Consider the following 56,063-nt stretch of genomic DNA (forward strand, 5'->3'; position numbering starts at 1 on the left):
CTGTATCGCTTTAGAATAAATTTCATAACTAAAGACAAATAAAAATAATTGTAACTTTAAACGAGCTTTTTTTCCCCAAGTGTTTGTTGTCTGGCTTTTATCCTAACATGGGAAAAAATTGGACAGTTTTAAGTAGGAAAATGATGCAATCTGATGATTTACACAAATTAACTTTTTCCCATTCCCTGTAACTTGCACCACAATGCTGGCACCTTATTGAATAAATTAACAAATTAGTTTGTCAATTACACCCCCACCTCTTATTTTGCCTCTTGAATAAAGTTCACTCAATCTATTTGCATCATAGCCAAAAATTCCATGAGAATAAAGAGGGTGGCGGCTTAGGGACTATGTGTGGAACTCGTTTAAACCAGATAGATTGGGTTCTGTGGGGGTGAACCATGGCGGGGTGAGGAGTGGGGCGGGGTGGCTGGTGGGGATTCAGAATAGGGTTTGTAAAAGCTTGAGAAGAGCAAGGGTAGAGAGAGATTTGCTGGTGTATAGAACTGGAGTCTAGCTGTTGGTGGAGAATTGTGTTCTGCAGAGAGACAGGGACAATTCTGAGCTGCTGCCAGACTGGCTTTTTCCTGCCACACTCCATGGTCATAATGACTTCAGAACTAAGGATTTATGAAATATTGTCAGAGGGTGCATCCACCTTCCCCGCTTGACTTCCACAAGAGTCAGACCAGGAGTTAACAGGCAATCTGGCATTCGGGCGGCGCTCTTAGACATGGGAGTTTTCAGGAAACCAATCTGATTGCCAGAAGGTTTGGAGAGGGGCTGGTGGCTGGGACTGTTGTAGGAACAAATGGGGCACAAGAGGGTGGTCATGTCCCAGGTCTCGGGTGAGTCCCTGGGACAGGCTGCCAAGTGAGGGTCCTTGACTTCTCGCTGGAAAGAATTCAAGAGCGAGATATAATAAAGTGAAAGGTTTATTTAGGGAGATACCCACTCCGTAGAGCGGGGGCCATCTCAGAAGGCAAGAGCACCAGAGGTGCGGGGGTGGTTAGTTTTTAAGGGCTGGGTAACTTCATAGGCTAACAAGTGAGAGGAATATTCTAACATCTTGAGAAGGGGTGGGGATTTCCAGGAATTGGGGCACCACCCACTTTTGGGCCTTTTTTGGTTGGCCTTGGAACTGTCATGGCACCTGCGGGTGTCATTTAGCATGCTAATGTATTACAGTGAGTGTGTAATGGGTCTCTAGGTCTACTGGAAGTCGACTCTTCTGCCATCTTGGGCCTCGTAGGGTCTAATCGGCTTTTGTGGTATCCCGTTCTTCTTAATGGCTGTGCCATTCTTTTAATGACTGTGCCCTGACGCCTTCCTTCCTGTCTCAGGGTAACTGTTTGCAGAGCAGGCACAGGACCTTTTTCCTATATTGTTGTTTATATGGGATGGCTGAAGTGACATTTGTTTATCACATTAAGCACAATCTATTAAAACACAGATTGCAGATTTATTTAGGATAAGCTGGGTGGAACGCTAAAGGATACTGGAGCAGCTAAAGTCTGTCCCACCCCCCACTCCCTCCCCCGCAGCCACCTCTCTGTAGAAATACTACTTACATTTCTCTATCTATGTAAACTCTGACTTGGGAAAATATTCATCCAAAAAAGTTTGAGAGGCCGTCTGCACCCTTATGGTTTCCCTTGCCTTCATTGCCCTCAGGGTCACTGTGAAGGGTAAATATGGAAGTTGTTGGCAGGTTTAGGTGCAGACAGGCAACTAATCTGTTCCTAAAAGTTAGAGCACCTAAAAGTCATTTAAAAAAATTTTACAGTGAAGTACAATAGATAGTGAAGAAAAGAGCATGTATTCTAAGTGTACAGCTTAGTGCAATTTTCACAAGCTGAGCACACTCTATTACCCAGGTTCAGATCAAGAAACAGATTACCAGCATCCCCAGAATCCATTTCCCCTACCAGTTACTACCCCCAAAGGTAACCAATAACCTGACTTCTAACAGCAGACATTAGTTTTGCCTGTTCTTTACATAACTGAAATCATGTAGTAAGTACTTCTTTCATTCAACATAATATCTGTGAGATTTATATATGTTATATATGTAGTTGTAGTTCATTTGTTCTCACTGCTGTATGGTATTCCACTATGTTGTTATACCACAATGTGTTTTATCCATTCTACTCTTTTCTTTTTCAATTAATTAATTTATTTGGCTGCGCTGGGTCTTAGCTGCGGCATGCGGGATCTTCGTCGTGATTTGCGGGATCTTCTAGTTGCAGCATGTGCGATATAGTTCCCTGACCAGGGATCAAACCCGGGCCCCCTGCATTGGGAGCATGAAGTCTTAACCACTGGACCATGAGGGAAGTCCCCTTATCCATTCTACTCTTGATGGACATTTGAGAGTTTCTAGATTAAAGCTATTATAGATACCATTGCTATGAATACTCTTTCTTCTTTTATATAAATTTATTTATTTATTTATTTGGTTGGTTGGTTTTGGCTGTGTTGGGTCTTTGTTTTTGTGTGCAGGCTTTCTCTATTTGCGGCAAGTGGGGGCTACTCTTTGTTGCGGTGTGCAGGCTTCTCATTGTGGTGGCTTCTCTTTGTTGTGGAGCACGGGCTCCAGGTGCGTGGGCTTCAGTAGTTGTGGCACGTGGGCTCAGTAGTTGCGGCTCGCTGGCTCTAGAGCGCAGGCTCAGTAGTTGCGGTGCACAGGCTTAATTGCTCTGTGGCATGTGGGATCTTCCCGGACCAAGACTCAAACCCATGTCCCCTGCATTGGCAGGCGGATTCTTAACCACTGTGCCACCAGGGAAGAAGTCCCGCTATGAATATTCTTGAATACGTCTTTGGTAAAGTTAAGTACACATTTCTCTTGGGCATAAGCCTACAAGTGGAACTGATGTATGCTGGGCTTCAGTAGATATTCCCAAAGAGTGTGCAGTTGCACAGTGTTTGTACCAGTAGACAGCGCCACCAACAGTGAGTGAGTGCGCTGGTTGTTCCACATTCTTGCCAACAACTGGTATTGTCAGCCTTCTTCATTTTATTCATTCTGCTGTATAATGGTGTCTTGCAGTTTTTTTTGTTTTTTTTTTTCTTTTTTTTGCGGTATGCGGGCCTCTCACTGCTGCGGCCTCTCCCGTTGCGGAGCACAGGCTCCGGACGCGCAGGCTCAGCGGCCATGGCTCACGGGCCCAGCCGCTCTGCGGCATATGGGATCCTCCCAGACCGGGGCACGAACCCGTATCCCCTGCATCGGCAGGCGGACTCTCAACCACTGCGCCACCAGGGAGGCCCTCTTGCACTTTTAATCTGCATTTTCCTGATGATTAATGAAATGGAACATTTTCTCGTATGTTTATTAACCATTTCAGTAACCTCTCTTGTGAAGGACCTGTTCAAGTCCTGTACCCAGTTTTCTGTTGGCTATCTGTCTTTTACTTACTGTTATTGCTCTTTGTATATTCTGGATATGAGTCCTTTGTGAATATTTTCTCTCACTCTGTTCCTTGCTTCTAAAAGCTTTTACATTTGGGGGATGTATAGTGTTTAGTGTAAAGTAAGAAACTAAAATGTCTTTTGCCTGTTAGTTATCCCACTATTATTGATGATCCTTCTACTCCTCTGTATTTCTTTATGCTTGTTTTATTATGTTTACCATGCATAAAAGTTCAATATCTTTCTTGATCTTAATTCCAAATTTCCAGGAGAGAGACTCTGATGGGCCCAGCTGTGGCCAAAAGGTAAGCTTTCAAGGAACAAATGTGAGTGTTGGAGCCGCGCCCCAACGTGCACAAGGAAGGAGGGCGATTAAAGGAATTGTGCGGAGCAAAAAGGGAGAAAAACTGGTGGTGGTCAGTGCTTCCTGGAAAGCGGTGATATGTTGGTGAGCAGAATTACGTCCCACTTGCCTGGAGGAATAAGGTCACTCCCTGCTGCTGCGGGATTGTCAGGCATCCGCTGGAGTTTATGAGTAAGAGTCGGTGTTGTCCCACGGGACTCCAGTCCTTCAGCAGCCATTCCTTCATCCAATATTTGCTGAGCATCTGCTATGTACTAGACACTCTGCTTAGTCCTTAGAGAGCGCTCTGAAGTGCTGCTGACAAGTACACTGATCCGTGTGACCAAAACGCTCTGCAACCATTAAAAATGGGGAGATAAACATACACAGATGTGACCCTGACTTGCTTCTGCAGCTTGGTGTCTGGTCAGTTATATTCTCATCTACATCAAAGATATTCTAACATACTGGATTGTGCTAACTCAGTTTGGTTAAGCTGGGAAATACGCTTCCAGAATCTCCTTCCTGACAGGGCTCTGAGTTCGAGTTGGTCAAAAGAGGACCTGGTGGAGATTTGGAAAGTAGAGTGGGAGCCTCAGCTGCTCTGAGGAGATCTCTGTTGTCAGACACTGTGACAGACAGATGTGCCCACAGATAGATCCCAGCTACTTCTCAAGGCCTAGTGACTCCTCTCTGATCCTCCCACAGTTCCCTTCAGACCTTCACTTCCCCAGCTTGTCCCACTTTGGGGCAGTCTCGTTCCTGAAATAACCCCCTTATCCCCATAATGTGCATGGTGGCTCTGCTCACCTGAATGAACTCTGACTGATAGACCTAATCATAAAAGGAGGCATATAGGGAGTGGTTAAGAGTGTGGATTCAGACAGCTAGAGGTGAGGATTAAGAAAGATAATCCACGTGCAGCATTTAACACACCTGCCACACCGTTACCAACCAATAGGTATTACGTAATAAGTCAGGTAATGCTAGCATTACTCAGTGCCTGGGATGTTATTTCTATTTCGTTGACTTCCTATTGAATTTACACTCTCCTCAAGCCACTGTAACCGATCCATGCTCTCCTGTCTACTAGCATAGAACTTGCCTTTCCCTGCAGAATTCTAGGACAGCACTTACTGAAGTGGGGTAAGATCAGGTGGGGTAGGGAGGGTCATCCTCCCCTTCTCGCCCCACATGGAGACTCTGCCGTGCCCCCCCCCCCCGCCACAGCAGGCAGGGTCAGCTCTCCACACTGCCCTGGCGGCATCTCTGTGCCTGGGCATCCTACCGCCTCTTCCCTGTGCTTTCTCTCCCAATAGCCTGTGCCTGTGGCTCTTCTTTACAGGGCTGCCCTCAGCCTACTGGAACCCTTTTCCTGCACAGGAGGAAAGCCTGGGACTTTCTGTCCCCCAGGAAGCACCTTCACTCATCACTGATATGTGACCATGAAAGCCTGGCTCATTGCCTGCAGTAAGGTTTATACTCCAGGGCTCTCAGGGGACCAGGCAGAAGCCACCCTTTTCTGTCCTGCCTCTCCCACTCTACCCACTGATTTCTACCGAGAGCACTTCCCTAATAAATCTCTTGCATGTGAGTCCTCATTTCAGGGTCTGCTTCTGGGAAACCTGTCCCAAGACATAAATCCTCTAGGGGTTTTTTAAAGTATGCTTCTTGGGGCTTCCCTGGTGGTGCAGTGGTTAAGAATCTGCCTGCCAATTCAGGGGACACAGGTTCGAGCCCTGGTCCAGGAAGATCCCACATGCCGCGGAGCAACTAAGCCCGTGCACCGCAACTACTGAGCCTGCGCTCTAGAGTCCATGAACCACAACTACTGAACCTGCGAGCCACAACTACTGAAGCCTGCGCACCTAGAGCCTGTGCTCCGCAGCAAAAGAAGCCACCACGATGAGAAGCCCGCACACTGGAATGAAGAGTAGCCCCCGCTCGCCGCAGCTAGAGAAAGCCTGCGCGCAGCAACGAAGACCCAACGCACCCAAAAATAAATAAATAAAACAAATACATTTATTTTAAAAAAAAGAAAAGAAAATATGCTTCTCTACTGCACCCCCAGTGGGCAAGTGCAGGGATGGTGGAGGAAGAATGTCTGACATTGAGGTCCATGTGCTTCCACTGGGCTCCACTGTCTCCAAATGGGTGTGTCTGGGAAGAGCAGGTAGGCTCTGTTCAGGAGCATCAAGGATGGGACCTGGCCAGGTGGCAGGATCAAAGCACACACCAGGCAGGAGTAGGGACTTAGTTCTGCCAATAAGTAGCTGGGCAATCTAGTTAACTAGCAAACTAGCTACAAAATGAGAATGACACTAGTACCTGCCTCATAGGGCTGTGGTGAAGGATTAAATGAGAAAATCCATGGAAGCTCTTAACCTAGTGCCTGGCATATTATAAGCATTCAATCAATGTTAGCTGTTATTATTATCCCGTATTTTCTCATAGTGTTTTGTGGGGGCTTCTATTTCACCTCAAATCGTTGTCTTATATGTATGTGTCTGTCTCCCCCTTTATGCAGTGTGAGCTTGATGGGCAGGAATCATCTTTGTGGGGTACATAAATCCCATTTGGCCTCATCCAGTAATTGTAGATGCCAAAAACTCAGTAAATACTTGTGAAATTAAACAGACTTGACCAAGGGCAGGGAGTGGGTAGCAAGTAATGAGAGAGAGACAGAGACAGAGAGAAAAGGAGAAGAGGGAGGGGGAACAGGAGTGCAGGAAGAGAAAATATTCTTCTTGGGATGCTGCTCCTTTTTTGATTAGTTTTTGGGACAAAATACAACTTAGTCCTCAATGACAAAGGACCTCATAGAGATCTTAAGCCCACTACGACCATCCTTCACCTAAGTTTAAATAGCATTGCGTTTGAACCACTCACATGTTACAGCCTATAAGCCCTGCGTTTCCCTTTCTGTTCACAGTCTCTAGTGTATCACCCTTGAGTACAAGGACTTACATCTCTGAAAGCCCTTGTTTCTTAAGCCTCCTCCCTCCAAGAGTCATCTAGTCCTCATTCTTACTAATGTTCAAGATAAAGGAAATAAGGTGGTATAGCAGAAGAAGCACTAGGTTTTAGCGTCACATACACTTGGATTTTAACCCTGGCTCTCTGTGATCTTCAGCAAGGTGTTAACTTCTATGAGCCTCAATTTCCTCATCTGTAATAATAGAACCTACCTCTCAGGGTCATTGTGTGGACGAGAAATAGGTGTGAAAAGCCTTTAGCATTGTGTGTGAGAGTCAGCCCAGGAAAATAAAGAGCCCCACACAGAGAAGTAAGGCTTGCAGGTTTTAATGTTTCATGATTGTTAACAGAGCAGTCTCAAGGAGACCCCCAGAGAATCTGTTCTGATTTTAGAAGCACTTCCTGTGGACGATGGAGGGCCCAGCTTCATCATACTCTGGCTTGCTGATCCACATCTGCTGGAAGGTGGAGAGAGAGGCCAGGATGGAGCCTCCGATCCAGACTGAGTACTTCCGCTCTGGGGGAGCAATAATCTGCAAAGAGCAAATGTGGTGAATCATGATCAGTCGCCAGGGAATAGGGAAGGTGGTCCAGGAATCATCTCACCACACTGCCAGACTGCCCTGGAAAAGAACAGCCTCTGTGGTCAGAAAGGAACAGGAGAAACCTTGTGGTAGATTAGACTATTGCTCAGATTGTCACTCTCCCTCCCACCCCATCCCCCTGCCTCTCCATGAGAAGAGTTCAGTGTTCCACCCTGTGACTTTGGGCTAGGCCTTGTATTTGCTTCGGCCAATGGGATGTCAGCAGACTTGACACGGGGCTAGAAATGTGTTTCAGGCATGCAGGTGGGCACACTCTCTTGGGTCTCTGCCATCTTCATGAGAAGAATTTCCCTTGAAGAGCTACTGGACCTTTAGCCTGGGCCCCACAGTGAGAGATGTGTCCCTGACCTGAGTTGGCTGGGCCTGCAGAGCTGTCTAGCCAAGCTTGACCTAGATCAGCTGACTCCCAGCTGACCTGCAGATGCCTGAGCAATAAATGCTTATTATTACATGCCCTGAAATTTCATAGTTGCTGTTACCCAGCAGTAGCTAACCAATACAAACATCTGTAAGGGGAGTGCTGTTCTGTTCCTGCCTAGAGTTTGGATGCATGAGCAGCTTGGGCTGGGATTCCTCCATTCCTGAGTCTAAGCCAGTCTACTCAATAGTCTCTTGTATCTGAGAAGTTCTCAAATTCATACATACCACTGGGATTCCTGAGCTTGGCCTTTAGAAATTGGTTGTCATGTCAGACAACTTTGAACTCCACCTAAAAGTATATCTAAAAGGACCATGACTCTTCAACTAAGTCCTGTCTCTGAAGGGACTAAGAATTCAGTGCTAGAACAAACCAGACATGAAATAGATTTTTTTGTCTCCTAAGAATCTCCCTACATATTTCCTAAATTGCAGAGATCATGGAATAGCTAAATAAGTAGGGTCTTTAGAAGTTATCTTATTCAGGCAGACAAAAGTCACCCCGTTGCCCCTTTGACAGATACCTCAGTGACTGGCACAGCTGCTAAGAAGGTAACAGATTTTACTGCTGGGCAGTTCTAGTTGTGAGAAAACTCTGGGTTGTCTTGGGCTGGAGGCCCTAAATCTCAGCCCCATTCCCACCATACTCCATATCCTTCCACACTTCCATATCCTGGGGTTTGCCTCACCTCCCCCAGTCCAATGTGGCCGGGGTGTGTGTACCTGCACACATCCCCGGGCACCTTTGCTTACTCACTCTCGTTCCCCTGCCTGCAGTGTGCTTTCCCCCGCTCTGGTCTTATTTAAGCTGTTCTTCCATTGACCATGTCTACTAATCAGATCTTAAACTCCTGGAAGGCCGGCAATGTTATTAAACTCAGGGCAGTGGCTCGTAAGTTGGAATATGCATCAAATCGTTGGTGTCCATTTATAAGTGTAAGTGATGGGGACACCCCAGACCTGATGAACCGGAATCAGGTGTGGTATCCTGACACGTGGTCCTAGTAAAAAGCCACTGCCCCAGGCCTGGCACATTGCCCCCCATGTGGCAGACCTCAGTAAGCGTGGCTGCTCCAATTGGCTCTGGGTGAGAAGAGCCCGCTGCTCACCTGTTTTCTGGTGGCCTGTTCTGCTTCCCTGTGCCAAGCACCATCTGCTAGGCAGGGGGAAAGCCTTTGTGAAGAAGGTTCTTAGAATACTGACATAGAGAACACACTTCCTCAGATCAGGGCTACTCCCCAGAGACCAACTTAATTGTGAGACTTTGTAACTTTCAACCTATTTGTTATTTCTATTTCACTCCTAACTCTTTCTAATCCTGCTAGTAGCAAAGTTCCTAGAAGCCCTAAAAGTGTCTGTCTGATTGCTTGGGGACCAGAGGCTGGGGAGAAGTGGTAAGACAGGTGGGCTCCCGTTCTGATGAGGCCTATGCGGTGAGAAGCATTGTGTGGGAGGGCTGTGACCAAGATGGGACAGCACATCAGAGGCTGTCCAGGAATCAAGGAATGTTCCTGTGAGTTTGAACCAGCAGCCTTCCTATAGCCAACATTCTCTCTTTGGAACTTTCACCATCCTCTGGGGTGACACCCAAGTCCTTTTTAAAGGTTAAAGGTTAAAGATGGCGTGGGGTTGCCTCCTTCTTTTCTTTCCCTCTTTCCCTCCTCATTTCCTCCTCAACCCCCTCAACTTCTCTCCATTCCAAATTCTTTCACCTCCTTCTCATATGGGGTCCATGACATTGTGTTTGAGAGCCCAGGCTAAATGTGTCTCCCGCTTATGAGTGCCCAAAGAGCATAATCCCCCAAGAGGAAATCTGTCTCGGGCCAGAATGATGGAGCACCCAGGAGGCCACCAAGCTGTAAGCCTGGCAGCCTGACTCGGAGCATCTCCCAGGTACACAGGTCTTTGTACAAAGAACAGGATGGAGGGAGCCGGGGCAGGACCCACCTTGATCTTCATGGTGCTGGGGGCCAGGGCTGTGATCTCCTTCTGCATTCTGTCGGCAATGCCGGGGTACATGGTTGTACCCCCAGAGAGGACATTGTTGGCGTATAAATCCTTGCGGATGTCAATGTCACACTTCATGATGGAATTGTAGGTTGTTTCATGAATTCCAGCTGACTCCATGCCTAGCAGAGATCACAGTAGCTCATCAGCATCCACTGTGCCACACCTACAGCTCCTCAGGTGACCCTTCTGTTGGTGCAGCTACCCTGGTTTGCCTCAGTCACCTCCCTAATGGATTATAAGATCAGACTCTCTAACTGGTCATTGCCCTGCCTTGAGGTTCCCCCAGTTCTGACTGATCTTTCACACTGTTCCCTGATGAATATTTCTAAAGGAATACTTTCATTGTATCACTTTTTCACAGCTTTATTGAGATATAATTCATGTACCATAATATTCACCCCTTTAAAGTGTATAGTTCACTAGTTTTTAGTGTATTCACAGAGTTGTGCAACCATCACCACAGTCTAATTTTAGAACATGTTTAATACCCCCCAAATAAGCTCCATGCCCATTAGCAGACACTCTCCATTTTCCCCTGCACTCTTTCCCCAGCCTTAGGCAACCACTAATCTATTTTCTATCTCTATAGATTTGCCTGTTCTGGGCATCTCATATAAATGGAACCATACAATATTTGTTCTTTTGTGTCTGTCTCCTTTCACGTAGCATCATGTTTGCAAGGTTCAGCCATGTTATAGTCTGTTATAGCCAAATAATATTCCATTGTATGGATATACCCATCATATCATCTTTGCCTATTGGTTGACATCTAGCTACCTTAGTCTGGCACCAAGATCTTCCACAGTAAAAGGCCCTGCCTGCCATACCAGCTCACGCCCACTTACCTGGGGTCCCCCATCTCCAGTCTTTTTTCCATGTGATATAATTCCACACTGTAGATAGAGGAATCTTCCTAAAGTGAAATACTGACTTTGCTACTCTGCCGTCTAAAAACTTCCAGGGGCTCTACATTGCTGATATGATTAACCCCCAGGCTCTGTGTGTGGTCCAGGGGCTCTCTCGTTTCCTCTGTGTGCAAACACACACACACACACACACACACACACCCCTCACCCATCATGTCCCAAGTAGAATATGACTTGTCGTTCCTCCGCACTTTGCACATACCTTTCCATTTGCCTTGCATGCCATTCCCTACTCTGCACTCCTTCCATTCCCAGACACCATAAAATGATACTCATTCTTCAAGGTTCTATTCAAATATTCACCTTCTCTGAGAAGCCTTCCCTGATTTCTTAGGCCTATAGCACTTTGTCCAGTTTGCTATTTACCACTACACTATATGTCAACATTTGCTTACAGGCCTTTCTCTTATACACTTCTCAGGAAAGTAGTTATCTTTGTATTAAATATTATCTTATTTAATCCTTGTGGCAATCCTATCTAGTAAGTACTATCATAATTTCCACTTTATAGATAAGAAAACTGAGGTTTGAAGAAGGTAACATGTCCAAGGTACAGCACTCGAAGGAGCAGAATCAGGATTTAAAACCAGGTCTGACCCCCAAACCCACCCTGTTTACTGCTATAGGTTTCAGACCCCATGATTTTTTTTTTTTTTTTTTTTTTTTTGTGGTATGTGGGCCTCTCACTGTTGTGGCCTCTCCCATTGCGGAGCACAGGCTCCGGACGTGCAGGCTCAGCGGCCATGGCTCATGGGCCCAGCCGCTCCGCGGCATGTGGGATCCTCCCGGACCGGGGCACGAACCCGTGTCCCCTGCATCGGCAGGCGGACTCTCAACCACTGTGCCACCAGGGAAGCCCTCAGACCCCATGATTTAAATGTTGAGGGATCCAAGAAATATTTCATGTTTTAATCTCATTCTTAGTTTCATGTTTATATTCCCATCCCACTTTTCCTTTATTCTGATTTCCTTACCCTTATATTTAAAATTAGATTTTTATCTAGTTGTATTGTTTATGTATTTTTGGTCCTTCCTGGAAAACTATAGGCTAAGTATCAACAATAAACAGTGTGTGTGACTCCTGGTGTTTCTCTTTCCACCCCTGCCCTCCTGATTGGCCAGGACTACAGGCCGAGCCTCACCAATGAAGGAGGGCTGGAAGAGGGTCTCGGGGCAGCGGAAGCGCTCATTGCCGATGGTGATGACCTGCCCATCTGGCAGCTCGTAGCTCTTCTCCAGGGAGGAAGAGGAGGCTGCCGTGGCCATCTCATTCTCAAAGTCCAGGGCCACATAGCACAGCTTCTCCTTGATGTCTCGCACGATTTCCCGCTCGGCTAGAAAGAGTAGAAATGACAGAGGGTCGATACTCAGCTCTGTTAGTCTGGTCGTCCCCTCTTGATCTCCATGGAAACTTCCTTCTTCCTTCTCTTTCGGGTTCATCTCAAGATGAATGTTAATGTTTTCATTCCTCTTTCTAAAGTGAAAGTTCAAAATCTCGATTCCCAAGCAAAACTTTGCATGTGCTTTTCATCTTGCTCCCATCACTCAGCCCTGACAAAGCTGCAGGCCTTCCTGAGGGCCTTTCAGGACACATTTCCCATCCAGATGGAGGCTTATATGCTGGGGTTGTACAGAATCTAGGAAGGCTCCTACCTAAAACCTCTTCCTGCCCAGGGGCCCACTTCCCCTTAGAAATTCAGACCTTACTTATTCCGTTTGTCCTCAGACAAACCATAAACCCCCTAGGTAATGAAATGTGCCACCAGATTCTTACCATCATTCTGCCGAATAAAAACTAGCTCTGATCCTGGTGTGCACAGGGACAGGGGTAGCAGGTCCCTGGGGAGGGAAGGAGTGCTGTGAAAGCACACTGAACAGAGGGCAAAGCCAAGCACTTCTCAGGATGAGTAGGTCTAAGCCTTGTCTCCCTCCCCAAGGTGTCGTGGTTGGGAACATTCCTCCTTAAATAAGGCTGCCCTGACTATCTGGTCTGATCTAGGGGCCCAGCCCCAGCCTAGGGCCTCCCCGTTTACCCTAAAAGAGTTTGAGGACACAGGGCCACTGACTTCTCATTAGTCATGAGAATTTCTGGTCCTAGATCAGATTTGGTTCTGAGCTCAAGTCAAGTCCAGAAAGAGGCTGGGTACCTGTGGTCACAAAGGAATAGCCCCTCTCTGTGAGGATCTTCATGAGGTAGTCTGTGAGGTCGCGGCCAGCCAGATCAAGGCGCATGATGGCATGGGGCAGTGCATAGCCCTCGTAGATTGGGACATTGTGGGTGACACCGTCCCCTGAATCCAGGACAATGCCTAAGGACAGAGAGGATAAGACCTATGAAAACCTTTAATATTTTCTTTCATCTGTCTCTTTCTGGGACCTGTTACCAAAAGATCTTCAACTACCATATTTTTCTTTAGCAGCTAGAAAATTCACCCATGGTGAGAATTATCAATCATATTTTTTGTGTACATCAATTTTTGTGTATGTTGGTTTGTTTTCCCAAATGAGACTCCAGGCATCTGGAAGGCAAGTGAAATGTCTCCTCTTCTTATATTCCTTGAAACACTTTCACAAAAATGCACACGTCAATTGGCATCTAGGCTGCACGTTCTTTAGTGAGACTGGATAATGTGCATATCCTTCAGGCATCAAACTAACACATATGTAGTGTGAAAAGGACTATAAAAACCAGCTTGAAAAAAAATAACATTCTCTACTGATGAAACTTTTAATAAACCATGAAAGGAAATAAGTTTTCTCAATGTGATAAGAAATCTCTCCTGATCCAAGAGTCACATAATTGATGGGGAAACACTAGAGTATTGTTACTGTATTATTATTATTTAATATTGTTCTGGATGCTCTAGCCAATGCAGTATGACAGGAAATACAAATAAGAGCTACTATCATCAAAAGGGAACAGAATCATCATTATTTGCAGATAACGTGGTTGTATACTTCGAAGACCTAAGAGAACCAGCTGAGAAATGATTAGAGTTAATCAGATGATTCAGTAAGAGCCAGATCCAAAATAAATATCCAGGGAGCAGCCGCTTACTCTTCTACAGTATGCTGGTCACAGCATATTTTATAATAAAAAATAAACATTGGAGACAACCTAAAGGTCCTGCAATAGAGAAATGGTAAAATCAATCAATCAATCATGGAGCCATCATACAGTGACTACCATGGGGCCACTGAACATGACGTTCACAGCATAAAACCAAGCGCAAAGCACAGGATACACAACTGCATTTACCTATATTTCCCCATCACCGTCCTTATCACCTGCAGTGAAATTATCCTTTACTTTCATCTCTCCTCCACTAGGCTGTTAGCTCCATAATGGCTGGTCCGTCTAGTTTGACAGTGTGTGCCCATGGCCTGTAGTGTTTGGCACATGGTAGGGAGTAATGGAAAATATTGGGATGAATGGATAAATGGACAAATCAATGAATACATGAATGAATGTTTGAAAGATGTTCATGCAAGCTGTCAAGCCCCTATTAAAAATCACTTTATTTTGAAGTTCTCTCTGTTTCCCTGAGCTCCCTTCTCTACCAAGGCCACATCATACTTACACATCCAACATCATAGGTTCTGCCATTGCTGCTTCGTGAGCAGAAACATTCTAGCATTGTTGGAAAGGGTGTACAAGCTCCCAGACTAACCACTGTGAGGGAAATGGCCCTTGCAGGTTGTACTGGTCATGGTTTGTTCATGTACATTCTTTCCAGCTATACTGGGTGGACTCGCATCTGCATTTTACATGGGCTTCCCTTCTGTTATCCCTAACCAAGGTTTTCCTTGGACTTTGACTGTCCCACTGATTCTTCTGAACAGGAATCTCTGCAGGAGCCCAGCTTTCCCTTCCTCCCTCCCAAGTCAGAAAGGGAACGGATGACAGGGCTACTCACCTGTCGTGCGGCCAGAAGCATAGAGGGAGAGCACAGCTTGAATGGCTACGTACATGGCAGGGACATTGAACGTTTCAAACATGATCTGAAAGAACAATGCAGAATAGAAGACTATCTGGCAGAAATCACAGCACCTCTTGGTCCACAGAATGGTTTGTAATTTTATTAAGGGCAGGAACTGTGCTTATTTACCCCACTCCCACCTCCCATATGTTCTGGCATGGACTACAAACACAGTAATTCTCAAAAATTTCTGTTGCATTGATGCATGGATGGGAGAAAGAATCTGGCCAAGCATCCATGTTGTGTTCTTGTGCCAGTGCTCAAGTCTTCCTGGTCTCTTACCTGCGTCATCTTCTCCCTGTTGGCCTTGGGATTTAGGGGGGCCTCCGTGAGCAGGGTGGGGTGCTCCTCAGGTGCTACCCGCAGCTCATTGTAGAAGGAGTGGTGCCAGATCTGGTTGGGACAAAAGTCAGATGAGTCCAGCAGACTCCCAGTGGGCTGGAGACTTCCTATGGACATGCCCCTGCTGGGGGAGGATGGCACGATGTTCTCAGAATGGACTGGATCTGGAGAGGAGGCCTGTCAGCCATGGGAACTTCTGATTGCTCTTTAGAGGTTATATTCCTTCTCAACAAGGCCCCAGACAGGACTCAGACCTGGGGCCAATATACTTAGTGTGTTGATTATTTCTGTCTGACCTTGACTCCTATTTACACCTCTCCCTGGTCTCCCATGCTTTGTGCCCTGAGGGACAAGACCCTCTGCAGGTCTCTGGCTTCTGGCTGTGCTTGGCTGATAGAAGATACCAGCAAGAGGTTGGAGACAGGGCGTGGGGAGGAGGGCAGGGTGATTTCCCGGCAGCGCTGTGGGCTCCCTGAGCACAGCTCCTGTGGCGCAGCCCCTCCTCAGGCTCCAGATCTCACTGAGCTCTAGTCACGCTGCCCTTGCCTTTCAGCCTTCCAGATGGAAGAGCTTCCCTCTGTTGCTGGTACTTGATGCCTCTGCATCCCTTTCTGGTTCCCTAACCCTGCTCACACCTCTGTAAGTAGTCCTTCCTTAAATTAATTTCAGAACCCCAGCTGAGTGTATACTGTCTCCCGCCGAAGCCTGACAGATATGCATTAACTGTCACTGTCTATGATTGACCAGGCTGTTCTTTAAAGCAGGGTTTCTCAACCTCAGCACTTTGACACTGTAAGTTCAGTAATGCTTCATCGTGGAGGGCTGAAGTGCATTACAGGATGTTTAGCAGCATCTCCGTGTTCCACCCACTAGATGCCAGCAGCACTTCTCCAGCTGTGAGGGGCAAAAATGTCTCTAGACATTGCCACATGCCCCTGGGAGACAAAATCACCCCGGTTGAGAATGACTGCTGTAGAGGAAGTTACCCGCTGTGTACTGTTCCCTCTTTAGTGATCCAGGACAACAAACAGGAGCCTTTATTTCAGAGGAATTTGGCAAAGAGTGGCAGGGACACGGGGCTTTGATTTCTTCTGAGGTGAGGCACAGGGTCCTCTGATTCCATTGTACCCATGTATTTAGGGACCCCTGGCTTTGTGCTAGGACGGTGCTAAATGCGATCTTAGCTTCAAAGTCTGGAGGGGAGAAAGGCAGTCAAAAAGACAAAATACAAGACACGTCCATATTTTAATGAAGGAAGAGGCAGGAGAAGTTCATTTTCCGGGAGATTTGAGTAGGCCCTGAAGGCAAAGGAAGGTCTCCAGAGACTGAGGAGGGCATCTTAGCAGAGCAAATGGCACAAGCAGAGGCCCTGGGCTGTGGAGGTGTCACAGGAGGTGTGAAGGAGATGGCAATTAGGCTTAACAATGTGATGTCAGTATTTCCTCAAATGTGGGCCCTGCATGCTTTGGGATAATTGTTATAGGTGCAGGTTCCTAGGCTGCATCCCAGGCCCACACATCAGAATCTTTGGGTGGGAAGGGAAAGCTGGGAAGAAGTGAGAGAGTGGCATGGACATATACACACTACCAAATGTAAAATAGCTAGCTAGTGGGAAGCAGCTGCATAGCAGAGGGAGATCAGCTCAATGCTTTGTGACAACCTAGAGGGGTGGGATAGGGAGGGTGGGAGGGAGACTCAAAAGGGAGGGGATATGGGGCTATATGTATACTTATAGCTGCTTCAGTTTGGTGTACGGCAGAAACTAACACACCATTGTAAAGCAATTATACTCCAATAAAGATGTTAAAAAAAAAAGAATCTTTGGGTGTTGGGCCCAAGCACCTGCACTCCATCTTACTTCATTTTCGGAAGCTTTTATAAAGTATTTTAAAAGTTAAAGAAGTTGACAATTTTTAAATTAGGAAAATATTTTTAAGAGGAATAAAAATTTCTCATATTTCCCTTACTTAATAATAAATAGTTAACACTTTGGCTTTTTTCTTCTCCCTAATCTTTCATCTTTATGTATTTTAAAATTTATTACTACTACCATTTATTTACTTCATATGCTTTCATTTATTTATTATTTACTACTTTTACACTTCTATGTTCAATTTTGTTTCCTGTCACTTTTCAGTTAATATAACATAAATAATTTTCTTTTCCATAGTAAACATTTATTTTTAATAAATTGAACTAAATTTTTATTATTATTATTATTATTTTATTAGTCTCTGCTTTACAACAAAGTAACTCAGTCATACATAAATTTTTTTAATGTTTACACAACATTTCTTCATGTACCATCATCATCATATATTTAATCACATTACTATTCACGGTATCTTTGATTTTTGTTTATAAATAATCTTGTGAAAACTATCTTTGTACATATTACATTTTCTTTTTTCTATTCAGGATGTTTTCCAAAGAAAAAATTCTAAGAATGGAATTACTGAACTAAAGAGCATGGCAATTGGAAAACTTCTTGGTTTCTCTCACCCACAAAGAGGCTAATTTTGTCTTTACTTCAGAATAGAAATTGCCTGTTTCACCCTTAAGTGCATTCAGTGTTCTCACTCTTAATATGAAATAATTTGATAGATAGAGTTAATACGTAGTTGTTTTACTTTGAATGTTTAAATAAGTTTTTAAATAATTTTTCAGATACATTTAAACTTCTTCAGATTTTCAACTTTTGATAATTTCTATTTGGCCAATTATCTGGTCATGTCCCTTGATTATTTGTCTGGTGGAGACTTTGTGTTTTTAATTATCAGTTTACATTAGTTGTTTACATTAATCCTCTTTTGCACTTGTGAATTTTTTTTTGCAATTTGTTGTTTGCCTTTTAAATTTGGTTTTGCTTTTCACATATTAGAAGTTATGATTTTTAAGAAGTCACATTTGTCATTCTTTTTCTCTGACTTCTTTCACCAGAAATTTGATAAATACTCACACTTACTGTATTTTTTTTTATCATTTGAATTTTTATATTTAACTTTCATATTCAATTGATATGTGTTTGATGAAATTGTATGAAGTAATGGCCATAAACAGATTCCCTATGCCCCAAATAATGAATCGGTTGTCACAGAATAATTCATTGAATTATTGAATCCTTCTCTACCCTCTGGTCTTGGAAGTTTCATTTACCATGTATTTCTTTTTTACCTCTGTATTGGCACCAAATTGTTTTAATTTTTATAACTTTATATTATATTTTACTATTTGGATATAGCAAGTCTCCTCTCATAGTTTTTCTTATTCATTTTATTCTCATAAATTTTGTCTTATTTATTTTTCCACACTTTATGATTATCTTGCATAATTAAAACTCATGATATTTTTAGTCAAACTCATAGAAGCAGAGAGTAAAATGGTAGCTACTAGGAGCTGGCGGAAGGGAAAAGAGAGGCTATCTTAGTCAAGGCATACGAAGTGCCAGTTATGCAGGGTGAGTAAATTCTGGAGATCTAACATAATATATTAGCATGGTGACTAAAGATAACAATGCTGTCCTGTATACTTGAAATTTGCTAAGAGGGTAAATCCTAAGTGTTCTCGCTGCAAGGAAAACTATGTGAGGTAGTAGATACGTTAATTAGCTTGAATATGGTGACTATTACATAATGTATACACATATCAAATCATCAAGTTGTATACCTTAAATATATACAATTTTTAAAATTGTGAGATTTTTGTTAGAATGGCAATGAGCCTATAAATCAATCTGAGAAGATTTGACGGCTTTACCCTATTCAGTTTTTCTTTTAAGGCACATAATATATTTTAGGGGTTTCTTTAAAGAGTTCATATTACTACGGTGAATAAAATATTTTGTCTATTATGTTTTCAAATTAGATGTCATTAGAAATATAATAATATGTGCCACGTATTGAGCATTAAGTATGTTCCATGCCTTGGGATTATACTAAATATTTGCCTAGTTCAACCTCCAAAGCAACCTAATGAAGAAAGTATTTTTATTTCCACAAATAAAGAAGCTGAGGCTTAGAGGGAGGGATTTATTCCTAGATCTCCCTGCCACTGACTCCAGTGTCTGTGCTCTTAACCATCCCACAGAGTGAAGTAAGAGCTATTGTATTTTTATCTATTTATGTCACATTCAGAGTGACTGAATCTAGGGTTTAGAGAAATTGAATCTAGGGTTTAGAGAAAAGTATATGTGTACTACAGATTTCAAATCAGCTTTCTTTATTCCCAGGTGCAGTCTGCTCAATAAGCTCTCTATTACATTTCAGAAGACAGTCATTGCAGAAACAAGAATTCTCAGACAACTGTCAGTGGAATTTATCAAAAGAATATTCGAAATATTGTACAGCAACTATACTTCAATTAAAAAAAAAGAATATTAGAAAGGCTCTATTAGCATCTTGCACATGATTTTGTGGAACACAAACTACCATTTAAAAATTACCCCCTGGGCTTCCCTGGTGGCGCAGTGGTTGAGAGTCCGCCTGCCGATGCAGGGGACACAGGTTCGTGCCCTGGTCCGGGAGGATCCCGCATCCCACGGAGCGGCTTGGCCCGTGAGCCACGGCCGCTGAGCCTGCGCGTCCGGAGCCTGTGCTCCGCAACGGGAGAGGCCACAACAGTGAGAGGCCCGCGTACCGCAAAAAAAAAAAAAAAAAATTACCCCCCACGTCTTCTTTTTTTAAAATATTTTATTTTCATTTATCATTTACAGGTGGTTTGTTCTTGATATTAATATTTCCTAGGTATCTAGTGAGAGTTTGATCTTTTTTGTGGGAGGGGCCACGTGGCATGCAGGATCTTATTTCCCAGACCAGGGCTCGAACTCCCGCCCCCTGCAGCGGAAGCGTGGAGTCCTAACCGCTGGGCTGCCAGGGAAGGCGCCCCCTCAACATCTTCTGACATGAAAAAAGCTTCTAGAAACCGGTAGAGATTCCTATTTAAAATTTTCACTAGAGAAGCATCATACTAATGTAGCATCAATGCACCTGTCTGAGGTCATAACAGGGAAAATAAAGGGGAGAAACTACTTGTCTTTCTGGAAGCAGCAGAGCATTTTAAAGAAGGATAAGCACTGCGCTGGAGTGAAAGCTGGAAAGGATAAAGCTGGGACTTAGGCGGGACCAGGTCCTCAAATGCTAGACAGGGAGCTAGGAACCTACTCTTGGTTAGTGAAGAGTCTGAGGAGAGTGACATGAGCCGGTCTGTTTTTAGAAAGACAAGCTTTGCAGAAGTGCAGAGAATGAATTAGGTTGAGTGAGGCAGGAGACAAAGAAATCAGTCAGGAAGCCATTGGAATCGTCTAAGTGAGAGATGTTGGCAGCTGAGGCTGGGGAATGCCCGGGGGATGGACAGGAAGGAAAGAAGATGTGAGGAACATTGCAGAGGGAGAGTCGGCAGGGCAGAGGTGGGTCTTGATGATGTCAAATGAGCACACTGAAGGGGGGTCCACCAGTACCTTCTCCATGTCATCCCAGTTGGTGATGATGCCGTGTTCAATGGGGTATTTGAGAGTTAGGATCCCTCGCTTGCTCTGAGCCTCATCCCCGACGTAGCTGTCTTTCTGGCCCATTCCCACCATTACACCCTGCAATGCAAAAGAGAAGGGAGGAGAACGGAATTGGCCGAGAGCTCCACTTGGAGGGATTCAGGTACTGGAGGGTCCCTGCAGGAGGTTAAAGGTAGGGAACATGTCCTTCTTCCCCTGGACACCGGACTGCAGGAGACAGGGAGAGGCAGGTACCAATGAATGTGGAGATGGTAGGAGGGAAGGCGGAGGATTTCTTGTGCGCTTGTCTCTCTTCTCTGTCCTAAAACAATGTCATTTTCTGGGAGAACAGGGCCCATCCACACACATCTTCCTCTTACCTTACCTTACTCAGCACACACGCACACACGCACACACGCGTGCAGCTCAGCATAGACTCCACAGTGCAGGGCATCCTCCTACTAACTCAAAGCCTTGGGTCCAGGTGAACACATACCTGGTGGCGAGGGCGACCCACAATGGAAGGAAAGACAGCCCGGGGGGCGTCATCTCCTGCAAAGCCAGCCTTGCACAGGCCAGAGCCATTGTCACACACGAGCGCAGTGGTCTCCTCTTCACACATGGTGAGTGTGGCCGCGTGCACCAGGGGCTAGAGCACCTAGGGACCTGGGGAGAAGAGAGGTAACTGGCCACTGGTCAAAGTCATGTCGGAGACCGGCTTCTTGGCTGTCTTGCGGCCTGACCCCATCGGCAACCAGGACCTAGTTGCAGGAGGGACAGGTGTGGACCTGGCCCCTTACTCTCTGGCATTGGGGCTTCTTCCCTCTACCCTACTGTTTTGGGCTGAATTGTTTACTCCCCAGTTTCTATGTTGAAGTCCTAACCCTAGTACCTCAGAGTGTGACAGTATTTGGGGATAAGGTCTTTAAAGGGGTAATTAAAGTAAAATGAGGTCATTAATCCAACATGACTGGTGTCAAATATGCCTAATTCAATAGAACAGGTATCTTTATAAGAGGAAATTGGAACACAGACATACACAGAGGGAAGATCATGTGAAGACACAGCAAGAAGACAATCACCTACAAGCCAAGTTGAGAGGCCTCAGGAGAAACCAGCCCTGCTGATACCTTGACTTCAGACTTCTAACCTCCAGAACTGTGAAAAAAATAATTTCCCTTGTTTAAGCCAGTCTGTGGTACTTTATTATGGCAGCCCTAGCAAACAAATCCACCTGCCTCTCGAAGACCTAAAATGACTACAAAGCATTAATCCAGTGGAAAGAATCTCTAAAGCTTTGAAGTTTAGAAAAGGAATTGAAAAAATTTGCAGTAAACATAAGTAAGGGTTATTATTTGCTATATAAAAGAACTCGTACAAATCAATAAGAAAGAAGTAAATAGCCCAAAAGAAAAAAATAAAAAGACTGTGAATAGATAACTGACAGAAAACGAAATGCAAATACCCAACAATTACATGAAAAGATGTTCCGCCTCACTAGCTATCAGGAAATGCAAATGAAATAAGGCCATTTTCACCCATCGTATTGTTAAGATTCAAAGTTTTATTATAAGTGTTGGCAAAGTTGTGGGAACACTGGCACTCTTTAATCGGAGAAACACACCAACACCCAATCTGGTACTACCCAAAAGTCCCTTGTGGGACACTGTACTGAGGTTAAGAGAAGGGCCAGGCAGATCGACATGGACTAAGGTGGATAGATTTCTAAACCATTCTGCTGAGTGAACAAAGCAAGTTGCAGAATAGAATGTCCAGCATAAAACCATTTATGAGTTCTTTTTAGAGCACAAAACAATATTGTGCATTTTCCATAATTTTCTTTTTGTGTGGATGTGAACACATAGAAAAAGTTCTGGAAAAAAAAAATCTAAGACTGATCACAGTGGTTACCTGGAATTGGGAAGGTGACTGAGAGGAGAAGTGCCGCAATGTTTTAATTGTTAACAAGGAGACTGTATCCATGTATAGTTTATAATTAAAATCAATCATACACATGATTAAGGAAAAAAAGGTGCAGGTAAAAATGTATAATCCTAAGGGTAGGAGCCCCCTGAGGAGGACAGGGCAGCCTGAGAGGAGAGAGGAAAGTGAGAGGATTCGTGATGGGACTCACTGTCCCTGTTGCTTCAGATGGAGAAAAACAGAGAAGTCCTGCCTCCAATGCTGATATCTGAATTGGGACGACTGCAAAGTGATGAGGGAATGAATTTTTCTAACGTCTGTTGCGGGTTTTCTTTCTTTGGGTGAGAGGCAGTATGAAAAGACCACACCCGACAAATTCTTGGCACTTGGTGAAGAAAGAGAAGCAATGGCAGCTCAGGAGATGGTGTGCGGATTGCCTTCCAGCCTGAGAAGCCCCCCAGGGGGGCAGAGTGGAAGTGGGGAGGGTCCCAGCTCAGGGGGAGGTGGGAGTCCAGAGAAGAGAGGCACGAGGCATGGAGAGAGAAGGTGGCTGCAGAGGACAGCCCACCAAGCTTCATTCGGAATGAGCGGCAGGAGGGGAGAAGAGAGCTGCCCTAGACACCTGGGACGCTGGTCCTCCAGCTCCCTTACGTGGAAGGAGGACAGCAGAGACCATGACCAAAGCAAAGAGGAGACAGTCACAGGCCTGCGAACGGGAGGTCAGAAAGGCTACCTAGAGACAGAGCAGAAGCGTATTCACACAGTTTGCAGGCTAAAAGGAAGCCCTTGCCTGTTATGTTCAAAGCAGGGTGCGCACTAGGGGAGAGGCCCACTGTGACTTCTTGAATCCAGCTCTGCTTGTCCTTGCTGACCCTCATGATCACCCATGGTCACAGTGATCAAGTCCCAGTTCTCGCACTTGGCCTACAAGGCCCAACAGGCTCTGGCCTCTGCCTGTGTCTCCAGGCTCATTTCCCCCCTGGGCCCCCTTGGCCTTCTCACTCTGGCTATGTGGAGTTCCTTTCCATTCTCCGAACGTGTCATCTTGTCTCCCTCTGGCCCTTTAGACACAGGGTCTGGAACACCCTTCCCCTGACCTATTTGCTACTGACTCCCATCACCCATCAGGCCTCTGCATCAACACTGCATTTTCAGTCTCTCTGGCCCACCAGTCTCAGTTAGTGGTCCTTCTTTGCCCCACAGCACCTTGAACTTGTCCCAGCAATGATCAACTCTGCACATCTGGGCTCATCTGTAGCTCTGTAAAGGCAGGAGCTGGGCCTGTTCTGTTCTCCAGAGATTCTTCAGGAAGCTTAGCATAATGTCTGTCACAGGGTGGGCTCTTAAACCTTTTTTTATCCAGATGAATGAGTGAATGAATCAATGGACATCAAGGAGAAGGATATTCAGAATAACAAAGGTAGAACAAACACTGGTGAGAGGACACTGGTCTGAGATGAGGTGGAGATTGAAGGAAAGTACCTAGTTGTTCAAAACAATGTTGTCTCTGGTCTGAACAGTTTCTGGATTGCAGGGAAGATCCCTAACCTTCTGCCATGTTAGACCAATGGAGAAATGGAGAGATGTCAGGAGATGGAGATGGCAGATGTTGTTCCAATATTCAAAAAGGGAAAGAAGGCAGATATATAAACCGCAGATAATCTTGATATGCAAATTAGGCAGGTTTCCAGAAGGTGTTATTAAAGAAAGCACTATTAAGGAAGCAGTGGGCTTCCCTGGTGGCACAGTGGTTAAGAATCTGCCTGCCCAGAAATAGAGACACACATGTAGAGAGCAAACATGTGGACACCAAGGGGGGAAAGTGGCGGGGGGTGATGGTGGTGGTGTGATGAATTGGGCGATTGGGATTGACGTGTATACACTGATGGGTATAAAATTGATGACTAATAAGAACCTGCTGTATAAAAAAATAAATAAAATAAAATTCAAAAAAAAAAGTAAGCTTCTTCCAAGCAATTCAGAGGGAAATAGAATATAAAATTTTAGAATTTTAAAACATTTTTCCCCCTTCTGTTGTTTTCAGAGGCTTTGGGGGTGGCGGGGGGAGGTGGTGGTAGTGGGATATTGGAGTTAGAATAGGCATAACATAAAAACAGTGAATTTTACTAAGGAAAATGAATCCCAGGAATTCTGTTCAAATAGGATAGACTCTTTTGTTGTGCTGGAGATGTCCTGTGTTGAAGACAGTAGGCTATATGGGAGTATGTGTCTAGAAAAGAAAAAAAATTATTAATTGGTATTTTATTGATGACAATAAAGTTGGAATATGATAATTAAAAAAAAAAAGAAGAAGAATTCGCCTGCCAATGCAGGGGAACAGTTTCAATCCCTGGTCCGGGAAGATGCCACATGCCGCGGAGCATCTAAGCCCGTGCACCACAACTACTGAGCCTGCGCTCTAGAGCCTGCGAGCCACAACTACTGAGCCCACTCGCCACAACTACTGAAGCCCGTGCGACTAGAGCCCATGCTCTGCAATAAGAGAAGCCATCACAATGAGAAGCCCGCACACCGCAACGATGATCCAATACAGCCAAAACTAAATGAAATAAAAATAAATAAATTAAAAAAAAAGAAGCAGTGATTTCTTGTAATTGATTAGGGTTTACCAAGAACAAATGTTGGCAGACTGACAGCCTCCCTTTTTCCACAGGACCCCCTGGCTGGAAATGCAGGAGAAGGCGGGAGACATTGAGCTTAACTTGATCTTGGCATCTGACAAATTCTGTGATATCTCTATTGATAAAGCCATGTGGGCTGAACAATAAATCAGTTAGGCATATTTACAGCTGCCTGAGTTATTGTCACTGAAAGGTGTTCATTGATAGGTCACTGTCAACCTGGAGGCAATGATATGCCTCAGAGCTCCACTCTTGATCCTTTCTCATGTGACATGTTTATAAATGAGTTGGATGAAAATATAGAGTACATGCTGATCAAATGTCCAGATAAAACACACGTGTTGGCTGGAAGAATCGAAATCCAAAAGATCTCAAAAAGCAGAGAAAATGAACTGAATCCACTAAGATTAAATTTAATAGGATAAATATGAGGTTGCGGATGTGAGTCTAAATAACCAAACTGTGAAAGCTCTTGTTCAGCCTCTGTGAGCAGGGCCTGGGGTCTTGTCGACAGTCTGCAGTGTGCTGGAGCCATGATAAAAGCTAACCCCACCTTCGGCCAGAGGGCTGTGTCCGGTTCTTAGGGCCACCCTTGCCAGCAGAGCTGTGGGAAGGTGGGCCCCCGTTCACGGCTGACATGGCAAATTGTACTACTTTTCTAAAGGGGAATTCAAAAATACTTATCAAAAGCCTTAAAAGTGTACATATCTTTTAACTCCACAAAGACACTTCTAGGAATTTATCCTTGGGAAACACTCATGGGTGAGTGCAAAGATTTGGCCAACTTTAGTGCGAAAAAATGTGATTGAATAATAAATAAAATGGTTTCTAAACTAGGTTCCAGAAACCTCCCTACAACAGAGAGAGCAGAATATTTAATGTCCTGGAAAAAGCGCAAGCTGCTTTGTTAGGTGAAATCCATGTTCTGTGGTTCCAGTTTTGGCAAAAATGTATTTTTAATTTTTAAAAATTGGGAGCCTTTCACATACATTATCTATTTAATCCTCACCAAAGCCCTGAGGGAAGATATTTTTAGTTCCATTTTACAGATACGGAAACCAAGTCTCAGAGAAGTGAAAGGACTTAGCTCTCGGGCTCCTCACTGGGAGAGGCAGGGCTGGCCTCAGCCCAGGACAGGCTCCGAAGCCTGGGCTTGCACCTTCCCCAGCACCTCAGTGAAACCCTCACGACTTCTCCATGTTTGGTGTTTTGGCTTCTTACTCTCTAGCACCGTTGTCAGCAAAAGCCCTGAAACAAAAGGGCCTGTGTTCTTTTCTCTCTCTGAGCCTCTGAGCCCCTCCTATGCCATGCCTAGGTCTAGAGTTATGTTGACAGCCCCTGCATCGCTGTTTAGCACATAGTAGGTGCTCAGTACGTGTTGGATGGCAATCCCACCACCACCTGCCTGGCCTCCCCTGACAATCTGCTCTGCCCGGTCCCTGCAAGCTGAGCTCGAGTCCCCACAGGCCAGTCTCAGGGCTGCTCGGTCATGTGGGCCTGATTTAGAACCGCACAGGGATAGTCTTCTTCACAAGCTGGTCACAAAGAGTTGTGTTTCCTTGTTCTAGCAGGTGGTCCACCTTGAGGAGAAAACAACCTCGGAAGCTAGAAGGTGGCCAAGAGGCAAAGCTGCACCTCTGTGACTGCCTCCCTCTGGGGTCCCCTCTCTCTTGTGACTTGTAGTTCAAGGCTGTCTGGCTTCTCAGTGAACCCTTTTGTCTCCCCTTGAAGTTCCCCACCCATAGTAAGAGAGAACGTTGGACTTTGTTTCCCAGCAGCTGAGACATCTGGCCTGGAGTGGAGCTTGGCGTGGCCCGTGCTGTGCTGCCCGGGGAGAAGGCTTGGACCCTGGAGCCAGGCGCTCCTGGAATGTCTCTGCCAGGGGAAATTCTAAACTTCACTCAGCCACTTGCTGGTAATTTGTGGCTAGACTTGAGTGTGTCAACTGAACCAGAGCCAACGTCACTGTGGTTTCCTGGGTCACAACCACTTTGCAGTCGCAGGAAGCCGAGTGCAATGCTTTGGCTGTTTCAGCACGTACTACATCTGGGCTTCATTGAGGATTTCACAGAGTTAGAAACACAGCTCCCCACTCCTCTCCGAAAAGTGGCCAAAATCCAAAGACGTAATGAGCACAAAGAATTTGCTCACCCACGCATCCCCCCGGCCACCCCCAAGCAGACACGAGGACAAGATGAGAGCCCCCTACCCTCGCTCCGAAGGAGAGGGTTTGGCTTCAGAGTTCTCTCCTGCACTTCCGTGATCACTCTCCTCCCTCTGGGCACCCCTTCCCATGGCCAAGGCCCACGGCTCCCTCTTTGGCCTCCAGTTTCCTCAACTGTAAAATGGAAATGGTGACATCTATCTGCCACGATAATGGATCAAATGAAATAATGGAAATGAAGTGCTTTATAAATTGGAAATCCATTTAAATCAGGGTCAGCAAACCAATGCCTGTTTTTGTGAGGTCCGCGAACTAAGAATGGTTTTGACATTTTTTAATGGTTGCAAAAAAGCCAAAGAATAAGATTCTATGACCCAAGAAAATTATATGAAAATCAAATAATAAATAAAGTTCTATTGGAATGCAGCCACACCCATTCACTACATACTGTCCATGGCTGCTCCGTGACAATGGCAGAGTTGAGTAGCTGTGACAGAGACCTTTAGACTCACAAAGTCTAAAATATTTACTATCTTGCCCTCTACAGAAAACATTTGCCAGCCCCTTTTGTAAAGGGCCGCAAAAATAATAATTCTTATGATCTCTCTTACTCTCCTCCATTAGAGCTTGCTCCCCGGATGAAGCCTGCCATACTGGAAGGAGATGAATTGATCTCCTTCACCAATCAATGATTATTGAAGGGAAGGTTGAATTTATGCCAGTTCCCAAAGACGTTTTCATTTTAGGGGAAAGTTTGAGTCCTAAAAGGAGGGCCTCTCAGATAGTGAGATTTCAAATACTAGTTGGGGAAACATCTTGGAGTGAGGGCTTCAAATGACAAGTAAGCAGCTGCCTATTATAATCTGCAAACACATATATCCATACAGTGACTTCACAAGAAACACTCCTATGGTGGAAAATTCTAGCAGCACCTCTTATTAACTTCGGGGTATCTCGACTTGGTTAATATACACTAATTAAATTAAAAATGGCTTCTGACTAGCAATATTTCTGATCCTCAGGAATCTGCCGTTTGGACCTGCTCTTCTGGCTTTTACCTCGGCCACTCACCCTCTCCCCCTGCTCAGCTCTAGTCCCAACCCCTCTCCTGAGCTCCAGAGCCCATGGGGCATCTACGCCCCATGCCCTGGCACCTCAGCTCCACCTCTGAGACTGCTGTCCTCATCACCGTCCTTTGACTGGAATGGCCCCTCAGAGATTTGCACCACCCACCCAGGATGGAACCCAAGCCCAACACCCTGACTGCTTCCTCCTCCCTCCCAACCAGTCCCCAGGCCCTCTTATTTCTGCCTCCATGCAGCTCCAGCCACCAACTTGGGACCACTGCGCACTGTTGTAGAACTCTTGCCCTGTTCAGTCCACTCCCCTCACAGCCGCCCCAGCAGTCCCTTCAGAGGGCAGACCTCTTGCTATCATCCTTCTGTGGTGCCCCATTGCCCAGTCCCTAGTAATCTGGCCCTGCCTGCCCCTCTGACCTTAGCTTTCCCTGCTTCCTGCCTTGAAATCTATATTCAGTGGAGTTGAGCCCCTTAAACAGTCCCAAAGACCATGCTCCCTCTGTCCTGGGACTACCCCTACTTCAGGACCCAGCTCAGGTACCCCTTCCTCCAGGAAGCCTTCCCTGATAACTTCTGGGCTGGGTGAGGGGCTCCTCCTGTGCTTTACCCCTTTCATATATTTATCTTCTCCATGGTTCTCATCTCTCTCTCCCAGTGATTGCAGAAGCCCCTACACTATCCCTAAGGAGCAGAGACAGTGCCTGGTACATAACAGGTGCTCAATAAATGTTGTCAGAATGAACAAAGGGAAGGAAGAAAGAAATCTAGCTTCAAGGTCATGATGTCATTCTGCCCATCTTGGTTTCCCAGGCGTAACACGTAGAATCTCTGCTCATTGGGGTTTCTCTAGTGCCCATGCATCTCTGTCACAGGAATCTCTGTCTTGCTGCAGCCCAAGGGCTAACCTCAAGGTCTAAACCCATTCAGATAATACAAGCAAGTGCTAGACACTCCCTATGCAAAGTGTGGTCCCACACCAGCGCCTCAGCATCACCTGGAAGTTTATTAGGCATGGAAATTATCAGGCCCCACCCCAGTCTACTGAGTCACAATCTGGGGTGGGGGAGTGACAAAGCAATCTGTGTTTTAACAAGTTGTCCAGGTGATTTTTAAAGTTTGAGCACTCAGGGCCAGGCCCTGACAGTGTTGACCTGAGTACTTTATTCATATATTATCTCATTTAATCCTCACAACAGCACTGCCAGATAGGTATTATTACCATTACTCCCATTTTACAGGTGAGGAAACTGAGGTCACTTAGTAACTTTGGTAGCTGGGGAGTCTGCCTCCAAGGCCTGCAATCACTACCCCAGCCAGCCTCAGCTGTAAAGAGATGTTAGCAGACTCTGTTCGCAAAAGCGGACACAGCCCCTTGGTCTATTTTCCTCTGAATTATTTATGCTCTTGTGTCTGTGTGTGTGTCGTTGGGGGCAGATGATGGCATTGGTGGGTGGTTTCACAGCCAGGTGGGGGTCTTTTGTACAAGTTGCTTAACTTCTCTAAGGTCGCAGTGTCCTCATCAGAGAACGAATTAGATGGTTCCACTTCCTTCCAGCCCTAAAACCTCATGATGCCCCAGGACACTTACTCCACTCCACTCCACTTTTTGCATCCTCCAATGACCCTGGAGCCTTCAAGGGTGAGAAAACTCTTAGCCAAGGATGAATCAGAGAGACCCGTGGGGGTCTGAAGAAAATACTCACCCATCCCCAGCAGACACAGACACAGGGGCCATCATTGGTCTGGATTTAAATGCCCCGAGAAGAAGTCATTTCTCTGAAAAGCATCTGTTCCCCTAAAACAGCCTCCCAGACATTCTGAGCCACAACAAAGCACACCTCATGGGTGTAGATCTACGCTGGCTCTGATGAGCAGTGAGACTAGAGACCGCAGGTGACACATCCCACCCACCACCCAGTTAGGAGGGCAGGGAGTCCTGTTCCAGGCTGCTCCTGCCCCAGGATGCCCCATGGCCAGAAATACCTTTTCCTGGCAGGCAGCAGTGTGCTTGTAGGCAGAGTTGCACACCGAGGGTCTTGACGTGTGACCTGGGCCAGCGTCACAGAAGCCAGGCCAATCTGGAGGCGCCTGCTGCACCCAGGGGTCCGGCAGCCCCAGAAAGACAGAGACGGCAGAAGCTGTACAGTACTCACCGAGTGTATGAGAGGTCCTTCTCCCAGTGACTGAGGGCTGGTGTGTCTTTGGCATAAATACCAGAGCAATATAAAACCCCAGAGGCGGATCTTCTTGAAGCAGAGTCCCTAAAAAGGCCAGCTGACTGTGTGTTAGCAGTATTACCATATAAGGTGGTTTTTTCAATAAATCGGCCTTGGGGGGGTGCGGGAAGGGGGTTGGGTAGAGTGAATTATCATTTGAAAAATGTATGCGAAGGACGCGACAGGCAGCAGCCTCGGTGCTGGCAGATTTGTTCCTTTTATGCTGCACTCGCATAAACAAAACTCACACCAGGCCTTATAAGCTGCCCAGAGTGAGGCCAGATGGAGCTCTGCTACTGGAGAGAGAACCATACCAAGCATGGCAGTGGGCCTCCTCCCTCCACACCTCCCTACTCAGGCCCTGAGGCCCGCCACCCCTGGGCAGTGTCCCCAAAATGGATACAATTGTGCCTGGTCTGGCGCAAGCCCAGGACAGCTAAAAGCCAAAGGGAAAAGCCATCCATACCTGGGAAAGCAATCCTGTGTGCCCTCCTCACCTGCTGCCCCCCGCCCAAGCTCCAAACCCCTGGGCTGAGTCACCTGGGGACCCAGGACAGCGGAAGCCTCCTCTGGAACCTCACTGTCTCCCTCCTTTCTCCTTTCCTCCTGGATTCCCTCTGCCAGTCCCTGAACATTGGGAATACAGCCCAAGGTAGCTGCTTCAGTGTGGAGGCACAGCTAATAAGACTCGCAAGCCTGTAGGCTTGTCCACAGTCCTGAGGTTCCTGCTCTTCTTCTCACGCCCTCTTCCTGAGTAGCTGCTTCATTTCCCAAGCTAGCTGCTGCCAGCTCTATGGCAATGACTCTCACCCCCACATTCCCACAGTCCCAATGCCTCATGCCTGATCCAGACTAAAATTACGGATTGCCTGTTGGACATCCCCACCCAGATGACCCTCCAAAACAGAATCCTCGTCCCCTACCCTCGACGCTGCCGTGCCTCCTGGGTTCCCGACTTCAGAGTCCTTCCCCTCGGTCCTTCAAGCTAGAAACCTGAGTCGTCCAGACCCCTCGCTCTCCCTCATGCCCGCACCCACCTGGACACCTTTCTGGTGCCCCTCCCCTCAGAAAGGCTCTGCGCTCCTCCCTGCTGGCCCTGCTCTGCTTCCGGCTCTGGTCCTGTCCAGCACAGCTTCCTGACTGGTCTTCCTGACTCCATCCCATCTTCAAACCCAGCAGTTCCCAAAGGATGGTCCCCAGGCCAACTGGAAGGCAGCGACTGCATGATCTGGAATGGGTTAGAAATGCAGATCCTCAGGTTTCACCCAGATGGATTGAATCAGAAACCCTGGGGGTAGGACTCAGCCATCTGTGTTTTACAGACCTCTCCCCTCCCACCCAGGTGTCCAGGATACCTACCCTTCACCAGAAGAATCGTGCATTGAATACCTGCTTACGCTGCCCTGGGCCCCCAGGTGACTCAGCCCAGGGGTTAGGAGCTTGTGTGAGGGGAAACAGGTGAGGAGGGCCCATGGGATTGCTTTCCCAGGTATGGATGGCATTTCCCTTCGGCTTTTAGCTGTCCTGGGCTTGCACCAGACCAGGCTCAATTGCACCCACTTTGGAGACACTGCATGGAGTTCTCAGTGGGCTTGGGTGTCGTGACACAGTGGCTCAGTGTAGGTCTGTCTTGCCCATTAACTAAGGACTGAGGCAGGCAAAGGTATGGGTAAGGAGCGGCCACTGCTTAGAGAACCCAGAGGAAGGAAGCAGGGAAGGCTCTGCATGGAGGCTTGTGATTGCCCCTGCAGAGAAGGGACGCTGTAGCCACCATGAGGTATACTTACTCATCTTTTGACCATTGGCCTCAGTGCTTAGCACCAAGTCTAAGTTCCAGGCCCCCTGGGAAGCTTCCCTGAGTCTTTCTGGTCCCTGAAAAAGCCCTCGCTGTGGATGGTGGGGGGCATGCAAGGCAGCCGATGAGGTGGGAAACGTCCAGCAGGGACACAGTGCTGTCAGTCCCGACTGGGCGGGGCAGCTAAGAGCCAGCGCCCAGGTCGTGTGCTACCTGCTAGTCTCCCTCCTTGGGAGACTCCATTCTCTTCTAATCATTCTGCGCTGTGGCCAGGGTGAATGTTCACACCTTGGTTGGCACAATCAGCTTATAAACAATAAAGAGCCTATAATCAAAGGGAACTGGTTGTGGTTCAGGGTCCAAACAATCCAGAGATCACAGAGGAAGGCCATCTGAATAAACTGAAGCCCTTAGGAAATGCTTAGGGAGGTGGAGTCTGCCTTGACTTTGATAGAGAGAAAGAGGTGGAGGAGGCCGGAGGCTAAACCAGGTGCCAGAGGTACTCAGTTTTTTATAGTATGAGGAATCCCACCCTTAAACAGTTATTTCTTTGTTTTTTTTCCTGGTTTCAAAAATAATGCAAAAAAATTCAAAGAATACAAAATTGTGTATTGTTTCCAACAATTTCATACAGACCCGAGTCAGAGATGGCTCAGATGTGCTTTCAGTATGATGTGTATTCTTTCAGATTTTTCCCAGATTTTTTGAAGTAATTTTTATATTATTTTATAAAAACAGGATTATGTTATAACGTATGTTTTTACAACTGTTCTGAAACTTCCCACGTTCTCTTAATAATACTCTTGGATGGCTGTCCAAATCAGTTCATATAATTTTTTAAACCCTAACATAGTTTTCCATAGTAGGGATATACCATAAAACTTTTAACCAATATTCTATCGATGGGCTCTTGAGTCATTTCCAATTTTTCACTTATGCAAACATTATATATTGTGCCTTTCTGTGTGTGTGTGAGTATATCTACATGGTAACTTTCCTAAAGTGGAATTGTCTGATCAAGCACGAACATTTGAAATATTGATGGAAATGGCCAAACTGTCCTCCAAAAAGGTTGTACACTCTTGCCCATAGTGTATGAGAACACTTCCTTCTTCACACTCTTTCAGACCCTGAGTGTCAATGGGTTTTTTTGGTCCATAACATTTGTTTATTACCTTTGGAAACATGCTAATTTTCATGTGACTCACCACATAAGAATTGGTTTAGTTTTTTCCTCCCGATTATAAAAGAAATGCATTCAATGGTTTTTTTTTTTTTTAAAGGAAAATGTGGAAACAGGTGTTTGCATCTTAAGATGTTTGTTTCGGTGGACAGTTGGTCAACTGAGCATCTTTGCTTCTCTGGATCTCTTTGTGCCCCAAAGAACCATGTGGCAATTAGCCATCTTTTAAACATTTCCGAATCCAAAAGGAGAAACTTAGCATCTTCTTGTTTTAAAATTAAAAATTTAAATTATTTGGTAACTCATGAGAATGAACATGTTTGCCATTTATTAAACTTTTTGGGGTGGGGTCCTTCGCTGAGAATGGCTGGCTCATGTCTTTATCTATTTTTCTATTGGATGGTTTGCCTCTATCTTCTTGAGTTTTAAGAGTTCTTGGTATATTTCATTAGTGATACCATTAACCTTTTGTTTATCACAAGGGTTGCAATTATTTTCCCTCCAGTTTAACATTTATTTGCCTTTTGGTTTTGTCTGGCAGCATTTGCCTTATTGGAGTTCAATCAAATGTTTTCCCTTTTTGGTGTCTGTGTTTCATAACATCCTTAGTTCTTTAATTTTCTATTTTATTTTTAATTGTGGTAAAAAACACATAACATAAAATTTACCATCTTAACAATTTTGAGTGTTCATTTCAGTATTAATAAGTATATTCACTTTGCTGTGCAAACAATCTTCACAATGATTTCATCTTGCAAAACTGAAACTCTGTACCCATTAAACTACAACTCCGTATTCCTCTTTACAGCCACCATTCTGCTTTCTGTCTGGATGTGACAATCCTGGGTACCTCATATAAGTGGAATCATACAGTATATGTCTTTTTGTGACTGACTTATTTCACTTAGCATAATGTCCTCAAGGTTCATCCATGGTGTAGCATGTGTCAGAATGTCCTTTCTTTTAAGGCTGAGGAATATTCCATTGTATGTATGTACCACATTTTTTTTACATCTTTATGGGAGTATAATTGCTTTACAAGGGTGTGTTAGTTTCTGCTTTATAACAAAGTGAATCAGTTATACATATACATATGTTCCCATATCTCTTCCCTCTTGCGTCTCTCTCCCTGTGCTATGCGGCTGCTTCCCACTAGCTATCTATTTTACGTTTGGTAGTGTATATATGTCCATGCCACTCTCTCACTTTGTCACAGCTTACCCTTCCCCCTCCCCATATTCTCAAGTCCATTCTCTAGTAGGTCTGTGTCTTTATTCCTGTCTTACCCCTAGGTTCTTCATGCATTATTTTTTCTTAGATTCCAAACATATTTGTTTTTCTCTTTCTGACTTACTTCAGTCTGTATGACAGACTCTAGGTCCATCCACCTCACTACAGATAACTCAATTTCGTTTCTTTTTATGGCTGAGTAATATTCCATTGTATATATGTGCCACATCTTCTTTATCCATTCATCTGTTAATGGACACTTAGGTTGCTTCCATGTCCTGGCTATTGTAAATAGAGCTGCAATGAACATTTTGGTACATGACTCTTTTTGAATTATGGTTTTCTCAGGGTATATGCCCAGTAGTGGGATTGCTGGGTCATATGGTAGTTCTATTTTTAGTTTTTTAAGGAACCTCCATACTGTTCTCCATAGTGGCTGTATCAATTCACATTCCCACCAGCAGTACAAGAGTGTTCCCGTTTCTCCACACCCTCTCCAGCATTTATTGTTTCTAGATTGTATGTACCACATTTTGTTTATCCAGTCACCCTTTGAAAGACAGTTGGGTTTTTTCCACTTCTTGGCTACTGTGAATAATGCTGCCATAAACATGCGTGTACAAACACCTCTTCAAGACCCTGCTTTCAATTCTTTTGGGTATATACTCAGAAGTGAAATTGTTAGAACACATGTTAATTCTATTTTTAACTTTTTCAGGAACTGCCACACTGTTTTCCACAGCGGCTGCACCATTTTATATTCCCACCAACTGCTCACAAGTGTTCCAATTTCTCCACTTCCTTCACCAACACTTTTTGATAGTGGCCGTCCTAATGGATGTGAAGTGGCATATCATTGTGTGTGTGTTTTTTAAACTAAACAGACTTTATTTTTTATTTATTAATTTTTTTGTGGTACGCGGGCCTCTCACTGCTGTGGCCTCTCCCGTTGCGGAGCACAGGCTCCGGACGTGCAGGCTCAGCGGCCATGGCTCATGGGCCCAGCCGCTCCGCGGCATGTGGGATCCTCCCGGACCGGGGCACAAACCCGTGTCCCCTGCATCGGCAGGTGGACTCTCAACCACTGCGTCACCAGGGAAGCCCCCAGACTTTATTTTTTAGAGTAGTTTAGGTTTACAGAAAAATTGAGCAGAATGTACAGAGAGTTCCGTATATCCCCTACAACTACTCATGCATAGCCTTCCCCGCGAGCACACTCCCAACTAGAGTGGCACATGTGTTAAAACTGATGAACCTATTGATACAATGACATATCATTAACCCCCAAAGTCCATAGTTTACATTAGAGTTCACTTTTGGTGTTGTATGTTCTCTAAGTTTAGACAAATATATAATGTCGTGTATCCATCATTATAGTATCATACAGGACAGAATCACTGTCCTAAAAATCCTCTGTGCTCCACTTATTCATCCCTCCCCACCCTCCAACCCCTGGCAATCACTGATCTTTTTATTGCCCCCATAGTTTTGCCTTTTCCAGAATGTCATATAGTTTACATTGTATAGTATGTAACCTTTTAAGACTGGCTTCTTTCACTTAGTCACATGCATATAAGGTTCCTTCACGTCTTTTTATGGTTTGATAGCTGATTTCTTCTTTTTAAAAATTAATTAATTAATTAATTTTTGGCTGCATTGGGTCTTCTTTGCTGCACACGGGCTTTTCTCTAGTTGCGTCAAGCGGGGTCTACTCTTTGCTGCAGTGTGCAGGCTTCTCACTGCGGTGGCTTCTCTTGTTGTGAAGCACAGGCTCTAGGCACGCGGGCTTCAGCAGTTGTGGCACATAGGCTCAGTAGTTGTGGTTCGCAGGCTCTAGAGTGCAGGCTTAGTAGTTGTGGCACACGGGCTTAGGTGCTCCATGGCATGTGGGACCTTCCCGGGCCAGGGATCAAACCCGTGTCCCCTGCACTGGCAGGCGGATTCTTAACCACTGCGCCACCAGGGAAGCCCCTGCTTTCTTTTTAGTAGTGAATAATATTCCTTTGTCTGGATGTACCACAGTTTATCCACTCACCTACTGAAGGACATCTTGATGCTTCCAAGTTTTGTTAATTATGAATAAAGCTGCTCTAAACATCCTCGAGCAGGTTTTTGTGTGGACATAACATTTTCAACTCATTTGAGTAGATCCCAGGAGTGTGATTCCTGGATCACATGGTGAGAGTATGTTTAGTTTCGTAAGAAACTTCAAACTGCCTTCCAAAGTGGCTGTACCATTTTTCATTCTCACCAGCAATGAATGAGAGTTCCTATTGCTCCGCATCATTGTGGTTTCAATTTACATTTGAGCACTTATTTTTAATGTCAAAAAATTTCTCCCATTTCACAGTTGTTGATGTTTCAATTTCTCTGAGGGAAGGAAACAGCAAATCTCATTTATCCAGACACTCTTTAAAATAAAATTTTGTCATTTTATGTTTTGTCAAAATAGAAATTCATTGATGTCTTCTGATTTAAAAGGAGTTCAAAACACTTCAAGAAAAAAAGAAAACGTATGAAATGGAAGATAAAAATCCCCACCATCCAGACAACCATTATGAACAGATATTTTTCAATACAAATACACATTTATAGTACTGTACACACTGCTTTATATGCTACATAATTTATTTCACTTTTTATTATCTTTCATTTGCCACTAGAATATCAGCTCTAGAAAGGCAACAGTTTCTTTTCTTTTTTGCTCATTGTTGTATCCCCCATGACTACAGGAGGGCCTGACACATGTGGGCCCTCAAGAAACATCCGTTAAATGAAGAAATAAATAAATCTCACTTTTAATCACTTAACAAAATGTCTTGGAATTTCTTTTTTTCTGTGTCCATAAACATAGATTTTCATCATTATCTATTTTATTGGCTGCATGTATTTCAATGTATTTATCAAACATTTATCAATGTATTTATCAAATCAGTCCTTTACTGATTGACTGTAATAAGTAGTTTCCACTTTGTCACTATTGTAAACAATACTGTGATGAATATGCTTTTACTTATGTGTGTGTACCTATGGGATTATCTCCTTAGATCATTCCAAAAGGAGAAATTTCTTGGTTAAGTAGAATACACATTAAATATATATATATATATATATATATATATATATATATATATATATATATATATATATATATATATATATATATATATATATTTGGTTGCACCGGGTCTTAGTTTCAGCATGCAGGCTCTTTTAGTTGTGGCAAGTATTATTTTCTGTTAATTATTCACTTTGTACAGTTAGAAAGAGGAAGGACAAGAAAAGAGATGGTCTAGAAAGGCCAGTCAATCCAGTTGTTATTTTCCCTGGTCTTTAAATTTATAGTAAAGGCTCAGAGAAGTCCTAGAGTACAGTAAACACTAAGAATTTCGCAACTGATTTGCCCATAGAACATTTTGCAGAATAGAGTTCTACAGATGATCCGCTTGAAAACACAATTAGTTGCAGAGTCCTGGTCTGGGTTTGAATTACAGCTCTGCCCCCTACTATTAACTTTAGGCAAGTTAACATCTCTAAGCTTTAATTTTCTCATCCATAAATAATATTTCTTCATATGACTATTGGGAGGAATAAATGAAATCATGTGTGTAAAGCTTCTGGCATGTACTAAGTGTTCTGTAGCAAGTAAGTGGAAGCTGCACTCTTACCATATCAGGGCTCTCACCTAATCAGGTCATTTTATCAGGCTCTACCATTGATTTCATCAAGAACTATGTCCTACACCCTGAGAAAACCATAATTCAAAAAGAGTCATGTACCACAATGTTCATTGCAGCTCTATTTACAATAGCCAGGACATGGGAGCAACCTAAGTGTCCATCGACAGATGAATGGATAAAGAAGATGTGGCACATATACACAATGGAATGTTACTCAGCCATAAAAAGAAATGAAATTGAGTTATTTGCAGTGAGGTGGATGGACCTAGAGTCTGTCATACAGAGTGAAGTAAGTCAGAAAGAGAAAAACAAATACCGTATGCTAACACATATATATGGAATCTAAAGTAAATAAATAAATAAAAAGGTTCTGAAGAACCTAGAGGCAGGACAGGAATAAAGACGCAGACATAGAGAATGGACTTGAGGACACGGGGAGGGGGAAGGGTAAGCTGGGACAAAGTGAGAGAGTGGCATGGACATATATACACTACCAAATGTAAAATAGATAGCTAGTGGGAAGCAGCCGCATAGCACAGGGAGATCAGCTCAGTGCTTTGTGACCACCTAGAGGGGTGGGATAGGGAGGGTGGGAGGGAGATGCAAGAGGGAGGGGATATGGGAACATATGTATATGTATAACTGATACACTTTGTTATAAAGCAGAAACTAACACACCATTGTAAAGCAATTATTCTGCAATAAATATGTTAAAAAAAAAAAGAAAACTATGTCCCACTCACTGTCTAGATCACCTAGGTTAGATTTGGATTATTCCTAAAACTGATACCATACATTTCTTGGTTTGTATCATTTCTGTAGATGGCTGATCTAATTAATGTTATGATTCTTTTTTTTTTTTTTTTTTTTTTTTTTGCGGTATGCGGGCCTCTCACTGTTGTGGCCTCCCCCGTTGCGGAGCACAGGCTCCGGACGCGCAGGCCCAGCGGCCATGGCTCACGGGCCCAGCCGCTCCGCGGCATATGGGATCCTCCCAGACCGGGGCACGAACCCGTATCCCCTGCATCGGCAGGCGGACTCTCAACCACTGCGCCACCAGGGAGGCCCTATGTTATGATTCTTAACTGCACTTTGGGAGTTAGCTTGCAGTTATCCTCTTGTGACTATCAATACCTTCCATACCTTTCATTAAACTGAGGGACAAATTATACTAATGCCCTCACATTTTGTTTCACCATTTTATTTTAATCATTAGTTTCTAGAATTAGTATTAAGGCCTCTTTGGGGACCAGAATTTAGTTTGCCACTTCTTATACTTGATATCTTTCCCCTCACTTTCAATCTATGTGTGTCCTTTGCCCTAAAGTGGGTTTCTTGTAGGCAGCATACTGTAGGCTCTTGTTTTTTAATCCAATCTGCCACTCTGTGTCTTTTGATTGGACTTTTTAGTCCATTGACATTTAAGGTAATTATTGATAGATATGTATTTATTGTCATTTTTAACCTTGTTTTCCTGTTGAGTTTTTATTTCTTCTTTGTTCTTTTCATTATCTTTTTGTTTTTCCTTTTGGTTTGGTTTGATTTGGTTTTGGTTTGATGATTTTCTTTTGTATTATGCTTGTGTTCTCTTCTTTTTGGTTTTTGTGAATCTATTGTGTTTTTGATTTGTGGTTACCCTGTTTTTCAAGTATGTTAACCCACTACTATATCTACTTGCTTTAGACTGATAGTCATATAGGATCAAACACATTCTAAAAAAAAAAATCAGGGCTTCCCTGGTGGCGCAGTAGTTGAGAGTCCGCCTGCCGATGCAGGGGACGCAGGTTCGTGCCCCAGTCCGGGAAGATCCCACATGCCGTGGAGTGGCTGGGCCCGTGAGCCATGGCCACTGAGCCTGTGTGTCCAGAGCCTGTGCTCCGCAATGGGACAGGCCAGAACAGTGAGAGGCCCGTGTACCGCAAAAAAAAAAAAAAAAAAAAAATCATCTACATTTTCTTACTCTCATCCCTTACATTTTATGATTTTGATGTCCTCTTTTACATTTTCATGTTTATCCTTTTCCTATTCATTTTGGTTATCACTTTCACAAAAATTTATTTTCTTTTATTTTTTAAATCTGTATACTGGCTTGTTTAAGTGATTTACTTTCCAATTGTGATTTTCTCTAACCTATAGATTCTTGCTTCTTTTCTATTTTTTAATAGATCTTTATTGGAGCATAATTGCTTCATGATACTGTGTTAGTTTCTGTTGCACAACAAAGCGAATCAGCCATATGCATACACATGTCCCCATATCCCCTCCCTCTTGAGCCTCCCTCCCACCCTCCCTATCCCACCCCTCTAGAAGACTTTTCATTATTTCTTTTATGATAGTTTTAATATTGCTGTATTCTTTTAGTTTTTGCTTGTCTTAGAATTTCTTTATCTCTCCTTCTATTCTAAATGATAATCTTGCTGGGTAGAGTATCGTAGGTTGTAGATTTTTCCCTTTCAGGACTTTGAATATATCTTGCCACTCCCTTCTGGCCTGCCACATTTCTGTAGAGAAATCAGCTGATAGCCTTATGGGGGTTCCCCTGTAATTAACTCTTTGTTTTTCTCTTGCAGCCTTTAGAATCCTCTCTTTAACTTTGACCATTTTAATTATAATATATCTTGGTGTAGGTCTGTTTAGGTTCATCTTGTTTGGGACCCTCTGTGCTTCCTGTACCTGAATATCTGTTTCCTTCTTTAGGTTTGGGAAGTTTTCAGCCATAATTTCTTCAAATACAGTTTTGATCCCTTTCCTCTTTGTTCTCCTTTTGGGATCCCTATTATGCATAGATTGTCACACTTTATATTATCCCATAGGTCTATTAGACTGGTTTCATTTTTTTTCTTTTGTCTTTGTTTGTGTTCTGATTGGTTGATTTCCATAATTCTATCTTCCAGATCACTTATTCATTCTTCTGCATTATTCAATCTGCTATTTATTGCCTTTAGCTCAGGTTTTGTCTTGGCAAATGAGTTTTCTACTTTTTTGGCTCCTCTTTACAGTTTCTAGTTCCTTTTTTTTACAGCAATCTGCATTTCTGTCAATAGCTTTTCTTAATTCCTTCAGTATTTTTATTATCTCCTTTTTGAACTCATGTCTATTAGACTGAAGAGGTCTGTTTCATTGTTTATTCTTGCAGGGGATTTCTCTCGATTTTTAAATTGGGAGTGGCTCCTCTGCTTCCTCATTTTGCTTATATTTCTCTTATTCTATGAGTTTAGGAGAAACAATTAGCTCCTGTGGTCTTGGAGGCTATTTTTATGTGGGGGCATCCCTGTGTAGCCTGCGTGGGTTTAATATTCTTGGTGAGAGGGCTGTTTTTAGTATGGATGGCTGCTGCCTCTTTCTTCAGTGTGGAGCATCAAACCTTTTAACCTTCACAATCTAATAGGTGAAAAATAGTGCCGTACTGGTTTTAAATTTGCATTTATTTGGATATTAGTGAGTTATACATATTTTCTTGTTTATTGTCAATTTGTATTTCTTCTTTTGTAAATTGCCTGTTGGAGTTTTTTTGCATTTTTATTAGCGTGCCTAATCGTTTCTTATTGATTGTAATAATTCTTTATATACTTAAGATATTAATTAACATTTTGTATGCCGTGAATGTTGCAAATAGTTATTCCTAGTTTGTCATTTCTTTTAAAATTATTTTCATGGTATCTTTTTAAAAAAGGAAGTTTTACTTAAAGTTTTTTTAAATTGAAGGATAACATACATTTAGAAAAGTACACAAATTTTAAGTGCTCAATGAGTCTTTATACCCATATAATCATTACCCACATCAGGTTTACATGTAACCTCTCCCAGTTGATAATCCTCCCAAGGTAAACACTACTCTGACAAAGCTTTAACTTTTGATGTAATAATATCTGTTTATCCTTCATGGTATGTATCTTGGGGCCATATTTAAAAAAAATTCCTTTACTCATAATTATATAAATATTCACCTACATTTTATTCTGGCACTTTCATTATTATATTGAAATCTTTATTTAATCCAGCTGAAATCTAGTCTAATGTAAACAAGAGATAGGGATCAAACTCCCCTGTCTTCTCTCTTCCTTCAAGGCTATTACCAGCATTATTTGTTAAATAGGCAAAATCATTTATAAACTAGTCAACACCATCTCCATGATTTAAAATATTCTCTCTTTCTATATTCTACTGTCTTCCTTTATTTGCCCATTTCTGCACCAGTATCTCAGCATTTTAAATATAGCTCTAGGTTTTAATATCTGCTGAAGTAAATATTGCACTGGTATTCTCTTTCAAATATTTCTCTGTTATTATTGCTCATTTATTCTCCAGAAAAACTTTTAAATCATTTTGTGAAATTCTCTCACCATATCCCCTGAAAGAGTTGAGATCCTAATTGGTTATATTGAATTTACATATTAATTAATTAATTAATTAACATATTTATGTATTTTTGGCTGCACAGCATGTGGGATCTTAATTCCCGGACAAGGGATTGGATTGAACCCATGCCCCCTGCTGTGGAGGCGTGAAGCCTGAAGCCCTAACCAATGGACTGCCAGGGAATTCCCTACATATTAATTTAGAAAACATCTATACCTTCATATAATTGTATGTCTTTCCATTTATTCAAAACTTTTTAATGTCCCTTAATAACATCTCAAGGTTTTCCTCATATAGACCTTGCACAGTTCTGTTTTTCAAACTAGGTTTTTATGTTTTTTGATGCTACTATATTAACATTTTTGTTATATTTTCTATCTGATTACTGACATATAGGAAACATGCATTTTATTATATACATATATAATATATTATTATACACACATATCTAGTCATCTTGCTAAACTATCTCATTAGTTTGATGGGTTTTCTTTTGAGTAGATAGCATATCATCTGAAAATCATATTTATTTAAACCAATATTTCTACATTTTATTTAGTTTCTTATTTTTATTACACTATTTAGTACTTTCAGAACAATGTTTAATGTTTTGCTCTTACAACTGGCATCCTTGTCTTTGATGAGAATGCCTCTAGTTCAGTGTTCTTAACCATTCCTACAACCCTCACAAGCTCTAATTCATTAAATATGAGGTGGCACCCAGGCAACTGTGTTCTGTTAATTACACAGATAATACTGAAGCATGTTCCCAATATGTCATTGAGGATCATGGTCTAGCATTTCCCCATTAAATATAATTCAATATAATATGCATTATTTTACATATTATGGAAGTATTGTTCCAGCAAACGTTTATTAAGAGTTATTAATTGGGAGTTGGATTTAGTAAAATGTCTTCTCAGCATCTCAATGATCCTCCCTCTAGGATAAAATCTGAAAACACCTGTTTGAAGGCACCAGCAAACTACCAAAATAGGACATAAGAGGCCAGGTTTCTGGAGAGAGAAAACTCATTCTGGTGAACTTGATATTCTATGCCATTTTCCTCTTGAGACATCTTTCAGTGTTTAAGCAGCATAGGGCAGAGACCAAGAAGTTGAGCAAGAAGCAGTAACTGAGAGAATGGGAAGCTTATCAGTACTTTTGGCAGACTTATGAGGTTAGGGAGAAAAACACTGGAGTTCAGAGCCCACTGTGGAGGAGGGGCACTGTCAAACACTCCAGGCTTTCCTCTGGGACCTGTGATGGTTAACTTTATGTATTAACTAGGCTAGGCCACAGTACCCAGATAATTGGTCAAATATTAATTGAGGTATTTCCGTGCAGGTATTTTTTAGATGAGATTAACATTTAAATCAGTAGACTTTGGGTAATGCAGATTATCCTCCACAGTGTGGGTGGGTCTCATCCAATCAGTAGATGACCTTAATAGAAGAAGACTGATCTTCCTGGAAGAAGAAATTCTGTCAGCGGACCACCTTTGGACTCAAAATGCAATTCTTCCCTGGATCTGCAGCCTGCTGGCTGTATGCGCTCTCTCTCTCTCTCTTTTTGGTTCTATTTCTTTGGACAACCCTAACTAATACCGTCCCATAAAAAACTATGCTCTAGAGAATAAGGACAAGCCAGAAATAGACCAGGCCTTACAAAGACTGAACCCAGTTTAAAATAAGTCCAGTTCCAGATTGGAATAAGGTGATTTCTAACTACCTGTGAAAGTTTAGAGTAAATTCTCTCTAGAGGAAGATAATACTACTAAGAACCTGTACAGATATTTGTCCACAGTATCTGGCATCCAATTGAAAAATTATCAGGAATACCAGGAAGTAGGACTGAAACAGCAAAAGCAAACAATAGAAACAGATCACAGATGATCTATATTTTAGAAAAATACAAAAAAGAGAAATTTGGAATATGGTGAAAACGTTTAACATGTGTAATTGCAGTCCTAGAGGGAGAAGAAAGAATGAGACAAAAAGAATATTTGAAAAATAATGGACAAGAAATTTCCAACAACACAGGTGAAATACATTAAGCTACAGATTCAAGAAGTACTGTGTATCCCAAGTAGGATAAATACAAAGAAAATCATTCCTAGACACATCATAGTGGAACCATGGTATGCAGGGTGGGGGAGGGGGCGGGGTGTGGAATATTAAGATAAAGAGAACAATTTAAAAGCAATTGGGTGGGGACTTCCCTTTGCTGCCACCAGAGAAAGCCCACATGCAGCAACAAAGACCCAACGCAGCCAAAAAGAAATAAATAAAATGAAGATAAAAAATTTTGACTGCATATTTGATGATATTAAATCAACAATAATCAACACAGCTTATAAGAGATACGCCTTAAATGCAAGGATTCAGTAAAACTGAAAGCAGCACTAATCAAAAGAAAGTTGTACTAACATCAAAGGTTTTAAGGCAAGGAAGAGTCCTAAAGATAAAGAAATGTTTTATAATAAAAAAGAGTCAGTCCACCAGAGGATATAGCAATTCCACATTTATATGCACCTAACACACACACACACATAGAGCAAGGGCAAAAACTGACCAAACAAAAAAGAGAAAGACACAAATTTGCAATCACGTTGATAGATTTTTAACACTGAGAAAATTCTCAGTAACTGATAGGACAAGGAGGCAAAACAATCAGGAAGGATTTAGAGGATCTGAACAACAGGATTAACTCTTATCTGTGTACAGAATGTTGAGTGAACATTTTTGTTTCCCTGAATCGTCGTTATGGCCCCAACTGCAAACAACAAGCTATAGGAGATGGCCAAAAAACAGAGCCTAATGCCTCCCCCAAGGCTTACTGAGAGGCAGCTCAACCCCCTACTTTCTGGGAGCAGCGTCCCTGCCCCCCACTCGGAGTCCCCAGACACCTATGTGAGAAAGCTAGAGAGAGGAGACTGAGCCTTCCAAGTTGGAGCCCTCGGCCTTGGAAGGAGAGAAGTGTTATGGTGAGAGGGAATTTCCTCTTTTCTCTGTGGGGAGGGGAGGGCTGCTAATAAGTAACCCCTGCCGAGTGAGTGGGGATTCCAAGAGGACCTTTGTAAGATCCAGGTGCAGTAGTTCTCATTCTCCTTTTGGGTGTCTGCCAGTGCAGAGGCTGTATTGATCTGCCCTGAGACCACCTGGAGGGGTTTGGAGGAAGGCAATGAGACAGGGCAGACAGTGGGGAAGTCTGTGGAGCAGACTGGACACCCACCATTTGGGATGTCCTCACAGGTCCAATGGGCACAGGGAAGGCGGTTGGGCTTCAGCCTTCTTGCCAATATCTAAGCCAAGAGAAAGTCTGTGGGTGCACCCCTGGAGGGTGTATCCCTAGAGTGGGGCTAAGGGAGGGTTAAAGCGTTTGAACTAGACCAGATTTCCCATATCAAGGAAGTGTGCAGTTTAGGTGGGGGGCACTGTTTGCACAGAATATACCAAAAACCCCACGTGTGATCGCTATGAGATAGCCTGCACTTGGACAGTCAGTGCTAAATGGAGAAGTGACAGCCAAAGGAAGAACTCTGAAACCCATCAGCCAGCTAAGTAAAAAGACACATGCCCTTTTCCTGCCTGCCCTCAGGGATGACCCCCAACTCTGGAGGAGGTAGGAATGGACATCACACCCCTTTCCACTTTCTAGGAGTCCTGAGCCTTGGGCTGACCTGGAAGGTGTCCCAGGATCCCCGTTCCTTCCCTTACTTATTATCAGGCAGTTCCCTCCCCCATTCCTGCCTGTATCCTTCCTGGTAAGCCTTTGTGATGTGGTGCCCCAGGTGGCTATTTTCAGCCTGGGAGACAGGAGAAGCTAGAGGGGAGGGATGGGGGAAGGGGGACTGGAGGGCTTTAAATGTAGGGTTGGGAACCTCCCTGGTGGATGGTTCTTTTTTTTTTTTTAATAAACTTATTTATATTTTTATGTATTATTTTTGGCTGTGTTGGGTCTTCGTTGCTGTGCGCAGGCTTTCTCTAGTTGAGATGAGCAGGGGCTACTCTTCTTCATTGCGGTATGTGGGCTTCTCATTGCGGTGGCTTCTCTTGTTGCAGAGCTCGGGCTCTAGGCGTGCAGGCTTTAGTAGTTGTGGCACACAGGCTTAGTTGCTCTGCAGTTATGTGGGATCTTCCCAGACCAGGGCTCGAACCCATGTCCCCTGCATCGGCAGGCAGATTCTTAACCACTGTGCCACCAGGGAAGCCCTGCTGAATGGTTATCTAAAAGTAAAGCTTTATCTGACACTTCAGGCCTGCCCACACAGAAGGGTGGCTTTTAAATGAAAGACATGCCCCCTCTCCCTTCATTTCGTGATTAAGGGCTCTGGTTTCCCTGGGAAAGGCCTCAGCGTATAGGGACTCAGCTGAGCCTGGGCTGTTAGGATCCTCTGTCCATCTCTCTAGAAAGGCAAGGATGTTCCTCTGAAAGACAAGAGCCCGCAAAGCGTGACTTGGAGCAAACTACTGGCCTTGGGCCTTATTATTATTATTATTACTGTTATTGATAGCTGCTACTTATTGAGTTGGGTCTATGTGCTACAAACTGTATGCATTCCCTTATCTAAACGTGGTATTTTCCACATTTTAGAGAGTTGAGGACTTTGAAGCTGGGGAGGGTAAGGCACTTATTGAAGTGACATAGTCAGCAAGTGAGGGAGCCAGGAATCCACCCCAGGTCAGTTTAGCTTTGGAGCTGGCTCTTAACTGCAGTGTCCTGTCCTCCCCTAGTGCTGAGGGAAAAGATATATTTGCCATTTGGAATTAGCTGAGAACTGGTAGTGTTCTGAAAGTGAGGATCTCCCATAACAACGTAATGCAAATAATTTAGAATCAGCCTTAATTTTCAAAATGTTCTTGGGTAGCCAAAATAACCTTTAACAAGTCAAATGAAAAAGCTGTGAAAAAACAAAATAGTAAGAGACCACTCAGGACTTCACAAAAGTTAAGGTTTAGGATACAGTTTTTCACTGTCTTAAAAATATTTTACTTTGAAGGGGAGGAGAGAAATAGGTGAGGGAAAGTAGAGGTACAAACTTTCAGTTACAAAATAAATGAGTCAAGGTATGAAATGTACAATGTGGGAAATATGGTCAATAATTATTTAATATCTTTGTATGGTGCCAGATGACAACTAGACTTATCATGGTGATCATTTTGAAATGTACAGAAATATCGAATCACTATGTTGTACACCAGGAACTAACACAGTGTTGTAGGTCGCTTATGCTTCAAAAGTAAACGAATGAACAAACTCAATAGAAAAAGAGATTAGATTTGAGGTTACCAGAGGGTGGGGAGGGGGGGAATGGAATGAAAGCGATCAGAAGGTACACACTTCCAGTTATAAGATAAATAAGTACGCAGAAGTAATGTACAACATACTAAAGATAATTAACACTGTTCTATGTTATAAATGAAAGCTGTTAAGAGTAACAACTCTCCAAAGTAACTCCTAAGAATTCTCATGACAAGGAAAAGAATTTTTCTCTATTTCTTCAGTCTAACACTCTCCCAAGTGAGTTATTTCATCTGCCTATATGAGATGACGGATGTTCACTAAACCTACTGTGGTCATCTTTTCACATACATAAGTCAAATCATTATGTTATACACCTTAAACTTATATTGTGCCATATGTCAATTATATCTCAATTAAATGAAAACATATATTTTACTTCAATAATATCTCGTGATGAGAATGGAATCTGGCAACAAGGGAAGACTCCAGAAGGGTTTTTCGAGTGGTGACCCTGGAAAGCGAGTTCGTGTGGGACGAAACGCTGAATAACATCTAGGAAGTTCATGGGCCAGAATGGGGGGAATTTCCTGAGGGCTGATCCAGGCTGAGTTCTGACACCAGTACTTTTCCACTCATTAAAAAACAAAACAAAACAAAACAAAAACTGATAGTATCTTTGGATGAGCCCCCTGCTATAAAAAAAAGAAATGGAGATACCCTTTTTTATTCTGATGATATGGCTTTATATTTTTTGGGAAAGGAATGGTCTGTATACACAACAGTCTTTATTAGTAAACTATGGACAGAAAAGGGCTACAGATCAAAATTATTACCTAGGTAGGTAGTCCCATGTTATTTCCAAGTTCATAAATGAGGAGACAACCATATTGTCCAAAATCTGATTCCCCAATTTGCTGTACAAAATCCCTTTGTGGTTACTGCAAGTCCCTTTTCTGCTGTGAAGTGGGAATCAATGTATTAAGTGGGCCCGTGGGCTCTCTTACTCCACCTTGGTGAGCTGTGTTAAAAAAAAGTTTGAAAGTCAACAGCCTCAGATCTTACTTAGCCGCCAATAAAGAATGGCAGCTAAACTCCAGGTACTTGCCAGGGATTACAATTCCAAGCTCACTGTCACTAAATATTTATTAAAATGTCACCAGAGAGAAACTTGGAGTTGTTTAAAATCCATGCAGTCCACCTGAGCTCTCAGGTATGACAAAATACATCCCTAGGTTAAACCAGATTTACAGACAGCTAGGTATCTGAGCTGAACTACGCTGCCTGCCCCGACTCCCTGCGTTCCAGTAGAATTACTTTTACTACATATTGTGCTGTAGTGAGATGCCATCTTTTATATGGAAAAACATAACCTTCTATGTGCTGTTTGGCTTTATTACACAAATGTTTATATTATTTATGACATCACATATCATGTGGCCTATCCATGGTGGGAATGTAAGTGATCATGGTTTACTTTTTTGCTCTATGACTGAATCTGCTTTGTTGTATCCTTGTATTCTATATTCCTTTGCCTCTACATTCAATTTATTTTCTCTTTGTAGTATTTTACATATCCTGGAAAACGTTTCTACTAGGTATCCAGAGTCTAGCATGGGGCTTGGCACTTAGTAGGTATAGAGTTAATATTTGTTGAGAGAATTAAAAGTGGAATACAAAAAAATTACAGAGTATAAATTAAATTACCTAAGTAGAGGATAAATAAATAAAGATGAAAACATTCATTTCTCCTTAACTTGGGTTCCCTCAGTACTCACGCACAGAGTTGGTGTTCATTCTGTGTACACTCATCAATACGAAGAAATTGGTCTTGTGCTAATTCATGGGAGTATAGTTTCTTTATCTTATTCCATTATTTTCTCCCTGAAGACAGAGAGTATAACATTTACTTCCTGTGTATTTCAAAGAGTGCCCTGCACACAGTAGGTGTTCAATAAATGCAAATTAAATAAATGACCCATGGTCTGGATGTGTGACCCACCTTTTGGGAAGTGAAAGGGTTACTACCCCATAGTCCAGCTGCTGCTATCTAAAGCCAATAGCACTTGGTGTTTTCATTTGCGTTTTATTCGCTTGCTCACTTTGGGTCATTGTGCCCACAGTGGTGATGGTGCCCTAGCTTTTTCTTCTAGGCACTTATTGTAGGCATCTGTTGCTTTTGCCTGCCCAGCATCCATTCCTCCCTTAATGCCATCAAATTTTTTCTTTGGAGAATGAATGTTCCCCCACTCCTAGTGCATATAGTTCAGATGGGGTATACATATACAACACAGGCCTGGCCAATCAGAGCATTCCATCCCCTTGGCCACAGTGATTGGTCCAAGGATGAAGTCATGACCAAAGTCATGACCCAATGACTCAATGTCAGGACTTGTTGGAACTGTTGGACATAGAAATTCTCTTTTTCCTGCTGGATTTACCAAGACAATGGGATATAAACCTATAGCTGTCAAAACTACCATATTGGAAAAATGTAATTAAATGAACAAATATTGAGTATGTAAGAGCTAAGAGAAGAACACAAAATGAGCCTTGATGACAATGGGCACTGGAATCAGCTGTGCCTGAACACCAGTCTGAATTGAGTTTTCTGTAAGCACAATGAAAAGAATTCAAACCAACACAGGATTCTGTTCTCATTATATGGTCTCTTCCTAGGCCACGTTGAAGCTCCTAGGGCCATATCAGAGGCCTTGTGCTTGCAGAGCAACACTGGGACTGGGAAGTAAAATATTTGTGTGAACTTATCCTGAGTCTACTATGGTTCAATTAAAAATAATTTAAAACTCCTAAGCCAATGGAAAGGTATAGAAGACTAAGCTGGGTGAAAGAAGCTCTAGACACAGATGTTCAAGCATGGCAGGCAGGGGTGTTAAGAGCTGTTCAAGGTGGCAAAGGGGTCAATGTTATAGATGGCATGAACCATATCTTAATGGAGTTGTGCTTTGGTATGATGCTATTGGCTTTTTTTTAAGGCAAAGGGAGATGAAGAGAGGAGACAGAGGGGTAGGGAAGCTAACTACAGGGAATGACTGAGGAATATCTAAGAATAGTCTTACTTCCTTTAGTTTAGGTGAGGTTTCCATTTCTTTCACCCATCAATAACCCATTACTATTTGTCCAGCACAAGTAACATCCTATATTCTCACTCAGGCCCAGGAAAAAAAAAAAAAAACAGAAATAACCCTTGGGCCACTGTGGGAGTTCTTTTTTGGAGGAGGGTGAGGTGGGGTAAAGTAATCCTTCCTTAGGAACTGAGCACAGAGGAGATCTGCCAGTAAGCCCAGATGGATACACAGGAGTTCTTCAGGACAAAGCCCGGAGGTTGTCTTCTTTAGGTCAATTCTTCCTTATCTTTCCATCCTCCAGGTTTTGTCCAAAGATCTCTGCTGCTAGCCCTTGCAGCAAGGTTTATTTTGAATGGGTTCCAGTGGTGAGGTCACCCTCATGGAAGGTTTCCATATATGACATGCCTCTGTTGCTGTGCCCAAGAGCATTCCTAAGGCCCTTTCACTGATGCCGTCCAAGAATAAGGTCTTGGCTTGATTCCCACATTGAAGGGGCAGTGGAGCTTTGGTTTCTGAAAATAGTAGGCATTGTCCTTTCTGTTCAATATAAAAACGATTCATGTTTTCTGTAGAATATTTGGAAAACTCAAAAAAGTATAGAGGGAAAAAAAGAGAGCAATCATGCCACAATTCTATCACCTACAGAAAACTACTATTAATATTGTGGTGTATTTCTTTCCCATAGTTTTAATGAATGCATATATCTATACATATTTTAGGAAGGCAGTATTGCACCGTGGTTGAGTGTGGGTTGGGAAGTCTGACACCACTCATTTGCAGTTCTGTGGCCTTCGGCAACTCCAAAAAAGAACTCCCACAGTGGCCCACGGGTTATTTCTGTTCTTCTTCCGAGGCCTGAGTGAGAATATAGGATGTTACTTGTGTTGGACAAATAGTAATGGGTTATTACTGGGTGAAAGAAGTGAAAACATCACCTAGACTAAAGAAAGTAAGACTATTCTTAGAAATTTCTCATTCATTCCCTGTAGTTAGCTTCTCTACCCCTCTGTTTCCTCTCTCCACCTCACTTTGCCTTGAAAAAAGCCCCTGGCATCATACCAACACCAAATTCCATCAAGATACGGTTCATGCCATCTACAGCATTGCCTTACCTCCTTGAACAATAAAGTTTGCTAATTCTTAACCTATTCTTCCACCAGTATGCTATTATTTAAACTTATAAGTTTATAATAAGAATTACCTGGTAATAAAATTTCCCCCAACACTCTTCATCTTTCAATTTTGAAAAATGGTTATTTCACTTATTCCAGATTAATTTTATTTTTTTTAATTTTTAAAATCATTTATTTATTTTTATTTTATTTATTTATTTTGGTTGCCCTAGATCTTAGTTGCAGCAGCTGGGCTCCTTAGTTGCGGCTCACAGACTCCTTAGTTGTGGCTTGTTGGCTCCTTAGTTGTGGCATGCAAACTCTTAGTTGCAGCATGCACATGGGATCTAGTTCCCTGACCAGGGATCAGTCCCATGCCCCCTGCATTGGAAGGTGGATTCTTAACCACTGCGCCACCAGGGAAGTCCCAGTTCCAGATTAATTTTAGAATAATCTTTTCAAGTTAAAAAATAAAATTTTTGTAGACTTGCATTTAAATTTATGGTTTAATTAAAGAAGAATTAACATCTTTAAAGCATTAAATCTTCCCTTCGTGGAATATAGAATATCTGTCTTTCCATTTATTTTCTTCATGTCCCTCTGTACAGCTTAGTTTTCTTTATGTAAGTCCTGAACATTTCCTGTTAATTTTGTTCCAAGGTATTTCATAGTTTTGGTTGCTAGGGTGAATGAGAATTTTTTTTTTCCCAATCACAACTGGTTATTGCCTGTACTAGAAAGCTACAAAGAAGTTTTATTGATATATATATATATATCTTTTAGTGGACAATTTTGCTGCTCTTATTAGGCCTAACCGTTTTTAATGATTGATTATCCTTAGGTTTTTAGGTACTTAGTTTGCAGCCAAAAACTGTGTCTTTTCCAGTAGTGTACTCTTTATTCTGCTTCAGGACATTGGCTAGATTATCCTTTCAGAACACTGTTAGATAACAGTAGTTAGAAAGGGTCTGTCTTGTCCCTAACATTATTTCTCTATGAAGAATGATGCTGGGTGTTGTTTCAGAAGATATATTTTATCATGTTAACAAAGCTTTTCTTTCCTAATTTATTAGGGGAGTTTGAAAAATAAAGAATAAATGTTGATTCTCATGTCAAATACTTTATTATTATCTATGAAAGAGTCTTGGGTCTTTATTTTCTTTTGACCTTCTTCTGTGAGGTATTATATTAGTGGATTTCTTTTGTGGGGCCAACGTTACCTTCTCAACAAACTCATCATGGGCTCTAGGGTTGGGCAGACCTGGGCTGCCATCCTAGCCCACCACTTACTAGCTGGGGGGGTCATGTACAAGTTCTAAATGGGGATGCACAACAAATGCTGGCAGTTATGATACATTATTCCTTCACTATATTGATGAATTTATTAATGCTTTTATTTAGGAAATTTGCATCTGTATTGTTGAGGTTGATGTGAAATATATGTGTATATGATTTATTAGGTTGTGTTCACAAAAATGAAATATGCTCGTTTTTTTATTTTCCTATGCTCTGCAGCAGTTAAAAACAGCAAGAGATATTTATATACCCATGTTCACAGAAGCACTGTTAACATTAGCTAAGAAGCAGAGGCAACCCAAGTGTCAACTGACAGATGAGTGGATAAACAAAATGTGGTCTATACGTACAATGAAATATTATTCAGCCTTAAAAAGGAAGGAAATTTTGACACATGCTACAACATGGATGAGCCCTGAGGACATTATGCTGAGTGAAATAAGCCAGTCACAAAAAGACAAATACTGTATGATTCCACTTATATAAGGTATCTAAAGAAGGCAAATTCATTGAGACAGAAAACAGAAGGGTGGTTGCCAGGGGCTGGGGGGAGGGGAAAAGGAAAGTTGTGGTTTAATGGGTACAGAGTTCCAGCTTTGCAAGATGAAAAAGTTCTGGAGATCTGTTTCTTAACAATTTCATTGAGATGCAAATTCATTCGCCAAGTTATACATAGGACTTTCTTAAAATGTCCATTCGTTGTATCCCTTTGTTCACTTCTAATTTTGTATATATTTTTCTTTTTCTCTTTGTCTACTTTATTTTTTCAAAGAATAACATTGTGAATTTATCTACCAAGATTCCTATTTATAAATTCAGCAATATCTGCTATAATACTCCTTTCCTTCCTCCTGGCTTTCTTAGCATATTTTGTTATTCTTTTTCCTAATTTGAGTCAAATGCTTATTTCATACTTTTGGCTCTTTCTTATTAAATATTAAAGCATTTAAGGTTCTAAATTTCCTTCTCTGTATAATTTGTAGAAAGTTCAGAAGTTTCAATTTGTGATACTGCATTATCACTCATCTCTAAATAAAGGCAAATGGCTACATATGTAGTTTTTATTTTCTCATATGCTTTTCTTCTTTTACCTTCTAAGAGGTAACCTTCTATAATCATAAAAGGTTAAACAAATTAACTTTAATTTACTTAATTAAAATAAATTAAATTTGTTAATTTTTTAAATTAAATTTTAAATCTTTAAAATCATTATTCAAACTGTGTGCATATTTATTGCTCTGTTCCTTAAAAAACCAAAGCTTTCCCACTTATTAGCTGGGTGACTTTGGATAAGTCTGTGCATTTAATTCCTATCTTATTGATTGTCAGGCACTGTTCTGGGAGCTGAGAATACAAGAGTGAACAGGACAAAAGTTGCTGTTTTCACAGAGTATTCTCTCTCCCTCTCTCTCTCTCTCTCTCTCTCTCTCTCTATATATATATATATATATATATGCTAGAAATAAACAGGATGATTTTAGCTAATGACAGTATGCAGACAGTAAAGAAGATGTGGTAGAGTGATGGGGTGGAGACGTTTTTGTTTTTGTTTTTGTTTTAATTTGGTGCATCAGATCTTAGTTGTGGCACGCGGGATCTTCACTGAGGCATGCGGGATCTTTTGTTGTGGTGCGCGGGCTTCTCTCTAGTTGTGGTCCGTGGGCTCCAGACCGCGTGGGCTGAGTAGTTACTGTGCACGGGCTTAGTTGCCCTGCGGCATGTGGGATATTAGTTCCCCGACCAGGGATCGAACCCGCGTCCCCTGCATTGGAAGGTGGATTCTTAATTGCTGGACTACCAGGGAAGTGCCGGGGTGGAGGTGTTTTAGATGGGGTTGCCAGGGAAGACCTCTGCTAACTGCTAGATCCCATGGACTCATCTTGGTCCTTAGCCCAGAAAACCTCTCCTGAGCCATTTGGTACCACTCACCTCCCCCTTTTTTAAACTGTTGCTTTCCTTGGTTTCTGTGATGAGATAGTGGTGACTTTGTCACCACTGTCTCTTGGTTTCCTCCTACGTCTCTGACCTCCGCCTTTCAGACTTTAGTGCAGGCCCATCTTCCCCCGCCCACCCTGTTGGGCAGCACAATCATCTGTCCTGGCAGCTGGAAGAAGAGCTCAAATGCTGGCTCCCTCTTCTGAGAGCTCTTGCTTGTATTCAGACCTTTGGCACAAGGTGACACTGGGGTGGCGGCACAGGCTCAAGATACAATGTCTGAGTCGAGGCAGTAAGATGGCTTCCCACAGGCGGAGGTTAGGGCACAAGTCCACCTGGCTTTCTAACACACGGCTCAACACCAAGGACATTATTTCAAGGAAGGGCTCAGCAAGACAAAGTAAGGAAGTACTGTGCTGACTGAAAGGCACTCAACACAGTGCTAGAAAGCAAACATGGTCCTATCCTTACATGACATGAGGTTACATGACAGTTCAGTGACCTGACTCACATAAAATAAGAAAACACTGCAAAACAGCAAAGAAACACATACCAAATTGTGGGAAACAGGCTACAAGCGCCACTGGAGCTCAAAGAAGGAAGCCCTCAGAGCGAATT

The 56,063-nt window shown here is 43.0% G+C and overlaps 1 protein-coding gene across 3 annotated transcripts; it reads right to left on the reverse strand.

The window, feature by feature from the left end:
* Positions 1–7,044: 7,044 nt before the first annotated feature.
* On the reverse strand, positions 7,045–30,564 carry ACTG2 (actin gamma 2, smooth muscle). Of its 3 annotated transcripts, XM_082642272.1 has the most exons (10): positions 30,460–30,546; positions 27,273–27,401; positions 20,995–21,164; positions 20,469–20,597; positions 14,954–15,064; positions 14,609–14,693; positions 12,839–13,000; positions 11,834–12,025; positions 9,703–9,884; positions 7,045–7,266 (listed from the first exon to the last, which is right to left on the reverse strand). In XM_082642272.1, the coding sequence occupies exons 3-10, from the start codon at positions 21,118–21,120 to the stop codon at positions 7,123–7,125; spliced, it is 1,131 nt and encodes a 376-aa protein (XP_082498398.1). In that variant the 5' UTR covers positions 21,121–21,164; positions 27,273–27,401; positions 30,460–30,546; the 3' UTR covers positions 7,045–7,122. The 3 variants fall into 3 exon arrangements, with proteins under 3 accessions (XP_082498398.1, XP_082498397.1, XP_082498399.1); XM_082642271.1 differs by lacking the exon at positions 27,273–27,401 and having other exon boundaries at positions 30,460–30,564; XM_082642273.1 differs by lacking the exons at positions 27,273–27,401; positions 30,460–30,546 and adding an exon at positions 30,290–30,355.
* Positions 30,565–56,063: the final 25,499 nt, after the last annotated feature.

The sequence above is a fragment of the Mesoplodon mirus genome (genome assembly GCF_964341445.2).
Source record: "Mesoplodon mirus genome assembly, chromosome: 14".
Classification (NCBI taxonomy): Eukaryota; Metazoa; Chordata; class Mammalia; order Artiodactyla; family Ziphiidae; genus Mesoplodon; species Mesoplodon mirus.

Excerpts from the sequence above, each read along its gene's own strand:
- ACTG2 (XM_082642271.1), bottom strand. The coding sequence starts at position 21,120 with ATGTGTGAAGAGGAGACCACTGCGCTCGTGTGTGACAATGGCTCTGGC. Across the intron at positions 14,694-14,953 it reads ACAGGGAGAAGATGACGCAG|ATCATGTTTGAAACGTTCAA; the intron begins GTAAGAGACCAG and ends TTGTTCTTTCAG. Across the intron at positions 12,026-12,838 it reads CTATTCCTTTGTGACCACAG|CCGAGCGGGAAATCGTGCGA; the intron begins GTACCCAGCCTC and ends TACTCTTTCTAG.